The sequence below is a fragment of the Juglans microcarpa x Juglans regia genome, chromosome 8D (assembly GCF_004785595.1).
Source record: "Juglans microcarpa x Juglans regia isolate MS1-56 chromosome 8D, Jm3101_v1.0, whole genome shotgun sequence".
NCBI classification, from domain to species: Eukaryota; Viridiplantae; Streptophyta; class Magnoliopsida; order Fagales; family Juglandaceae; genus Juglans; species Juglans microcarpa x Juglans regia.
The window spans coordinates 30,665,106-30,737,194 of NC_054608.1; the positions used below are offsets into that span (position 1 = coordinate 30,665,106).

Below are 72,089 nucleotides of genomic sequence, written 5' to 3' on the forward strand. Positions count from 1 at the left end.
TAAAATATCATGTAGTGGGTCCCACAATGATAAAATTCTGATAATGAAAACTCTAATAGATTTCATAACAAGCATGTTAGGCTGTGTTTGGATAGTAGAGTGCATATTTAATATTTTATTATTATTATTTTTATTACTATTTATAGATTATCTTATTACACAAAGGTAGCCTTACTTGTTAAGTAGCAAAACTCGAATCTTAGGTGGAGAGCCACATCAGTGAGATGATCACAACCATATCTGACGGCAAGCAAGGCTCTTGGAACATCATACACATGATCTCTGATATAGTGGCATAACACAGCATCAAATCTAATATTTCAACACCGTCCAAAATCAGTCGTTTCAAAGTTTCAAACACATCCAAAGGTTTGATCTTTCTAACCAAGCTTCACTTTCCTGCCCTCCTACGCCTGTCTTCATGCTGAAATCTCTCTCGTCTCTCTCTCTCTCTAATCTATATATATACACGCGCACATACACGTAGTTCTTAGCAGTTCTTATTGGCTCTTGCAGTTGCAGATACAGAATTAGGGAGAGAGGTAAAGATAGAAATACAGAGAGAAAAAGCCCGAGGAGATGGAGAACATGAAGAACAGCAACAGCAGCTACAATAACATGACGAGCGAAGAGGGAGGTTGGATCCAGCACATGGGTCTTCCAGTTCATAGCCAAGTGAGAAAGATTAAGCAAGAATCCGAGAAAATCATAGACTGGTCTCCTGGGCAGCCAGAGATGAGACCGGCGCTCCGGGAAATCACGCGGCAGATCTCCCGGTCACCCTTGGGAATCTCTTGCTGACCGACCACTTTTGGCTGAAGACTCTTAGGGGGATTGAACGTTGGTGCTGGATTGAAGATGGTTGCCTTTTTTGCCAAATCTGAAAACAGAGGGTCCTCTGTTTTGCGTACTAGTCTTGGGTCTGTTTTCCTTTGTACATGATTTTTCTCGATATATGTTATGGTAGTATTCTAATACAGATTTACTGGTCTTGAGGATGAATCTGATGATTTTCCCAGTCCTAGTAATTTATTTCCGAAAATTTTCTCAGTTTTGATATTTTGAGTCAGTTTTTTTTTTTGGTGCCATATTTTATTGGTTTGTATGTGCGCAGATCATCCATGCCAAAATCTCTGATCTTTTCTCTAATTATTCCATTTTTTTTTTTTTTTTTTTTGGCAAGGAACATGGCTAAATCAGCAGAATCTCTATAGAATGCATAAATTAAACTGTTAAAGAAAAAAAATTAAAATGAAATTTTAATGACTAGAAAAATAATTGGAGCATTCTAAAAAGAGTTTTGTATTACATAGTTTTAAATTCCGTTCCGTTTTAGTAAGAATTTCTCGTACATAGTTTTAAATTCCGTTCCGTTTTAGTAAGAATTTCTCGTTTTAGTACAGTATTCGGTACACAATATCTCCTCGTTTTGTTTCGTTCTGAATTTCAGTCCATTCCTATCAAATTTCGGCCGGAATTGGCATTTAGGTCTCTATTCCGTTTTGGACTGTTTTGATAATTTTCTTATGCTTGAATAGTCTTTTTGTAAATTTTAAATACAGGTGGGTATTTAATTAATTCTAAAATATAAAATATATTTATATAATTTTAATTTTTTTTATAACTTTAAATTTGTCTCCTCATTCTTTTTTTTAAATATCATTATTTTAAATAATTTCTCTATTCTTTTATTTTTTTCTTTGTTTTTGTGTTTCAACTCAACTTTGTGATTTTTTCAACATATATTCATTTTATAAATATTCAATTCTTCCATATATATACACATATACATGATACACACTTACGTTTATGTATATATATATACATATGTATTTATTCTATTAGTTGTTAGTTTATGTATACATATAAATATTTATATATAATATATAATTAATTCTGAAACGGTACATCAAATACCGAAATATTTCATTCAAGTACTTAAACTGGAATAATCACCAGAACGAAATCTAAAACATTATTTTGTTACCTACAAGTGGGTCACTTATTGTAAAATTCATTATAATCATAAAAAAAAAGAAAAGAAAAGATTCCTATACTTTCACATAAGTGGTGTGTGAGTGTGTGAACAAGTGGACTTTAAAATATGAGAAATAATTTATACAATCTCAAATAGACAAGTTTTATATAAGTTATTGTAAAAAAATAGTTTTCACTTTAAAAAATATAAAAGATTATTTTTTATTACTGAGACCCACTTTTTTATAAGTGACTTATATTAAACTTATCTATTTGAAATTTGTATCTCGTTACTCCTCTTTTAGATATCCCATATTCTGGATGGTAGATGAGGATGATTACAAAAAGTTAAAATTTCCTCTCTCTCTCTCTCTAATTTTAATATACCATTTGATCATATATGGGTTTTCTTCCAATATTTCAAGCAGTAATTATAGCATGTATCTTAAAAGATTGGTTTTATGATTACCTATATTTTTATATTCTAGTTTGGTAGACAGAAGAGTAAAAGAGAAATAGTATTTCATCAAAAGAGAGGATCTACTTGTTCACCTGGCATTTGTCTGTATGTATGATGGAACGCATTTACTACAAGTTCTAACTTTGATGTTCTTTCTTTCTTAGATACTCAGCATGATCAAACTGCAGAACACAAATCTACCCTTTCCACCTTCATTTTGTATGGGAAAATATCTTCTTCAACCTTTAATTGATAGGCGCTTTACATTTGCATACAAAACTATCAATACTGATGGATTGCACCCTTTAAACTATCAAAAAGTTGCTATGTGTTCCATTTGTTTAAGATCCGAGGGTCAGGATTATGTCACGTAACCTATTTTCACTTATTTTTCATTCATCTTAAGGTCCAAAATTGGATAAAAGTGCAATTTATCAGTTTTTTTTAATAACAAAAACTAAAAAATTCAGTCATTTTGATGTATTGTTCCTAAAGAATTCAGTCATCTTGAAAGTCATATCTCAAGTGATAGTGCACATTGAAAGGGGGGCACGGGTAAATAAATGCTGAAACTATGTAAGATAGCAATGGAAGGAATGGATACAAGTATAATGATCGACAGTAGGGGAATGTTTGAATAATCTTCTCATGGATGCCAGACGATGGTGGTGATCTCAGCTATCATGGAGGTGACCACATTTGGATCCATGTTAGAAGCTGCCCTCCTGTCCTCAAAATAATCTTTGCCAGCTTTCTCTGTCTCTGTCTCTGTCTCTCTCTCTCTCTCTCTCTCTACCAACTCTAATGGTGGCTCCATTGCTTGCTACTCCCTGTGAATTAACCAGATGAAATGGATTGCGCATGGAATTAAATTATGGTAACTGTCCCGAAAGATGCCAGCTTTTTAAAATCTATTAGAAGCTGTTTCCATGGCACTGAAATCCTTTCCATACTGTCTCCTCTCCTGTCTTTCCTCACTCAGTATTCATAATCTTTTTGTTTCTCTCCTCTCCTCTGTCTTCTCTTACTCATCATTCATAACTTTCTTGTTACTTCAGAGGATTTTTCTGAATAGAGGTACATGAATCACAAATCATTACATAATATGCCCCTCCTCCTGCTCATCTTCTAGTTGTTCCATTAGATACATATGGATTAGAAATCCTTACCCAAATGAAGTTGTTCATGTCTGCTGTCTTGTTCTTTCCAGTGAGACGGTGCTCGTTTCCTTACCCATAAGCTGCAATGTGTTCCTTGTGCCTCTACACTAGCTTTTCAATGGCCTTTTTTTGGTGGCTTCGTACCCTCCATCACTTCTCATGGACTTGCTGCTGAATTCACCAGAAACCAAACAAGAGGAGATGCCATAACTACGTACAGAACTATGAAGGGAATTTTGCACAACTACAAGGAATTACGTTCAAGCCATACTATACCAAGGAAAATGTTAAGAAAAATCCCTACTTATAGATCACATTCACATGATACCTATAGTTAGGAAACACAATGCTCCAATAAAGTTAATACACAAACAAAATTATAAGAATGCAAAAATAATCCCCACAAAGAGAGACTCAGAAACAATCTAAACATAACATTCAATGGAAGCCAATAGATTGGATTAGACCAAAACAGCAGAATCTCGTTAAAAACGAAAACAAAAATAGAAAGTATTTTTACTTGGCCAGACATTACTTCTCCATTGGTGCCACTGATGTTGATGCCAGCATATAGATAGGCTTTGTAATGAGCATCCAAAATAGCATGGCCAAAGGCCTAGCCTTGCAGCACCAACACCACAGTAGTATGGTCCCTGTAATCAAACAAAAAGACTTCCACTTACACCATGTATAAAAAGCAAGGAGACTTGTATGAATAGAGAAAAGGAGCATGTGGTAGTGAATTAGAACCAGGACAACTCAAATTCAGATCAAATATGGTTTCAACAGCATGCTGTTCCTACATCATGAAAATTTCTGAAAAAACTTGGCGAATAATGTAGGGCGGCTGTGACTGGCTACTTTGCTGTGAATGCAGTTTCTTGGACAATCAAATTACATGCTAAAAGCACCACACTGAAGGCAGCAACAAGAAATGGTTTGTAGAGGAGCCTAGGCTCACCATATTTCACCACAGCCCAGTAATCATGTTGTTTAAAGTAAATGCAACCCCACCCTAAAGAACCTGGCTTAGTTCTGTTGCTTCTGCTAACAAGTGAGGTGATACATGAAATGTCCAGGATGACCAACAAGAGGCCACAATTTCTCATTTTGGGAACAGAGGAATCCAAAAAAACTTGAGATTAAATCAAAGTTACAGCATAGATATCATACAAGTAGAGACTGCAAATTCACAAACAAAAGATATGTCAAATGTGGCCATTTTACACATTTTTTCAACAAGGTGTACTCCTGCTCTATGCCATACCTGATTGTTTTCATTAAACATAAGAAACTATAAACAGTATCGTGGAAAAAAATATATATACACACTAAAATTAAAAGATCATAAACAAAACAAAAAAGAATAAAACTTAAAAACCCAAAAATTAGAGCATACCAAAGATCAACAACTTACTAAATTAAATAGCCTAACTAGTATGAAAGGAATTGCTAATCAATACTGGATTTAATGAAAGGAAGTGCTTGGGCTGCAACAATAAACAGCCTTAATAAATCTCTATACCAAAAGCGAAAGAGAAAAAGGCTTTGGGAAATATATATAATTGTTGTTTGATAGCTACTCTTTTGTTCCTTGACATTAAGGTTGCGTTTGGATGTTGAGCTGAACTGAATTCATTATAAATAGTAGTGATTTGAGTAGGTGGAGTGAGTTATGTGGGGCCTATCTAAAATGAGTTTAGATGTGTTTGGATGTTAAGATGAGTTTAATACTATTTATGGGAAATTGAAAAAAGTTGTGGGTCTCATATATAAAGATGTGTTGAGTTGAAAAATGTTGTGGGTCTTACGTGTAAAGAAGTTTTGAATTGAGATGAGTTTAGTAATTTGAGAGTTGAGTGCTTGAATGTTAGACTCAGCTTAAAATTAGATTAAACTGAGTTGATCTCAGTTGAGTTTTGCAACCAAACGAGGCCTAAATCATATGTCCTTTTGCAGTTATCATGCATGTGAGCTTTAGCCATGAATAATAACACTTAACAACCTTAAAATGGCATAGGTGGTTTGGATGCTTGCATAGAAATTAAAAGGTTGTCTAGCCTTGCCTGGCTAGTTCGGTTAAGCATTTTGGCAACACATGCATCACTCTCGATCTCCCACCGACTCGACTCTCTTGGTCTTGGAAGATGCTACGCAATTGCATCTTTCTTCATTTGGATTGTGATTAATTAGTTTCTTAATTTCTGCTATTAATGACTTTGTGTACTTCAAACACTAATGGGTTTTGTTAGTTTTGATTATTGACAGCTCCTCCTCTTCCTCCAAGAACCAAGACAAAGACATTAGACAAAGAGTTTAAATTTGTGATTTTGCCACTCAAAGGATAAATGTAAATTAAAAGGGAAAAAGAGAGAGAGAGAGAGAGAAAAAAAAAAAAAAAAAGAGAGGAATACAAATCGTGTTGTGCAGAAAGAAAGGTTGCTTACTCTACTCCTTTTATTTAAATTAAAAAGAATGCAAAAGGAAGTATGGGAGACCTGATATAGTTATCTCTTTGGAAGCAAATACAGTCCATAAGCATGCATTGAAAAGAGAAAGAAGTCAATAGAGTCAAATTTGGTCCTAGCTTATATTTCTTGGGGATTATGGGCTAGTGGTGATTGAAGGTGATTTTTTTTTATGCAATTCCACTTCGGGATTATGATACTATGCTAAATGTCGTATGTAGTTAGTAATGATGCATTGTACTTAATTACTTCGAAAAGTCCAATAAAACTTCGTAATCGACTATTCTTTAAAGAGTACTACAACTACAAAGAGATCCCATAAAAATAAACTCATACGTTGATAGTGGTTTCATATGATGTGTTAGATCTATTTTATAACTTAACTAACTATGTTAAATTATATCAGTTTATGAGCTTATTTTTATGAAATTTTTATACGACTAAAGTGTTTCTCTTCTTAAGACGAGGAAGGAAAACCATTGAAGAGTTTTTTTTTTGGAAAGGAATAGGAGATCAACTTAAAACTTCCTAGATGCTTGAGATAGAGGACCTTGTTGGATCTCAAGTAAAAAAAGTTCAAAGCCCATTAAAGCCCAAGCCCCCAATAACACATACTCCAAATGGGCCTGTGCTTAATGTAAGAGTGGACAGCACGCACCCACGCGCACCCATAGCAACTTTGTCTGAGACACTGACACGCAAACCGGTCCACCCCCGCACGTGACTTTCGTGCCATTTTTGACCAGAAATGCGACCCACTGTCCTTCAAAGTTCAACCCTTTGCTTTGGCCCCAAGCCTATGCGCGCGCGCATATATATATATAATCTATTTATATGTATATATCTATTTTTATGTATATATATTCTTCAAACTCTCCAACTCCACCACAAGCTTCCCATTCAGGACGGGTCGGGACCCATACATAACTCGGTTTTCTCTTCTTCCCCGTGGAAGTTCCTTGAAAACTGGGCCATACAAAAGAAATCATCTTCGATCGGGTAATGAATCTGCTGTTTCCATTTCACTTCCGCTTTCCATATTTTAGGGTATGCTTAGAATCGTTGATTTTGCGTTTCGAATACGTTTGTTGGCTCCAACTTACTTATTTTGTCTGAATGATTTGTATGTTCTGTTCGGTTGTCGAGAAAATACGGGGAGGGATCTTGTTTGGTTGCCCAAATAATCTGGGGCGGTTAAGGAAAAAAAAAAATTTGGGATTTGATTCTTTTATTTCTTTTGTTATTTTTTTAAACTGAATTTGTAGTCCTATCTGTTGTGCGGAAGCAAACGACTGAGTTGAATGTCTAAGATTGATTAATTTTTCGCTGGTACTCTTGGAAATGACGTCGGTCTAGTATTAATCTTGGCCATTGTATGCGTGATTCGATTGACTGCCTTCGATTAAATGCTCACTATTTTCCGCGTTAATTGTTGCAGTTGTAATCTTGGTGCTGGATTATTTTCGTTTGGAGTCGGTGGATACTAGCTTTGGGTGTTTGGCTTCGGATAATATGAGCTCTCAAGCTGGAAATGATCGAAGGGATAGAACTAGATTTCCTGCTCAAGGTGTTCGCCACCAGTGGGTCGTGAGGGGATCCGTTGAAACCACCATTGTGAACACAAACCTGATCCAAAACCCAAACCCAAACCCAAACCCAAACCCAAACATAGAGCCACTATTGAGTTTAAATCCCAATCCCAGAAATGGTGGGAACCTGAATTATGGTTCTGCACCACCAGAGAGTCGGCCTAGGGGGACTAATGGTCCAAGGGGATACATGGGTCGGCCAGCGTATCCAAGGAGGGACAGGATGAGGGAGAAGGAGAAGGAGAAGGAGGGGGAGAGGGAGAGCCAGGGTGGAAAGGCATTGAAAGACTCTAAGGTGCCTCAGCTTGTGCAAGAAATTCAGGAGAAGCTCATGAAGGGCACTGTTGAATGCATGATTTGTTATGACATGGTGCGGAGGTCAGCACCGGTTTGGTCTTGCTCAAGCTGTTACTCTATTTTTCATCTGAATTGTACCAAGAAATGGGCTCGGGCTCCTACTTCTGTTGACTTATCTGCTGAGAAAAGTCAGGGACTTAATTGGCGATGTCCTGGATGTCAGTCTGTGCAGCTTACATCGTCCAAGGAGGTTCGGTATGTTTGCTTTTGTGGGAAGAGGACAGACCCACCTTCTGATCTGTACTTGACTCCGCATTCATGTGGTGAACCATGTGGTAAGCCACTTGAAAAGGAGATCCCAAAAGCTGGTGAGAGTGGTGAGGATCTTTGCCCTCATGTCTGTGTTTTGCAATGCCACCCAGGTCCTTGCCCGCCTTGTAAGGCATTTGCCCCGTCACGTTTGTGCCCATGTGGGAAGAAACAAATTACGACACGGTGCTCTGATCGAAAGTCTGTTCTTACTTGTGGTCAGCGCTGTGACAAGCTTCTTGAGTGTAGGCGTCACAGGTGTGATCGGACTTGCCATGTGGGACCTTGTGATCCTTGTGAGGTTCTTATCCATGCATCTTGTTTCTGCAAGAAGAAGGTGGAGGCTGTTCTTTGTGGAGACATGGCTGTGAAGGGAGAAGTGAAAACTGAGGATGGTGTTTTTTCTTGTAATTCTACTTGTGGGAGGAAGCTTATATGTGGTAATCATGTCTGCTGTGAAATTTGCCATCCAGGGTCTTGTGGAGAGTGCGAGTTAATGCCAAGCAGGGTTAAGACTTGCTATTGTGGGAAAACAAGCTTGCAGGAGGATCGGCAGAGCTGTTTGGACCCAATTCCAACATGTTCTAAAAAATGTGGCAGGCCCCTTCCTTGTGGGATGCACCATTGTACGGAGGTGTGCCATGCTGGGGATTGTCCACCATGTTTGCTTAAGGTCTCTCAAAAATGTCGCTGTGGATCAACCTCTCGAACTGTGGAATGCTATAAAACAACATTGGAACAGAAATTTACTTGTGATAAACCTTGTGGACGGAAGAAGAATTGTGGAAGGCACAGGTGCAGTGAACGATGCTGTCCACTGTCTAATTCAAGCAACCTCCTCCCTGGGGAGTGGGATCCACACTTTTGCTCAATGGCGTGTGGGAAGAAGCTTAGGTGCGGGCAGCATGCTTGTGAATCACTGTGTCACAGCGGCCATTGCCCTCCTTGCCTTGAAACAATTTTCACTGAGTTGATGTGTGCATGTGGAAGGACTTCAATCCCTCCTCCATTGCCTTGCGGTACTCCTCCTCCTTCATGTCAGCTCCCTTGTTCAGTTCCTCAGCCTTGTGGCCACTCATCTTCTCACAGCTGCCACTTTGGAGACTGCCCACCTTGTTCTGTGCCTATAGCGAAGGAATGCATTGGCGGACATGTTGTCCTTAGGAATATACCTTGTGGTTCAAAGGAGATCAGATGTAACAAGCTTTGTGGGAAGACCAGGCAGTGTGGTATGCATGCTTGTGGCAGGACTTGCCACCCATCACCTTGTGATACTTCAACTGGATCTCCACCAGGTTTGAAAACTTCTTGTGGGCAGACATGTGGTGCTCCTCGGAGAGATTGTAGGCACACTTGTAAAGCACCTTGTCACCCTTCTGCTCCTTGTCCGGATGTAAGATGTGATGTCCCTGTAACAATTGCATGTTCTTGTGGCCGGATAACAGCAACTGTTCCTTGTGATGCTGGAGGCAGCAACGGCAACTTTAGTGCTGATACTGTGCATGAGGCTTGCATTATCCAAAGGCTGCCGGTGCCACTTCAACCAGTGGAAGCAACTGGTAAGAAAATTCCCCTTGGGCAGAGGAAGCTTATGTGTGATGATGAATGTGCTAAGTTAGAACGTAAACGGGTTCTGGCAGATGCTTTTGATATTAGTCCAAACTTAGAGGCTCTTCATTTTGGCGAGAATTCTGTTGTATCTGAAGTGCTTGCAGACCTCTACAGACGTGATCCAAAGTGGGTATTGGCTGTGGAGGAGAGATGTAAGTTCTTGGTACTTGGCAAGAGCAAAGGAACTACAGGTGGTCTTAAGGTTCATGTTTTCTGTCCAATGCTGAAGGATAAGAGAGATGCAGTAAGGCTGATTGCAGACAGATGGAAGCTTGCCATTCATTCTGCTGGTTGGGAGCCCAAGCGTTTTGTTGTGGTTCATGTTACACGCAAATCGAAAGCCCCTCCTCGTGTGATTGGTGTTAAGGGTTCCACTGCCTTGAATGCACCCCATCCTCCTGCTTTTGATCCTTTGGTAGACATGGATCCAAGGCTGGTTGTTTCTTTTCCCGATTTGCCAAGAGATGCAGATATAAGTGCATTGGTCTTGAGGTTTGGCGGGGAATGCGAACTAGTTTGGCTGAATGACAATAATGCATTGGCTGTATTTAGTGATCCTGCCCGAGCAGCGACTGCTATGAGGAGATTGGATCATGGGACTGCATATCATGGAGTTGTTGTGGTTCTACCTAATGGTGGTGCAGCAGCAGCATCTTCAGCTACAAATGCCTGGGTAGGAGCAGGGATGGCCAAGGAAGGGGGAGCAGTTGCAGCTCTGAAGGGTAACCCATGGAAGAAGGCCGTTATTCATGAGCCTGGTTGGAAGGAAGATTTTTGGGGTGAAGAAGAGTGGTCTAGTGGGTCTGCAGATATGCAGGCTTCTGCGTCGAAAAAAGAAGGTCCAATTGCCGCTTCAGTAAATCGGTGGAGTGTCCTAGATTCTGAAAAGTCTTCGAGTTCATCCACTGCACCTCACAGAATTGGGGATCCTGAGAAAGGGGCAAGTAGTCAATCTGGTTTGGTATTGGAATCTGATGCGAGTGGCCTGAGTTCATCACGGCAGCATCAAGATAATTTTAGTGCAACAGAAATGTCTGAGGTGGTTGATGACTGGGAGAAGGCTTATGATTGAAGAATTTTGAAATACAGAACTCGAGCTTTGATATTTTAGTTGCTTGCAGACGGAAAGATGGGTATCATAAGGCTTAGTTGCCCTTTTCATTATATTTTTGGCTTGTTAGGGGCAAAAGTTGCAGTGTTTTGATTTTTCTCGGTTGCATTGCCCATTATCGATGGGCTTTTGCTAAAGATTTTTTTTTCTTCTTTCGGATGAAATTGTGGGAGCAACATGTACCTCTGATTCTAAGCTCACTCTCTCCTATGATTCTCATCATGTTGAACATATACACTAGGGAGGCTAGCTTTCCCCTCCCAAAATTTTCTCACGATTTCCATAAAATGGAACATATGAAGTGGTGTTTTGCCTTGCATAGTTGCCATGCACTTCCAGTTCTTTCCTTCTCATGGGTTGAATTCCAGACCTTTTTATTTATTGGGGAGAGTGGCTTCAATTCAAAGTATAATTTGATCCATCTAATTATTTATTTTTTGGACTTATTTTGGTTCTCCAACCCAAAATATTTTTTTGTCAGCTAACCTCAACATCCGAAAGTCTCCTAATCAATTGAACTTTTTTCACTTGTGAGATTCCTTTCATTTTCTCGAAGTGACTATTAGTAAAATTATATATTTTTTAATAGTTAAGAATATTAAAAAAATGTTTTAGATGAGATAAGATGAAAGTTGAATAAAATATTGTTAAAATATTTTTTTTAATATTATTATTATTTTGAAATTTAAAAAAATTGAATTGTTTATTATATTTTATAGAGAAATTTGTGAAAATTATAATCTTGATATTAGATGAGATAAGATGGATTGAGATGAGGTGAGATAGTTTTATTATCCAAATCTATCACAATTCAAGTAGGTCATTTTTGGTTCCCTTTATGTTTTACATCTTTTGTAATTTGTGATGTTTTTCTTTTGGATTAAGAGTTAATCTCATATCATTTCATTTCATGTCATCTCATTTTATTATTATAACTTTCATAAATTTTTATATAAAATATAATAAATAATTCAACTTTTTCAAATTTCGAAATAATAATAATATTAAAAAAATAATATTTTAATAATATTTTATTTAATTTTTATTTTATCTCATTTTGACTCGCTATCTAAACCTAAACTGATTTATCCGCTGATTAAACGTTTTATGCACAAGCTTGGTTCGGATCTGTGAATGGGATGAGCAGAACAAAGCGAAGGAAACAAAAACACAAAAGATCCAAAAAAGAAGAAAAACATGGTGGACAATGATGGGAAGTTAAAATTACCGAACATGTGCACCGCTCCTCCTCAACCTGAAACGTAAGACATGTGATTTGATTTGTTGTCATTTATTTTTTATCTCAACATGCCAGCCATGAGGAAGATACTAGACTGTTGAAAGTGGTTTGGTTACGTAGACTTCTTATACAAATTTTAAAGCCCGTTTAGATATAAAAATGATTTTCTGTCGTGTGATCATTATAATTTTTTAAAATTTTTATATAAAATATAATAAATAATTTAATTTTTTTAAATTTTGAAGCTAGATAGAATAATGATTATTCTGTAGGCATGTTTCAACAGATAATTCACAAAAAAGAAAATAAGAGAATCGTTCAAAACACAAAAAAATACCTCTTATGTTCAATTTAAAATTATCAAAATTAAAAAATGGTCCAGTCAACCCACAAGCCGAGCTGTAATAACTGAAAATCGACCGTATCAAAATTTTACCAAAAAAGAAAAATCTCAATAATCATGTCAAAATTAAATACGTAATAAAAGAAGTAATTTGTAAAAAATCTGACCTAAATCGAGTTCAGAATCACTTCCTAAACAGTAAATAAAATATTACCATAAAAGACAATAATTAAAATTAAGAATTTAGATGGAAAAACAGTAGAATTTGGCCAAAAAATTGATGCACACCGAGTATAGTTCGGTGCCCACGACGTGCGTGTCAAAAAGAGTTTTTCGAATTTGGATCATATGTATGATTCTGATACTTGTAGCTAAAGTTATGACTAAAATATCGACACCTGCCTAAAACTATCTCAATTAAGAGAAGATTATGATTTACTATCATCTTTATGCTGATATGCTAATATTTCAATGCAGTCAACATATAATCTGACTCGAATTCTTTATATCAAATTTTAAAATATTAATAATATTAAAAAATTATATTTTAATAATATTTTATTTAATTTTTATTTTTCATTTAAAATCATCTAATTTCAATACCTAAACGGAATCTCAAAAACTTGAGGTGGGAGAGAGATAGATGGAAAAAGTGGGTCTACGACATTTATAGAATATCTGGACTGTTATAAATGTTGAATTCTAATGAAGGAGAGAGAGAACTCTAGGAGATAACGCTCTGGGTCAAAATCATGCAAAACCAGTGCTCAGATCACATGTTTACTGCTGCTCCTACTTCACTCGCCCAAAGGAGGGTAAGGCATGTGATTTAAGTATGGTGTCAGTCATTTGTTGTCTCAGTCCTGCCCATTCTCCTTTTATGGTTCTTCTTTCAGACTCCTAGGTGTCTGTGTCAGTAAGGCATGTGGTTTAGTGTGTTATCAATCTTTTTGTCTGTCTATTCTTTTTGTTAGTTCCTTCAGACTACCAGCTGTCGGTGTCATTTGGGCATTCCCTCTATGTTACCTATTAGGTGTCAGTGCCGTTCCGGCATTCCTTCATATTAAAAAGTCTTTGTTGTGGAAGTCGCCAAGCCATTTAATACAATGGAGCTTCACTTGAGAAGAATATGACAATTTGAGATCTCTATGCTTCCCACACACACATATAGACAAACAGCCTCTGGACCCTTCACTTTGTAGTTCCGGCACCTCTATTAGGCATTGGCTTCATCGCCGGGCAGTCCCATATCTATCTATATAGTTCAGTTTATCATTATATTGTCAATCTTATCACCAATATGGATAGTTCACCGAGCCCTGGCACCTTCTCCAATGACAAGGTAAATGGTTTTGTTTCTTTTGTACCGATTTTGTGTATACAACATATATATGAATTTGTAGTTCATTCTTGGTTCAATCATGTTAATAATGTGTGATGGTGCCAACTTGTACAGCCATTAGACAACTTTTAGTTAGCATTATTGAGATATAGACTGTTAAAAATACCAATTCTTGGAGAACTTCTGTTTTCTGAGTAGAACTCTTATAAAGGAACGTTCTTTAATATAGTTATACACAATCAAAGTATTTTGATTGAATTTAATAATCACCATATTCCATTTGGGAATCATCTAAAAAATAACTGGAGTGGCTATGATGCCTAAGCTAGGCTTACTAACCGAGGATTATATACACAAATGGCGTTCTGATAGAAATATGATTAGCACGCTCCTGCAAAAGTACTATTTTGCGAGAAGATATTGTGACATTACATCACATCTGACTCTATTAAGACTCCCATACTTTAATTGGAACCATGAGACAAAATCATATGCAGAATAAAATTAACAATCAAGCATACTGTTCAGATTGAATTATTCAGGTTGGAAGATCCCATATACATTCATCTAACACAATTGGTTCCTCGATTGACAGACATTGGCTCTGCTGTGTTTATTTATTGTTAAATATAAAGATCTTTATTTGCATTATAGACTGTTAGATATGTAGAATTCCAATGCTTCTCATAAATTTTTTGTTTTCACTGAGATCTGTGTTTCTAATTGAATGAACAGAGGATGGCATGGAAGCGTATACTTCTTTTCTCATTTCAAAGCCTTGGAGTAATTTATGGTCAAATAAGTACTGCTCCCCTGTATGTCTTTGGGACAATTTCTGCACAAGATATCAACTCAGAGGACGCTGTATATGAGCTCTTCTCGTTTATTTTCTGGACAATGACCATCATTTCTTTACTGAAGTATTCCTATATAGTACTAATGGCTGATGATGATGGAGAGGGTAATTTCTCTTTACCGCCAGAAAATATTTTTATAGAATTTTCATCAAGGATGATTCACACAGCAAATCACTGCAGGTGGTACTTTTGCTCTGTACTCACTATTATGCAGGCATGCGAAAGTAGGTCTGCTTCCAATTGACAGAAGTGCAAATGAGACTATGAATTATGAGGCAGGAAGCCATTTTGAGGTCAAGGTGGAATCAAGGGCAAGAAGGGCCATTGCGAAACATAAAAGTAGTCAATATTTGGTGTTGTTCTTGGCTCTTTTTGGTTCTTGCATGACAATTGGTGTTGGGGTGCTTACCCCGGCTCTTTCTGGTTGGCTGTTCACATAACCTTCTTAGTCTTATTGGCATAATGACTTAATTCACTTTCTGCTACCAATTTCTTTCTTATATAATAAATTTCATATGGGTTGAATTCATTTGTTTTTTTTTCTTTCTCCTTTATCAGTGTTCTCAGCTTCATCAGGTGTCCAAAGATCATTGTCGGATATGACACATAAATGTAAGAATTAGTAGTAGGATTGAATACGAAAAATAGGGAATACTGTTCTTTAGCATTTGATAGTAATGTCAGCAAAAATTAGTTTCAATTTACATTTACCTTGTGGTTTTCCAGTTTTTTTCTTCACAAAGAACACAGAATTCTGTCTCAAGAGCTTTAGAAAGATGTAAGTACCCTACCATGTAAGTAAATTATTTAAAATAAAAACACCGTCTGTATATTTCAGACTTCTTCTTAACTGAATATTTTATTGTATATGTGTTTCCTGTAAGATATGCACTGACTTTGATAAGATTTTGATATTTTGTTCTATGACAGCTCAATTGTAATTTTGCAAGACTTTCTTATGTGCATACGCATGTATATGCACATAAATACCAATACATCAAATGTTTCACCATCTATTATACAAAAACGCTAGTCCTTCAAAGCGAATTAGAAAAACCTATTTTAAAATCTGATATGACTTGATGTAGTACGCCATATTACAATTTTTTTTTTTTCTAAAGTAGATTTGATGTGTTATATCAAACCTCGCTAATTGTAAGCTTCATTTTTCCAATTCTCTTGATAAGTCTATAATTTCTCTATATTATATACACCTGTAAACACCATTGTTTTAACCTGATTTTGCGAAGACTACATAGGGATTGCAAAATCCTGGTAATGAGTATTTTTATGCTTCTATACATGGGATTGACTAGATTGCTACCCGTTTATAAACTTTAGGAGGAGAGGGTGAAAGCAAGTTGAGGTTGCCTTAAAAAGAGCATTGAGAAATTACCAAAAGAGAATGGTGGATGTCTTGGAAAGAAGTCCACATGCCCCTCTATTTTCTCTCTCTATTATTTTCAGTTGGGATTGGAAGCAAAGGATATCTTATCCAGGGTGTTCCACATGGTCAGATCTGGTTTTATTGCCATGAAGTGATATCCATAATAAAATGGCCTTAGAACTGTTGATTGATGTCTTGGGGCTACAGACATTTGTCTCACTGATTTATATGGCATATGCTTTTTGAGCATTCTCTGAAGCATCTGCAATTTACTCTCGTTTTTTGGACCTCACTTAGGTTATTGACACATGGAAAGTGCCAAATTTCTACTTTAAATATACCCGCTGCATGCCATACTTTATGGTATATTAATGCTCTTCTTCCTTCCATATGAAAAATGTGTGGTGTTGAAGCCTTATTGTTATCCATTTTCTCAAATTTTATTTGATTCAATCCAGTCTTGCAACTTCTGTAGCAATCTCATTAAGTTGTATCAACATTGATGATACCCTTTCTTCCTCAGCCTTCGACAAATCTGTTCTGAGTCATTTTTTTTCCTGGCCTACCTGGTTCCCTTCTGCGTTACATGAAAGTGTGTGAAGTGTAAATTTTCCTTTTCCCATGCAAGCATCTGCTTATAAGTAGACAAAGTTCTTAAAGGAGCAACATTGATCTAGCCGTTCTCAGAAACAAATCAAGATAGTTATTTAGATACATGGAGTAGTTGAAGAGCGCTCCCATCCTTATCAATATTTCTCTTTTTGCTCTATTTATAGGAAAGTGCTTGAGTATATCTTTTAATTTATCTAGGAGAAGTAATTGATTAACAAAATAAAGCATTTTCGCTGGTTCGTTGTGTTTAAAAATAATTTGACCCTATCCACTCTATTCTATGATGGTATGATAGTTTTTTAATAATAATTTGTAGACTAAAACCATGGAGTCATGATGTGACGACCTAGGGAAAGTGCTTAGTCACATTTGTGTTATAACCCCAAAACGACTAGCCAATTTGAAACTTCCCTGAAGTCAACTAGTAAGTAGTCAACGTGGGACTTAGCCCCCATGACTACCTTTATAACCTACAAAACCTATGTGGGTTATTCATATTCCTAATATGGGACTGGGGTGTTATAAACTCCATATCTTAAATTCCGGACCTCCTCATTAGGACCTTGTCTTGGAGTGGTTTAGTATCACATGGTTGGCCTTGCAACTTGACTTTGCTACCATATGTAATGACTCAGGGAAGCCGCTAGCCACATCTACTCTATAACCCCAAGAGAACTAGTCAATTTGAAATTTTCATAGCATTATTTATAAATAGCATCAATTGGCTACTTAATTGGTGAAACTGAGGAGAGTCTATGAAAGTTTCAAATTAACTAGTCTTTTTGGGGTTATAGCTTGATGTGGCCAATGCTTTCCCTGGGTCATTACACATTATCAGTCTTTTCTTTAAAATTAATGGGTTGTAATGTCCATCTACTCCAGAGGCATTTGTTGGAGAATAATTATGTTGAAAATACTTGATCAATCTACATGTGATTCAACCATTCAATGGTTGGAATAATTTTGTGAACGTGACTAGTTTTTGTGGAAGACATCCCTGGATGACACTGCTGCTCTTGGATTACTTACATAGATATCCCCATTACTGATCCACCTATTCCCTTGACATGTTACATGTTTCAGATGTACCAGTTCCCTCTGCATGTGCTATATTGGTATGCCTTTTCATGCTGCAGCACTATGGGACACATAATATCGCGTTTATGTTTGCTCCAATTATCAGTATTTGGCTGTTATTTATAAGTGCAGTGGGCATATATAATATGTTTTATTGGAACAAAAAAATCATCCTTGCGATCTCCCCAGTATACATGTACAGATTTGCGCAAAATATTGGTGTTAAAAGTTGGAGATCTTTAGGCAGCATCATCCTATGTGTAGCAGGTTGGTTCTAGAGTTATGTTCTCATAATTTTGAGATTCCTATAACACTATGTGCAGGTTTCTTTCTATCATCAATTTTTTGGGTTCAATCATCTTCTGTACTTTTGCAGGATCAGAGGCCATGTTTGCAGATCTAGGTCATTTCTCCAAGAAATCAATCAAGGTAATCAAAATCACTCGTATTTCTCAATTCTAAAAGTATATATGACAGTTATAAAGAAATTGTGGATGATGACTGCTGCAGATTGCTTTTGTCTGCCTGATTTATCCAGTCCTCATCGCATGCTATGCGGGTCAAGCTTCATATATGTCCAAAAACTTGCATGTTATACATTTTAATCATCTAAGTGAATCTGTCCCTGGTAAGTAGTTTACTTTGCTTTCATTTATTTGTTTATTATTTTTATTAATAATATTTTATTTGACCAAGGAAAAGTACAATGATATATAGACAATAACTTTTCATCCATACTCCTGGAAAATGCAAACTCAAAGCAAAACAAAAAAATAAAGAGCTCAAATGAATTCAGGCAAAGAAATGATCCATTTTATATGTAGTTTTATGGCTTGAGAAGGTCTTTTCAATGGCTTTCTAGAGCAAATCTCGTCTCTTCCATCTTCCTTTGATACTTGAGAGAGTAGTTCCTCAGTGCTTTTATTTTGAATTGGTGGTTGCTTTATCTGCAAATTATATTTCTAATTCACGGAATACTTGGCAAGTCCAGCAGGAGCTATTCGCCATTTATTCGTTGCGTTATCCCTACTTGCCTCAGTTGTAGGAAGCCAAGCAACCATAACAGCCAGTTTCTCTGTTATAAACCAGTGCCTGTCACTTAATTGTTTTCCCAGGGTGAAAGTCATTCATACATCAGATAAGATACGTGGACAGGTCTATATTCCTGACGTCAACTGGTTACTGATGATCCTCAGCCTTACAGTCACAATTGTTTTCCACAACATTGTGAAAATTGGTAATGCAACAGGTACTGATTCCTAACCATACCACATGATATTTTGTAGAACTTGATAAATTTGACTATAATTTTAGCATAGCAAGATACTGATTAGATCTCTTATAGGATTGGCGGTAGTTTCTGGAATGCTTGTAACGACATGTCTTATGTCTCTTGTAATTGCTCTGTACTGGGAGAAGAGTCTGCTTCTATCCGCATGCTTTTTGATATTCTTTGGCTTCATCGAGATCACATATCTGTCAGCCTGTATGTTGAATTTTCACCAAGGAGCTTGGTATCTTGTTTTCCTTTTGGCATTGTCCTTGACCATCATGCTTGCATGGCATTATGGAACCAAGAAGAAGTACGAATTTGATTTAGAGAACAAGGTGTCAACAGAATGGCTTACAGAACTTAGCTTAGGCCTTGGAGTTTGCAGGGTGCCTGGAATTGGGTTCATTTACACAGATATAGTAACTGGAATCCCATCCTTTTTCTCACACTTCATTGCCAATCTTCCTGCATTTCATCAGGTGCTGATTTTTGTTTCCTTCAAGTCTCTACCAGTGCCTTATGTCCCCCCGAGTCGAAGGTATCTTATAGGAAGAGTAGGACCTAAAGATTACAAAATATATCGTTGCATTGTGAGACATGGGTACCGTGATCACATTAAGGACACTGATGACTTCGAGGAAGAGATTATTCGTTCCATTGGAGAATTCATTGCCATTGAAGAAAATGATCTTGAATCCCTGAATTCCCAGGAAGGCAGAATGATTGTTATTGGAAAGCCACTGCCAGATGGGAATGCCTTGGTTCCACTAAATGATACCAACTCATATGAAGGTTCTGCAAACTTTGAAAACAATGACTCTCAGACAAGTACATTGGGTCCTTCATTAGAGAGCAGCTGTGCTCCTGTAAACAGGAAAAAGGTCAGGTTCATGTTGCCTCCGAATAGTCCAAAAATGCAGGTATCTGTGAGGAAGGAGCTACAAGAGCTAATTGATGCAAGGGAAAGTGGTACTGCATATGTCCTGGGACAGTCACATTTAGCATTGCGTCAAGGCTCAAACTTTCTAAAGCGGTTCTTGATCAAGACATACATTTTTTGTGACAAAAACTGCCGAGAACCTCCAGTGGCCCTGAACATTCCTCATGCTGCTCTTGTTGAGGTTGGTATGGTCTACACAATATAAACTTGTACATCATTGTAATGAAGTTTATTACAGCAAAGGAAATGAGGGAAAAATTTGCTAAAGAAAGAAACAAAGTGATAGAAGAAAAGAAAAATAACATAGTGGTTTGAGTTGTAAGTCCAATATAGTCTAGATGAAGGAGTTCAAAAGGAAACAGAAAACAGTACACTAAAAGCAAATATTTTTGCTAAAATTTGATTATATTGATGGTAACCAACCACAAAATAACTAAATCAATTGCTTCTGGTGTAATCTTTTCTCTGTTTTTTCCTTTTTCTTTTTGGTAATTGTTGATATAACAAGTGTGGAAGGATGGAGAAAATTGAAACTGCAGGGCTACTTGGGCTTCTGCTCACTTGGAATTTTATGTACAGTAGGAAATGGAATTGAACAAGAAAAGATCTTGCAAGTGGATGGGATATCTAGGCATGCAGGATTTGTGAACACTTTTCAATATTATCTTTGTCCAAATGTTCTACATACTAATACAGATGATAAAAAAAAAAATCTACAAATACGTGAAATGTTAAAATATCTACTGGCACTTGGTGCATGGATTTGTAGTACATGAGAGTGATCATAATACGAAACAACTAGTTTTTAGTTTATTTTTTAAAAATACTTATTTTAGAAGTGATATTTCCCACGAAAATGCCTTTTTTACAACAAAAAATAATTTGGTTCAAAATTAACATTTTTCTTATATCATAATAACACAAATGAGAAATGTATGATGTGGCTTAATTTGTAGCTGTAATTTTTTGTTTAATTGTATTATATATATATATATATATTATATAGAGTGGGGCTACTATGCGGCCCCACTCTTACTGCTGGTCGTACTGCCCAATGCTTTTTTTTTCTTTTTTCTTTTCACATTTTTTTGATACATTTAAATATTTTAAAAAAATATAAAAAATACACCAATACATTTAAAATTACTTCCTTAATCACTAAGCATTGGCATTGGATTAGTCAAATGCCTTTTCATCTTCAAATTTAACAAATATCATCCATATTTGCTCCACATTGAATTAGCTAAATTGTTTTCATCCAAATTATAAGCTATAGTAAATCCATTCTTCTTTTCAAATATAAAAAGAACTATAGCAAGTCTAAAAGTATTTTTTGAGATTATTATATTATAGATATGAGATTTTTATTCATATGAGATTTTATCATCTATATACATATGAGATTATTATATTATAGATTGTTAAATTGTGAAAATAAAAATGAATGTGATTTGTTGGAGTTTATTGAAGATTATGAAAATAAAATAAAAAAATATAAATAATAAAAAATAATAATATTTTATTATTATAGAGAGTGTGATGACTAATTCAATGTAGACTTCAAGTTTTGAATGATTAGCTAAAGGTGAAAAAGCTACATATAAGTCAAAATTTGTAGAATATGATGACCAATCCAATGCTAATGCTCTACATTGAAGCCAAAAATAGTATCATGGAATGTGAGGGGGCTGCATGATCCTAATAAGCGGCTCCAAGTTAGAAATTTACTTCGTCAATGGAAGGGGGATATCATATGCTTGCAAGAGACTAAGTTGGAAGATATTACAAAACAAATAGTTCGTAGCCTATGGAGAGGACAACATGTCGGGTGGTCCTTCCTACCATCCAATGGAGCTTCAGGGATAGTTCTAATTATGTTTGACACAAGGGTGGTTGGAGGAGTGTGTGGGTGATTTTACGGTTGCATGTTCTTTTGTTAATATAGAAGACGGATTCAAATGGGCTTTTGTTGGTGTGTATGACCCAAATATTGACTCGGAGAGAAGACTTTTGTGGGAAAAACTTGAGGAAGTCCTAAGTTGGTGGGAGATTCCAAGTTGCATCAGGGGGGATTTCAACATATCTCGCTTCCCAAGCGAAAGGTCGGGTGTTTCTCACATTACATCAGCCATGAGAGATTTTTCTGACTTCATATCAGAACAGGAGCTCATGGACCTTCCACTATCAGGAGGCACGTTACCTGGTCCAACAACCGTGATTGCCCATCTTGGTCGAGGATTGATAGATTCTTGCTAACTCCTGATTGGGAGTCGCACTTCCCCGATTTAGTCCAAAGAAGATTACCCCGTTTATGCTCTGATCACTTTCCCATCATGTTAGACTATGGAGGCATCCAATGGGGTAGAAGGTATTTTAAGGTATTTTAAATTTGAGCATATGTGACTTAAAACTGATGGTTTTGTGGACAGGGTCAGAGAATGGTGGATTTCTTACACTTTCCAAGGTTCTCCAAGCTTCATTTTGGCAAAAAAGTTGAAAGCGCTGAAACAGGACCTGAAGCAATGAAATGAACAAGTTTTTGGTAATGTGTCTCAGCAAAGGCGTTCTCTTGTGGAGGAGTTACAGGGTTTGGAAGGTGAGGAGGAGGCCAGAACCCTTTCTGAACTTGAAAAAACTTGAAAGAATCAGGTAGTGGCTGATCTTGAAAGATTAACTTTGATGGAAGAGATTTCATGGAGATAGAAATCAAGGGTGCTCTGGCTTAAGGAGGGGGATAAATGCACGAAATTCTTCCATAGGATGGCCAACTCTCATAGGAGGAACAATGCTATTGATATATTGATGGTGGATGGGGCAGCTTCTTTGGATAAGTTGGTAATAAATAATCACATTGAACAATACTATCAACAACTCTTATTTGAAGAGCACAACTGGAGACCGAAAGTGGATGGTTTGTCTTTTTCCATACTAGACTAGCAAAGTGCAGGGTGGTTAGAGAGGCCTTTTACAGATGAGGAAGTGTGCAAGGTTATCAGAGGTATGGCAAGCAATAAGGCTCCTGGTTCGGACGGTTTTACTATGGGATTTTTTCAAGTTTGTTGGGAGGTGGTCAAGGAAGATATAATGAAAGTTTTTCATGAATTCCATACTAATGCTACCTTTGAAAAGAGTCTCAATGCCACCTTCTTAGCCCTTATCCCTAAAAAGGTGGGGTCAAGGGAAGTGAGAGATTATCGCCCCATAAGTCTTGTGAATGAGGTGTACAAGATTCTTTCTAAAGTGTTAACAAATAGATTGAGCTCGGTGGTGGAAAAACTAATCTCAAAGCCACAAAATGCGTTTGTCAAAGGTAGACAAATCCTTGATTCGGTACTTATCGCAAATGAAGTTTTGGATGGTCGATTAAAGTCTAGAGTACCCGGGCTACTTTGCAAGTTAGATATGGAGAAAGCGTATGATCATGTCAACTGGAAGTTCGTACTTTACTTACTTGGTAGATGTGGTTTTGGGGAGAAATGGCAAAAATGGATAGAATTTTGCATCTCTTCAGTTCGTTTCTCTATCTTGGTAAATGGCACACTTGTGGGTTTCTTCAACTCATCTCGTGGCCTGAGACAGGGAGATCCGCTTTCTCCTCTACTTTTCTTATTTGTCATGGAAGCACTCAGTAAGATGATTGAGGGTCTGGTGGACGGGGGGGTTACTCCATGGCTTTGCGGTGGGGAATGGTGATCTCAACATTTCCCATTTGCTATTTGCTGACGACATGCTCATCTTTTGTGGTGCACACCTTGGCCAGGTTCAAGCTTTGAGAGCATTACTCCTTTGTTTTGCTGCTGTATCCGGTTTGAGCATGAACCTTGCAAAGTCAGAATTAGTGCTAGTGGGGGTTGTCCCCGATGTGGAAATTTTAGCTACTACTTTGGGATGCAAGATATCTTCGCTTCCTATGAAGTATCTTGGCTTAGCTTTGGGTGCCTCCTTTTAATTGGTGAGGATTTGGAATGATGTGATCGAAAGGGTGGAGAGCAGATTGGCCGCTTGGAAGAGGCTATATTTGTCGAAAGGTGGTAGGTTAACTTTGATCAAAAGCACTCTTTCAAACTTACCCACCTACTTTTTGTCTCTATTTCCACTTCCTACAAAGGTGGCTAACCGCATTGAGAAGCTACAAAGGGACTTCTTATAGAGGGGATTGGGGGAAGAGTTCAAATTCCACCTGGTTAATTGGCCAACAGTTTGTACCCCAATGTTTGGGGGAGGTTTGAGGATTCGCCACTTGTTGAAATTCAATCAAGCTCTGTTGGGTAAGTGGTTGTGGAGGTACCAAACCGAATGAGAGGCCTTATGGAAATCTGTTATAGATTCACAGTTCGGGGAAGCTTGGGGAGGATGGTGCTCGAATGAGGCTCGAGGCACTCATGGAGTGGGGTTGTGGAAAAACATTCGGAGTCTTTGGGGAACCTTTCGAGGACATGAACATGTTGTGGGTGATAGTTCACGGGTCTGCTTTTGGTCTGATAAATGGTGTGGTAACTATTGCCTACGAGATACCTTCCCTACTATCTTTGCGCTCGCTAGAGAAAAGGAGGCATCAATCGCCGATCTTTTGGTCTTTTCAAATGGCACTCTGCAATAGAATATTGACTTCACTAGGGCAGCCCAAGATTGGGAGTTGGAGCCTTTTACAGAGTTCTTTGCGGTATTATATTTTGCAAGCATATCATGGGGCACCGGTGACAAGATGCTTTGGAATCATTCTAAGAAAGGTATTTTCTCTGTCAGATCCTTTTACCAAAAGCTTAAGAACCTCGGAAAGCCTATGTATCCATGGAAGAGTATTTGGCAGATGAAAGCCCTGTCAAAAGCAGCCTTTTTTGTTTGGACAACATTGTTGGACAAGATCCTTACTATAGATAATTTGAGGAAACGACAGGTTATTGTCCTAGATTGGTGTTGTATGTGTGAGAAACATGGGGAGTCAGTTGATCATCTACTTTTACACTGTGAGGTGGCCAAGGGCATGTGGGATGATTTTTTCTCAAGAGTTGGATTGTCTTGGGTTATGCCGTGTAGATTGGTGGATTTTCTCGCAAGCTGGAGAGGACTATACGGCAATTCTCAGATAGCGGCAATTTGGAGGTTGGTCCCAATATGTTTGTGTTGGTGTATTTGGAGGGAGAGAAACGCAAGAAGTTTCGAAGACCAGGAGAGAACACTAGAAGAGCTAAAAGTTGTCTTTTTTAAATTATTGTTCTCATGGGCGGGGGCCATAGATTGTAACGGACTTAGTATCCATGATCTTTTTCTTTCTTTTGTAACTTCTAACTAGGTATTTCTTCATGTATACTTCTTGTGTACTTGGGCTTTGCTTATTTCTATGAATATAATATATTTGATTACTTATAAAAAAAAAGCCAATGCTCTAAGTAAAAAAAAAAAAAAAAACTTGAGCGGTCAAATGAGAGAGGCAAAGTAGCTTTTCTCTAATACACACACACACACACACACACACACACTATGAAAGAATGCTCTCAATCGGATGGTAACAAGGAATTTATCAGAACATCCAGTCTAGACAGTAGTGCTTATATTGCACAATGGCCCACTAATGTATATGGTAGACATCTGACCATAGTAGAGTACAGAGGCGGTGGAAGGAGAACTCTCATCATCATCCCTGAAGAAATGGAATGTAAAGGTTGGAAGAAGATGGCAATGGAGCTTCGCGTGATGTATGGCAGTATGGGTAAAATCGAAGGGAAGGAACGGAGGGGGATTGATACTCTTAACAACAACTATGCACAAAAGTTACATGTGGTGAAGTTACCCCTATATCGTAAGCAGATGTAGTTTCATGCTCTGCAACAGCAATTAAAGGCGATGCCGGGAGAACAATGGAGATAGAAGTGGGATGGTGGCTCTTTATTCAAGGAACGCATTGTAGAGAAAATTTCGATACAAAGCATCAAAGATGAGCTGATATAACTATGGGAGAGGGTTCGGTTTAACCCATAGGATAAAGTGGGATATGAGCTTGGGCTAGGGTCATGAAAGACAAATGGCTTGTTTTGAGTCTCCTAAGACTATGAGATCAGTTGTGGGCTTAGGGGAAATACGGAAAATGTGGGTCGAGAAAGGGAAGATGAAGTTTCATGACCAAACATTCAAGTCACTGTCTTTGGAACTGGGTCATCCTCTTGAGCTACAACCAAATCATTGGAGCCAAAGTTACTCCAGATAAAGACTGCATAGAAATGATCGATCGAGGAAAGCGAGTGGTGGCTGCTATCGAGGCTGACGATGTGGTGGTGCTAGTGCCGGCGACTAGACCAACAAACGCTCGGATGGTTTTCAAAGTAGAAATGGTAATCCAGCATATCAAAATCAATGAGAACACTTTTGCTGCACCCTAGAAAGTGTTGTTCCTGGAAATAGAAGGTATAAGGAGCCCAGTCTTTGTTCAACTAGTGGATGGGATCTACTAAGTGTATTACAAGGGAGGAAGAAATTCAAGATAATGCGATATGGTAGTATTTGACTAGGTTGGGGCTGGGGGAGAGTATTTGCAAGTATTAGGGTGTAATCGGTCTAATATGGTCCCGGGGGAGGAGAAGGGAGAGGTCACGGATCGAAAATTTTGGTCCACCCTTTTTCCCAACCGAACTGAACCAGACAGATTATCCCTATAGACCGGATCAGACTGTTAGCTATCGGTCCGGTCAGTCCAATTGGTCTGATTTGGTTCATATGAGCTAGAAACATTTTTTTCCCTCTTTTCTTTTTTGTCAGATAAATTAATACAAAAATGAATAAAATTAAAATTAAGTAAGTTCTTTAATGTGGATTATGTAACTAAATCATTAAAAAAATATTAATTATAACTATATTTATCATGTCAATAGTTACTTAGTACTTAAGATTATGTAAATTGTTTTTTTTTTCTTTTTTTTAAAGATTATGTAAATTGTATTATGATGTTTAATGCATAATGACCTATATTAAAATTTAACATTTTATATATGGTTAATGTCAAATTATAATCGACCATAGATACTTCACACCTGCTTGCAACTTAGGTATTTTGCAAAACATTTACTTAATTACTTTAATTAAGTGTAGATACTAGAGTATGTATCTTTGCACATAATATTATGAATTTATGATTGATTGTGATTCATATAATATATTACCCCGGGACCGAAATGATTCCCAAAATTTCCCATCTATTAGGACTAAAAATGACCAAACCCCATTTTGGTCTAGTTTGGACCATTTGGTTCGGTCGCGTTTTCTAGTCTGGGCTAAAAACTAAGGCAAATCCCTGCGCAACCTAATAGCAAAATTGATGTTTGCAACAACAGTTTATGGAATCTGGCGTGAAAGAAACTCTAGAATGTTTTAGGGAACACCCCGGACAGGTATTGTATCATGACTTAGACAAGTTGGGTGAGGCACAAGCAAGTCCTTTGGTCAGTAAAGATGTTTATTGGGAAGAATTTGTTTTGTTGTTTTCTCTACACCCAAGCAACAACTGCAACACTCAAGTCTCATATTGGCTATTATACAAGGTAAATGAGCTTCAACATTGTGTGGAGATCTTGTGTGAAGGTTTTGAGGACCAATTAATATCCCTCCTTGTAGTTATAAAAGCTAGATAGACCCATTTTAGCTCATCTAGTGACCTTAATTCAGCTAAGAAAAGAGCTAGCAAATTAAAAAAGGCTTGACTAATAGTCAATGCTGGGGCAAGAGAGATGAGCTCTAACCATAGAAGACCAAAGGGAAGGGTAATGGAGGTTGTTTTGTTAAACCAAAATTTTTTTTATGGAATGTAACGGGTTGAATGAGAAGGAAAAGATCATCAAATTTAGAAATCAACTACGTAAATGGAGAGTGGACATTGTAGTTTGTAAGAAATAAAGCTGGAATTTATTCCCCTTCGCATAATTAGGAGTTTGTGGGGTTGTAATAAAATGAGGTGGCATTACTTTCCATCCAAGGGAGTATTGAGTGACATTTTAGTGATGTGGGATAAAAGAGTAGTAGAAATAATGGAGGATTGCTTGAGAGCTTTATAGTGGCTTGCTCACTTAAGAATATTGTGGATGTATATTAGTGGGTTTTTCGTTAGGGTCTATTGTCCAAACTAGATCGCACTAGAAGTGTATTATGGGATGGGTTGGTAGGACTAAGCAGTAAATGGGACTTACCTTGGTGTATAGGTGGCAACTTCAACATCACATGGTTCTCAAGTGAAATATCGGGTGGCTCTAGTTTTAACTCAGTGATGGTAGATTTCTCTAACTTCATCTCTGAACAAGATCATTTACTAGATATTCCTCTTCCAGGTAGAGTTTTCATTTGGTCAAGAAATCGAGAACACCCCTCTTGGTCAAGGATCGATAGATTTCTAGTGTCATTAGAATGGGAGACACATTATCCATATCTTATTTAAAAGAGACTTCCCAGGTTGGGTTCATACCACTTTCCTATCCTCCTTGACTGTGGAGGTCTCCATAGAAGCTCCAGGTGCTTGAATTTTAAGAATATGTGGTTGAAGTTAGAAAGATTTCTCGATAGAGTTCGATAGTAGTGGATTATATCGAAACCCAAGTTATATCTTAGCTTGCAAATTGAAGTCCCCGAAGAAAGATTTGAAGGTGTGAAATGAACACGTGTTTGGTGATGTGAGAGGTAAAAAGAATACTCTCTTTAAGGAACTCAAGGGTTTGGAGGGAGTGAGAGAAGATAGAACTATCTAAAGTGGAGAAGGTTTGTAAAACCCAAGTGACAACGGACATTGAAAGGGTCTCTCTATTGTAAGAAATATTTGGAGACAAAAATCACTATGGTTGAATGAAGGAGATAGATGCATCGTTTTTTCACTGGGTGGCTAACTCACATAGGAGAAACAATGTCACAGAGACATTGATGATTGATGGGGTGGTTACCTCCAACCAAACCGAGATCACAAATTGCATTGTCAAGTATTATGAGAATGTGCTCTCGAAAAAGTTTTCTTGGAAATCGAGATCAGATTGGTTTACCTTTGACGTTATTGGTTTATAGGAAGTAGGCTAGCTCAAAAGGCCATATGAAGAGACAAAGATTAGGGAAGTATTAAAAAGCATGGTGGGTGACAAAGCTCTAGGCCCATATGGCTTCTCTATGGCTTTTTTCCAAATATGTTGTGAAGTGCTTAAAGAAGACATAATGAGGGTATTTCATGAGTTTCATAAAAATGGAAGGTATAAAAAAAATTCTTGATGCAACTTTTATTGTGCTCATTAAAAAAAAAAAAAACTTGATGTTGAAGAGGTAAAAGATTATTGTCTCAATATCTCGGTAAGTGGGATGTACAAGATCTTCTCCAAGCTTTTAGCGAATAAATTGAGTAGGTGATGAAAGTTAATATCAAAGCCTCAAAATGCCTTTGTGAAACGTAGGCAAATTCTTGACTCAGTGCTTGTTGCCAACTAATACTTGGATTGTAGATTCAAGCTGGATAGATGTGGTTTTGGTAAGAAATAGTGTACGTGGATCTATCATTGTAATTCTATGACTTGCTTCTATATATTGGTGAATGACACGCTAAAATGCTTCCTTAAAACTTCATAAGGCTTGATAAAAGATGACCCTTTGTCTCTGTTACTTTTCGTTTTGTGATGGAATCATCTAGCAAGATGATCTTAGATGTCGTGGAGGATGGATCATATCTAGGTTCTCAATGGGGGAGGCCAATACTAGCACTCTCAACATATCCCATCTATTATTCGCTGATGATACCTTAATCTTTTGTAGGGCTAGACATGATCAAATTTGAGCTTGGAGAGCTCTTCTTTTATGCTTTGAAGTCGTATCAAGGTTGATGGTGAATCGGCCAAATCATAAGTAGTTTTGGTGAAGGATGTTCCTAATGTGGAGAGTATGGTTTCATTTGGATGCAAGATATTTTAGCTACCTATAAAATATCTTGGCATCCCATTGGATGCTCCACCCAAATAAATATCTATTTGGGATAATGTTCTAGAAAAAATAGAGTGGAAATTAGCTAGTTGGAAAAGGATGTACTATCCAAAGGTGGTAGAGTCTCCCTATTCAAAATTACTATTTCCGACTTGCCAATCTACTTCCTATGATTATTTCTACTCCCTACCAAGGTGGCTCATTGCATGAAAAACTCTAACCTTCTTTTTTTTTTTTTGGGGGGGGGGGGGGAGGGGGACAAATTCCACTTGGTGAAATGAGCTAAAATATGCTCGGAACATAGCAAAGCCTTGCTTGACAATGGATCTCAATATGCTCTCTTTTTCACGACTTGTATCACTAAACTAGGACGATTAGTTGTTGCTCTTGTATATATCATGTATACTTGGACTCTTACCATCTAAAAAATTAAAGCACTAAAATGAAATATAATATTTAATTTAAACTTAACAAACATTTAATTAATAACACAAATATTATGAAATGGAATAATTAAAAGACAAGGCAATAAATTAAGAACTAAAAGATTTAGGTACCAATTCACATGACTATACATAGGGACATATATAGCTTAATTTAGCATACAAGAAACATTATGAGATCGATCCCAAGAACTGAAGAATAATCTTCAGCTAGCTCTTTCATCCATGGGCATCAACTTTAGTCTGATAACTCTTTTCATCAACACACACACACACACACAAACATACACACTATTCATGGATGGCTACCGAGGAGAACACCAGGTGGTGGGGGAGCAGGATTTGGCTGATCCCTCTCGCGGCCAAGTGATAGAACAAGAACAAGAGGCCTGTGAAATACATGAGAAACATTAATATTGAAGTTTCATGTATATATGTAAATTAATGTACTGTATTAATCAAGTAATTAGGTGAGCTAAGTCTAATAAAGGCAACATGATCACACACACACACACACACACACACACACACACACACACAATATAATGAATTTAATTGTTTAAGTTTTTTGCATTGTACTAGCAGTGGCATTTAAATAAACGCCGTTACTTTGTTCCAAAACGCCTGTAATGGATTTTTCCAATCCCGATGTTTGGACAAATGCCGGAATGAGTAAATAGCAACCTCCTCTTCGCTTGTCCAGAGTGTGGTTTGGAAAAAAATTTAGAAAATGCATGTGCCTAATAAGATTAAAATATTTGCATGGCGTGCGTGTAAAGATGTGTTGTCTACAAAGGAGAACTTATTATTAAAACACGTCCCAAATGATGGGAGATGTAATTTGTGTAATGCTGAAAATGAGGGATTATATCATGCTTTGGTGAAATGTGCGCATTTAAAGAGGATCTGGACATATTATATCCCTGCCCTTGAGATTGATAAATTCTTGAATGCCTCTAAGTTGGCTTTTAATTTCTGTAAAGCTAAACAATATGAAAATTTGTCTACTTTCTTTGTTTTGGCGTGGGGGATTTGGTATAGGAGGAACAAATACATTCACGAACAGGTTCTCATTTCTCCTCATCAAGTTGCTGAACATGCTGTTTCACTATTGAAAAGCGATAAAAGGGGCTTAGATACAATCAAGGCAACAAGTGAGAGATGCATATAAATTGAAGCCACCGGATCCTGAAGTGCATAAATTGAATGTTGATGGAGCTGTCTTTGAAGAGATGGGGAAAGCTGGTACTGGTGCAATTTTGAAGGATAGTTCGGGTAGAGTTATTATGGCTGCAAGCTCTATGGAGGATGCAGTTGCTAAACCTGAGCAGGTAGAGTTGCTAGCTCTCTTCCATGGTCTTCAGTTCTGCAAGCATGGTAATCGAGAAAATCCAAGTGGAGAGTAATTGCTTACTAGCTATAGAAGCATTGCATCAGGATAACATAGAAAGCTCCAAGTTTGGTGGCCTTTATTATGAGATTAAAAAGTTGTCATCTTGTTTTGGGGAATGTTTATTTAGACATGTTTATAGAGAAGCAAACAAGGCTGCTCATTATCTTGCTAAATATGCGAGAAATATTGATAGAATCAACATGTGGTGGGATTGTATTTCAAATTTGTTTATCTCAAACCTTGTGGTTTGATTTATGTTTGTAATTCCTCTTTTGATTAATGAAGTTCATGGTTTGTTATCAAACAAAAAAAGAAAAAGAAAAAGTAATTACTTGCCAAATGATGCATAGAAGAGAAGAAAAACACAGCACAACTACAAATTAAAAGAAACCTCAAGATCAGTCTCCTCATCTCCCTCCTGGATTATCTATCTAAATTGCAACAACTTTACAAATGGGAGAGACCAGCTGCTAGCTAGTCGTTGAGATCTAGAGGATCAGTGCGCACATATCTCTTTATATATATAAAGAACCTATCAAACGAAAATTTCTTATTTTAACAGAACTACAGTAATGTTAACTTTCCGTTAAATCCGTCTGGCCATCGAACTTCACTTGTCTCTTTGGTTGCTGTAAAAGAATATTTATGAGAAAGGAAAATAAAGCTTCCTTCGTGTTCATTGCTCTGGCTTCGTCTTTCGTTCCCATTATTAAAGAGTTCACTTGCGACTCATTAATGGGGGAGGCAAGCTCGATCTTCCGGATGATCTCATCTCATCTAAACCTTCTGATCACTCCTGGACGTTCAAAGGTATTTACCCGCTCTTCCACTCTACTTCGTTTTTATTTTTCATTTGAATTTGTTCCAGATTTTCATTGGTTTTGATTGGTTTTGCTGATTCCGAAAATGCAAAACCTCGTAGCCAATGGTTCGCAAGATTTGGATTCAATGCGAGGTTGGGGGTTGTTGATCTGGAGCATCATAGTTTGTGGTGTACTACTTCATTTTCTTTTTTGGGCAATCAATCCCGTCAATTAGGGTTTTCAATACAAGCTGCAAATACGTTTTTGATTTTCATTCCCTTTTATTGGTCATATTTCAGATCATTTTGTGGGTATGTAACGTATAGATATTAATTCTAATTGCAAAACTGGTCATAATTTATCAGATCCTACTCAAGATGCAGATCCTATTGGTAGTGATGCAGATTCCTTTTATAATTGTGGAGATGAGGAACGAAAATGTCCCCTTTCTATGAAAGAGGATGTACCTGCAAGAATCCATAGATTAGAGTTGCATGCTTATCGCAGCACTCTAGAGGCAATATACGCTTCTGGGCCCTTAAGTTGGGAACACAAAGCTCTATTGACAAATCTCCGCATTTCACTCAACACCCGAGATTTGTTGGCCCATGAGGATGGCTATTGGGAAGTTAGTTATTTATTTGGCTGAAATATTTCATATTTTAGAGCTCTGAGCGTTTTGGTTCAGTGCTTGGAGCATTCTATCTGTTTTCGATTGAGCTCTGAGCTCTTATACACGTTTCAAGACAACAATTATAAGCTATTTCTTTCTCTATTGTTTGTTTCCAATTGCACTTTGCAAATGGAAGCTTAATATAATAAGTTTTTCATCTTATTCTTACTTTTCTAGGAGAAGCTTCTGAAGGGAATGAAGAGGACAAGGCACTTATGGGGTTGCTTGATGAGTCGAAAGGTATTATTGTTCAGTTGGATTTATTTCTTGCCAAAAGGATGAACTATTGAGTCATATGCGTGTTACATACTGTCATTTTGCCTCCCGTTTCTGCTCTGATGTAAAGAGTTGTTAGTTTTCATTATTGCAGATCAGGTGGCATCAGAAAGTAGCTTACCTCTGTCACCCCATTGGCTTTATGCCAAACTGAGTCTAAGATGGTATAATTCTGTTTCTTTTTGCTTTTCTTTCGGCAACAAAGTGACATAGATGTGCAGACGTTATCTTATTTTGTGTCCATATTGGAGGTTCTGATATATAGGTTGGTGTCAAGAAATTAAAAAGAGAGTTTTACTTTTGGCAAGAACACAAAGTTACGAGAACTAAAGGTATGGCCTATAGTAAATTTGAATGGAAATAGTTTACAAACCTTCGTATGCGTGTATGGATTATTCTATGGTGTGTGTTGTTTGCATCTTAAGTAACATTGCCTTTTGTAGGCGCTTCGTAAATTAAATCATCCCAGTATCATAAAGTTGAAGGAGGTTGTCCGGGAAAACAATGAACTCTTCTTCATTTTTGAGTACATGGTAAGTGTCTAGAGTGTTTATTTGATCTTTGATACTTATGCTTAAATCCCAGGGATTCATCACACTTGCGCTCTCTCTCTCTCTCTCTCTCTCTCTCTCTCTCTCTCTCTCTCTCTCTCTCTCTCTCTCTCTCTCTCTCTCTCTCTCTCTCTCTCTCTCTCTCTCTCTCTCTCTCTGTGAGTATGCATGCGCGTGCTATGATTTCATGAAAATTGATTCACGCTCTGAATTTAAATGTTGAACCCTGTTCAATAGAGTGCCATTGTTTTATTTACCTCAAGTGTGATTCTGGACTTTGTCTCTCCAGGATTGTAATCTGTATGAAATAATGAGAGACCGACAAAGTCCATTTTCAGAAGAAGAGATCCAGAACTTTATGTCCAAGTGTTGCGCAAGGACTTAGTCACATGCAAAGAAATGGATATTTTCTTCGAGATCTAAAACATGGTAAAATATTTTCATACTGTTAGTTGTGTGTTCATCCATCTTGTTTTAAGATTTATTTATTGGTGTTTTCAGGAGTGTTTTGAGATTTTTATTGGCGCTTTCATCCTTGAAGAAAATTTGCTTGTGACAAACAACTTTCTTAAAATTGCCGACTTTGGATTGGCTAGAGAAGTGTCGTCAGTGGGTCCTTATACTGAATATGTTTCAACACGGTGGTGAGTCATATCAAATTACCTAATCTTGTTTACTCTCTCTATCATCATGTGCATACATGCGAGTGCTGATTGCTCTGTTAAGTGAACACGTCATATGGTAATGTTTTAATTTTTGGGGGGATATGTTTGCATGCCTGAATGTGTGCCCTCACTGATACTGTTAAATCTAACCCTTAGGTTGTATTTATTTCACATTTATGGTTTGTGTTTATACATATGCTAGGTAACAGGCACCGGAAGTTTTGTTGGAGTTTCCATCCTACACTCAAGCTGTTGGTAAGCATTTTTGAAACCCCACTCACTCCAGAAACTTCTCCACTCTTGTTTTTCCCCCTCACACTACACTCTAACTGTTACACTATAAGAAAAATGGACTTTTGTGACTAGTTAATTCTAACGAAATAATTATTTGCAATTAAAATTGATTGCGAATAGTCTTTTGGTTGTAATAAATTGGTCACAAAAGTTCATTTTTCATATACTAATTAGTATATCATTTTTTGAAATACCGGCCATTGCAGAAACTTCTCCACTCTTATTTCTTTCTTAATTTTTAAGTATTAGCTGCTTTCTCTCTCATAGAAAGGCTGGAATGTTTTAGGTTGATTACTTAAGCCTATGTTTTCAACTTGAGCACTACAACTTGACTTATTCTGATTAGCCTCGATTTGGAATAGTGTTATTGAGTCAAAAAGGTTTTAATGGTGTTAGGTATGACTGGTCATATTTTAGTTCCCCATGCCCTTGAAGTCAAACCATTTTGCGTTTAAAATCCATGAGGTAAACATAAAGGATCATATTTTAATAACCCATATTTTAAAAGGTCCAATTCTTAAAAGGAGAAGTATATTAATTCTTAAAAGGAGAAGTTATATTTCTTTTTTATGACCCATATTTTAAAAATTGAAAAGCTTGTCATCAACATGACCCATATTCTATGTCTGGTGGTATCTTGACTACAAACTTGTCACTATCTGAATGCAACTTCTATTTTGCCATAAAAAAAGGTTCTTTGAAGTTGCTTGTTAGTCGGTGTCATAACTAAGTTGTTGATAATCTCTTTCAGTGTCTTATAGGTAGTATACAAGAGAGAACACCTAATTACAATTTAGGAGCTAGAAAAGTATACAAGAAAATCATGAAAATTAACCCCACCCAAAAAAAAAAAAAAAAAAAAAAAAACAATTGTGAAGACCCAAAGGAATAACAATGGAAAGAGAAACATCTAAGCTTTTCCAACTAGCATTCTCAGTCTTCATAACTCCGGCCATTCCTTTCAAGCCAAATACAATACATGAGACAGATGAATCATTTTCCATATGGCCTCAATTTTGGGATTACCTGAAAACCTCTCAAACAATCCAGTAGATCCACCACCCTTCTAAGCTTCTCATCAGAATTTATTTACTTTCTTTTGGGAATATTGTCATAGACAATTTGTTTTTTAATTTTTTTCCCCTCCCTATGGTGTGTACGCATACCCTTTATATCTAAATTTTCCAAGGCTAAAGTGATAGGTTGACATCCCACAGTACTCTGAGGTGCATATGTGTCTTTCCTTGATGTTCCTGTTAGACGTTAGATATTCTCCTGAGAATTAGATTATATTTGATTTTGGCCATTTTTAATAGTTGCAACCTATATGAATATAAAAAATAATAATAATAATTGAAACATAGACATTAAGGTAGCTGTCAACTTAGAGCTAATTTTGATGATTGAGTTGGTCTGTATATGATCATGGAGCACATTCTTGACGGTAGCTCCCTTTTTGTACATCAGTCTTTAATTGTTTTTAAAGGGGATAGAGAATAATGGAAAACTAGCAAAAATAGAGGTGCCTGTTTTGTCTAATCCACTAATAAAAGAAGTATGTAAATGGTGACACCAACTAGATTTATTACTTTCATTTAAATTCTTGAGAAAGTTAGGGTGGCACCATTTGAGATTAGAGGGAGAAAGTCGTGCATCAGAGGCTTTCAAATGCACCAATGTGAAAGAGTGATTTATCAATGTGAAAAAATAAAAAGTGGGAGAAAGGGACGCAAAAAATTATTTAGGTTGAAATTGTAAGGAGCACGTGGTTGTTCAATAGAGAATTGAGGATATAATCCTAGATGGAGTTGAGTGGCAGAACTAGACCCTCTGGTATGTGCACGCGGTGGAGGTCCACTCGATCATGTTATAACTTCTATTAATGTTCTTCTTTTATAATATATCATATCATGTAATTATTTATAAATTACATAAACATTACATCGTTATTTAAATTAACCAAAACATTACGTCCTTATTAATAAAAAATTAATTCTTAACAAAAGAAAAAAATTAAATATAAACTAAGCAAACGTGCATTGTACATTGCTTTCACCTAGTGTGTATATATATATATATATATATATATATATATATATATATATATATAAAAGAGAAAGGAAATACATGGGACATGATGAATATTACGTATTAAAATAATAAAATCTATCTCTTCTTACTAATTAAAATTTTTGAAATAAGTGCTAATTTCATATAGTATCAAACTAATAGAGGTCTTAAATTTAAACTTTAACTCTATCATTTATACTATTTAATTTAATATTCTACGTATTAGATTCACTGGTTGAGGGAAAAGTCTCAAAGAACTTAAAAAAAAAGAATGTATGTTGAACGTACAAGCTGGCTGAATTTGAATTGGGATTAATTAATTTGAAACAACTTATAAACGATTTAAATATTATTTGTGAGATCATCAACCATTCAGATTTGGTTCTAATTAGTTTAGAAAATTAAAGAAAATCAAGTCATTTGATCTTAGATCTTTATCATGTTAGGTGAATTGATTAAGGAACACACACACACATATATATATATATATATATATCGCATGGTCATATACATATATATATATATATATATATATATATATTATATTAATATATATAATATCCTATTTTCTTAAATAATCAAGGAATCTATTGTCTGTTTTGATACATTTAGGGGATGAGGTTTTGAACTCTAAATTTTCATTTTGGAGTCTGGAGATTATGCCAGTCAGGTCACAAACCTTTAGTATAAGAAATCTACTGTCTTCTTAATTAATAAAAAAGGTTATTTAGATTTGACTAAGATCGACCAAATTAATTTGAATATGATTATATGAACAAGCAAGCACGAACAACATCATGTTCTCTCACTACAACAGAATGTGTGTTTTGTGACAGAGAAAACTGTCACAAAAAAATGGCAAACCGTCACTAAACATATTTGGTGACGGTTTGAAACCATCACCATGACCGTCACCTAAAGTGCGTCACATAAAACATTTAGTGACGGTTTACTGTTCAACCGTCACAAAAAATATTTTTAGTGACGGTTGGAAGTGTTCCGTTCGGTACAACGTTCGAACATTCCTTTTTTTGTGACGGTTATGAACTGTCACAGAAAATCACGTGGTTGTTCAATCGAGAATTGAGGATATAATCCTAGATGGAGTTGAGTGGCAGAACTGGACCCTCTGGTATGTGCACGTGGTGGAGGTCCACTCGATCATGTTATTTTAAGACTAGCTAGCTAGCTATATCTAACATTATTCAATTAAATAAACACAGTTAAAGATTGACTATGATTGTAAATCATTCTTTATTCAAAGTAAATTATTGAACCTTTTTAATGCAATAAAAAGTGCAGAAAATCTGAAATATATATATATATATAGAAAATAATAAACATATAATACTTTACACAACATTTTATTTTAAATTTTTTTTTATAAAATACTTTATAAAATTAATATTATTTTATAAAAATATTCTTATTTTATAAAATATGTTGTAAAATATTTTGTAAAATATGTTGTAAAATGTTTTAGATAGATATCGCTACTCATATATATCCAGGAAACTCCGTAGAAGAATACAAAGGGGATTCCAACACGTGTCATGTATTAGTTCTCCTGCAAGAACAAGCGATCCAGCTAGATGAGGACGAATGCTACAGATTAATCATTAAAGAGTATCTCAGTACTGATATTGATAAAACTGACAATAAAGTCCAGCAATGCAACCAGTACACAGTACTACTGCTGTGGGGGAACTGCATGCATGCATGCCCAAAAGAAAAACAAAGAAGAAAGAAACGTCAGACTTCCACGGCCAATATTAAAGAAAGGCATCCAAGTAGGACTTGTTAATCTTTCGGATAAAAAAAAAAAAAAAAAAAAAAAAAAAAGTAGAACTTGTCAATGGTACTGGAGAATATCGAATACTGTGAAGAATATTAGAGCGGATCATATATGGCTGCATGCATATTACTGTGCCACTGAATGTGCCAATTATTCGGCTTTAAATTTTAATGCCAATTTATTTTCTGATTTTTCTCATTGGTGGTGAAAGTCTCGAGGATGAACGATATTATGTATGTATCACTACAACAAAAATTCGTTCCTTTTTAGGATAAAACAAAAATTATCTCAAAAATTGAGTTCTAGAGACAAGATTCAAATTTCATTCCAAGATATTTACCGTTCAAACACGTTTGAATAGTACATGTAAAGATGAAAAATTTCATCCCTAATAAAATAAACTTTCGAATAAAATAAAATAAACATTTGAATATAAATTATATATGGTCAAACGATAATATGACGCGCTAAGTAACAAAATTTGGCAGGACATTGAGTTATCGTTCGAACAACATAAAACAATATTCAAACGTCAAGATTAATTAATGTTCGAATATATATTATATATAATTAATATATATTCGAACGAGAAATTGGTGGGTTAAGTCAATAAATTTAACTGGATATTGACTTACCATTCGAACAAAATACAAAACGTTCGAACGTTAATGATAATAAATGTTTGAACACATATTATATATGATCGAATGTGAAATTGACGGTTTAAGTCAATAAATTTAGCGGAACATTGACATACCGTTTGAACATATAACTATACTGTTTGAATTAATAAGTTTTCAATGTTCGAAAATAGAATAAAGTGTTCGAACGGAGACTAGAAACGTTCAAACATAACATATTCCATTGGAATGGTTGCATAATTTTTACAATTATTGATGACAACAAAATACCTTATTTAATTATGGATAAATATTTAATTTGCATAAAAGTTAGCAATTAAATAATAGAAATAATAGAAATCAATAATTAATTTAGAAAAGACAAAAAATATTTAATTCATAATTAAACTAAATTTACAAAACACCAACTAGTGTTCATACAAAAAAAAAAAAAAATATATATATATATATAAATAAAAAATAGAAACTACTAAGATCTCAACTCCCTGCACACATCCTAGATTGCAGTTAGATGTGTCTCTAGTTGTGTCAGTCGAGTACTGATTGTGACCTGAGTCGAAGACATTACATCAATCTTTATACGTAACTTAGAAACGCTAGTATTAATCTCTATACGTAAGTAAGACATGGCAGTACAGATTTCCGTACGCACTGCATCGATCACCGCTAATGTTTGTTTGTTGATTTATACACGCATTATATTAATCATATCCTCATGAGTAGCTATGCATGATGTCTTGGCTTGTGTGGATGTCTCACTAATAGATACTCCATAATCTCCCGAGTCTTTATCTCTTTGAGTATCAACCGGGTCTGGAATAGGATTACGAAGATGAAGTCTTGAGTGTCCCATACTTTGTGACAGAGTAGAGTTGTTGATCAGTCCCATCGGCTCCCAGACATGCTTAACAATATCTCTGGCAAAATCGTGCTATGTAGTAGAAATCGAGTGATCAGAATCCTAAATGGTAATATATTTGTCGTAATGTACCGGGTCTCTAATCGAAACTTCGCCTGATCCATGTCAACCTCTGTCTCCTGCTGCCGAGGATCAATATTTTGGGTGATGATCAAGTTCATGATCTTGAAGAAAGCAGATAGATGTCCCTGCTTGATGCTCTTCATCTATCATACAGAGGAGCATCTGGACCAACAACAACTCCCTCACCTCATGATCAGCAAGGGTATTGAGTTCATTTGTATAAAGTGATCCTTCGCCCTCAGCTGTCTCCCCATCACCCGAAGCTGGAGACTCAAAGGCACCACATTCGGATATGCAGTGCGCAGTCTTGGAATACCAATAAAATCAGTGAGTCTATCATTTGAAAATAGTACTGAAGCTTCTCGAATAGAGATCATGTATGCCCCTCTGTCATTTGGGCTAGTACCACCAAGCTCTTTTTAGAACACCGAAACAATGTCAATATAAAACACGAGATCCTATGCTTCACCATTCTTGTAACACTCCGTATTTTAGTGTATTTTTATTGAAGGATTACTTTTATTAATTCAAAAATTTATTCTCTTGTTTTAAAATTGTCAAATTTTTTAAATGGTTTATTTTATAATTTTTAAATTGTGAAAATTAAATTTGATATGTTTCCTTAATATATTATTGTTATGCATTTAAATTGTTCTTTATTTTTTTTAAATTAATTTATTGTTGGATTTAATTATTTTATTTTCATTTTATCATTACGTTTAAATTATTTTAATTGACTTGTTGTTTGAAATCTTTTTCGTTAGATCATTTTTGTGACCCAAGATGTGAGGATTGGACCTCATTTCTTTCCCTCCATTTTTCCTTTTCCTTTTTCTTTTCTCTTTTTTTTTGTAACACCCCGTATTTTAATGTATTTTCACTGAAGGATTATTTTTAATAATTCAAAAATTTATTCTCTTAATTTATAATTATCAGATATTTTAAATAGGTTATTTTATGATCTTTAAATTGTTATATTTTCTTAATATTTATTTACTGTTGTACATTTAAATTGTTCTTCTTTTAAATTAATTGAGTGTTGGATTTAATTATTTTATTTGCATTGTATCATTACGTTTAAATTATTTTAATTGACTTGCGGTTTTAAAATCTTTTCCGTTGGATCATTTATGTGACCCAAGATGTGAGGATTGGACCTCATTTCTTTCCCTCCATTTTTCTCTTTCCTCTTTCTTCTTTTCTTTTCCTTTCTTTCTTTTTTTTCTTCCTCTTCCTTTTCTCTCCCCGCGCGCGCAGCCCCTCCCTCTCTCCCGTCCAATTTCTCCTCCACCCAGCCCACCGCCGTCGCGCCGCCATGCGCAACACCGCCCCTCCCATCAGCTTCCCCACTGGCCGGCGACCACCCCCCTATTTCCAGCTCCTCCATCGCCGTCGTTAGCCTCCATGCACCACTCCAAGCCGCGGCGCATTTTGAGCTCCAGCGCCACCGTCGCGCCACCTCCGGCCACCAACTCTTCACCACTTCATCTCTGACCTCTTGGCAATCCAATGGACCCAACTCCGGCTCTGATCCATCACCGGTGAAGCACAACCAAGCCCATCTCCGATTTCGACTTTTTGGCCTTAAAACCACCATTTGCGCCTCCACTCACGGCAAACCACTACCACCATTGGCTTCACCGACCTCTCTAGGCCCTACCCTATCAATTTTGGGTCTTGGTTTGTCTCCGTTGAAAAGTGAGTTTTTGAGACCCACGGCCACAGTGTATTTTACACTGTTACGTTGCTGTGTCGCCACCTTTTGCAGCTCCATGATCCTTCGAAAATTATTATATAGCACTGTAAGTATTTTTCCAAATAACTATCGTGATTTAAATGTATTTTTTCACTAACCCATATTATTGTGATCTGATTGGACATGCCGGACTGAGTCCGAGGAGTTCGGGGGTCGGATGGATTATGGACGGAGTTGTGTGTTTGGTTGGTATTGTGAATTGTTGGTTGTTGTGGTGTTGTTCATGTACATGGCATATTGCATGCATGATCATGTTTATAAAGGAAACTGGGTTTTCGTGTACATGCATTCATGTTCATGTGTTTCATGAAAACTGGGTTTTCATGTGTTAAAGGATTTTGGGTGCGTGTGTATCACGACCCCAAGCCGAGATGGGGTATTATCTCAGTGGAGCTTCTCTGGTCACTCGGGAGCGAAATATACTGAGTGACGTCCACTGAGTTGTCGCTGGGCGACAAAGGGATAGGACGAGATGGTCTCGTGCCGACTCCGTGGCCCCTCTGCTAGTGGGGGCTAGAGGATGCTTGGCCACGTACGCGCTGGGCGCGGAACTGAGCATCGCTCGTTGCGCAGTGGGTGCTTGGCCACGAACGCGCTGGGCGCGGAACTGAGCATCGCTGCGAAGCCAGGACGTGCGGATGATCCCTAGGGGAGATCATGGTGCATTGGTTAATGGAATAATGGGCTGTTTTCTGGAAAAATAGCGTGTGTTGATTAAAATGTTTTTATGTGATTCATTTTCTGGGAAAATGAGATTTTATTGATTTGGGTCATTTTCTGAGAAAATGACGGAATATTGTTTTTGGGCCAAAAATGAGATTTTGGCGTGTGTTGGAAAATATCTATTTTCGGAGAAAATAGTATTTTTGAGAATAATGCATATCTCATCATATGCATGCATGTTGGTAGCATTAATGTATTTTTATCTCGTGGTTATTTGGGTTATACTTACCTGCGGTAGCATTTTGTGGTAACGCAGATTTTGATGCAGAGGAGGATGAGGGTGAGCCTGAGGAGTCGGCTCCGCCCGAGGAGTGATTGGATCACTCGCATTTTCGTTGGGACTTGTAAACATTTATTATAGATGACTGTATAATTTTTAAACCTTTTAACTGATTGTTTAAATTGTATTAACAATTCTGGTGCTTAGTTGTATTATTTATCCGCTGCATTATTTTTGTATACTGTTGCATGTACACACACTTGGCACTAACGTTGGGATGTGTGACCCTGTTGTCATTATCTCGGTGTCTCGATTCCTGTGTCTCCTTACATGGGGTCGTGGGCGCCACAGGTAGTATCAGAGCAGTTCGGCTCTGGGTAAAACTACATGTCCCATAGGTGGAGTACCAGAAAGTTTTAAAGTTGTGATTTGAAATTATTTGGTTTGAAGTATGTTATTTTAATGGTTTTAATTTATTTATGTTTTTATATTTTGTTGGTTTTATTTATTTTATTGTATACTACTTGTTTGTTTATTTTATATTATTTGTTTTATTTTATGGCAGGTTATTTTATTTTATTTATTTACTTTTTTTAATTATTTTATTGTGCACTACTTCATTTGTTTTATTCATTTTATCTTATGATATTTTATTGTTGGTTTTATTCATTTTGTTGTATATTATTTATTTATAGAATTTTATTTTATTTTGTTTTGTTCGGAGTTGAAAAGCGGGTTAAGAGTTGTGCTATGGCAGGAAGATGGTACGACTGTGAATGTCATTGTTAGGTTTGAACATTTAGTGTAGTAGGCCTGAACTTTTGGCAACTGGTTTGTTTTAATATCGAGGCTTGAAGGGAACGGCATGATCTGGGTGAATCTTTGGAGTAGGAACTCAAGTTGCTGCCAAGGAGGGGAATAGTTTTAAATCGCTCAGGTTAATTGAGGTCGTAGCCTCCGTAGAAATTATGTAGTGAGTTTATGGAGTAGGAGGTTGTAAGTTCAACGAATTCCAAGGTTAGATTTTTGAGAAGGTCACCTGAGGTTTGAGGCCTTATAGTTTTTAGGAAATAAGTTTATTGGATTTAAGGTAATATGTTCAACAAGCATTCGAATGATTAGTTAGATTAGAAGTTTTCGATTTTACCGACTTTGATAAGCAGTTTGATAACATTTGGGGTTTTAGAATTTACAAGTTTTATAAGGTGAATGTTTTAGATTTAAGGTCATGGATCTTTAAGATTTTGGGAAATGATTTTTATCTGGTTTAAGGTTTTAGAATTGCAGAGTTGAAGGGTTGAATTATAATAAGATTTGAGTTCTTAGTTTTGTAGACTTGGTACACTAGCTTGCTATATTCTATCAATTGATTAGTTGGTAACCATTAAATTATGATTGATCTGAGTTGAGTTACTGATATGAGAATTTAATTTAGGAGAGAACTTCTTTGGAGATGGGAGGTAATGATCTACTTTGTGTATTTTTTCGAGGATTGAAGATGTTGAACTCAATGTTGATCTAGTTCAGATAATGATTGTTTTTAGCTCGAGGTTAGTGACAGGTTGAGGATGTAATCCATATCAATTTTAAGGAATAATAGATGGTGTGGACGTAGGAAATGATTCTTGTTGATTTCGAGGATATAGGCTCAGATGATGGAAATGGTAGTGACAGATCACTTGCACGTTTGGAGGATTTTTGGTTCTGGCTAAGTGTGCATGAGATCGATGAGTAGTAGTGGTGAGTGTGTATGCATTTCGGAGAGTACAAGGGTCCTTGTCTCATTTTTGGCTTGGAAGAAGTGTCTTGGGTAGGTGTTGAAGATGAATAAATACAATAGTATTAAATTCAAAAGATTTTGGTTTGGAGTTTTTGGTGAGTCAATTGGAGTGTGTAGTCGAAACAGATTACTCAATGGAATGACGGTTGACAATAATTATTTTGATTATCTATATGAATTAATTGTGACTTGAGGTTACCTAGAAATTTAAATTTTGAGGTTATACTTTCTTTGGAGATTGAGCATCCAGTTGGTTGAATTAAGAACATTGTTATTTAACTTGAAGAGAGATTGATGGGTCGTCATGTTTGGTGTATGATAAGATCTTGGAAGTTGAAGTTTAGGCATTAGCGATGAATAATATGATCAAGTATGTGAGCTAATCAAGCATTAGGATCCTTGGGTGATTTGCATTGGCTTTTGGTGGATTGATGATTTGAGGAGCTATATGTCTGACCTTGAGGTTTAATAGTGATGTGTTATTAGATGAGCTAGTCGTGCTAATACTAGCTTATAAGAGTAGAAGTAGCTGGGCGAGTTACCAAGGAGGTTTTGTTAATGTTTTGGTGAAGTCATTGATGATTCGTAATGAGTTTAGTCACCGCTAGATTAGATGTTATTCTGAATGTCGGTGTTGAGCTTTTGGGTTTAGATTTTTGGGTAGAAGTTTATAGGTGCTCTTTTTGGTTGGTCGGATTGGAATCAAATCTTTTTAAGGTATTTTCCTTATCGTAGATGAGACGGATATATTTTGGGTTGAGGTTGCTTATTTTCAATTTGGGATGCTGAGGTTAGTTTTCTATTTGTGATCATGGATGTATTTTACGGAATATTGATTTTGATTAAGGCAGCGGGAGTTAATTGAGGAATCTGAGTGATAACTCCTGGTTTTGAGGAAAAGAGTATTTTCTACCAAAAGGTGGTAAGAGTTTTCTGGTTAGTAGGTATGGAGCCACATTGTATTCGATGGTGCTAGTTTTTATGAGGACATAAATTTTATGCATGTGGTGAATTATCAGAGTGTGCCGCCGAAGCGTGATATTTGTGGTTGTAGTTAGGAGTTCGGATTTTGTGCTGATCTTGAGGAATTAGTGGTGACTTGAATTTTTAGATGATGCTTGTAGTTGAAGATTAATCTTTTGGTTGTGCAATTTGTTATTGATGGTTAACCTTGGAAGTGGCCATTAGGTTACCAAATGTAAAATTCAATTGAGGTTTAGAAGTTGAAGCATAGGAGCTGATTGAGGTTAGCATGGATTATTGTATGGAGCTATTGATCATTGGAATTTTCTGGATATTGTATTAAGGTTCTTGTGGAAAATAAGATTTTGGTTAGTATAGTCATCTAGGAATACTGGTTGTGATGTGCCACTGGAGGACTAATACGAGTATGTTGGATATCGCCATATTTTTTGAGAAATGTGCCACGTGCCGTCAAGTTAAGGCTGAGCATCAAAGACCTGTTGGTAAACTTCAACATCTCCCTATTCCTGAGTGGAAGTGGGATGATATTTTATGGATTTTGTTGTGGGTTGCCGAGGACCCTAGTGGAAAGAACTTAGTTTGGGTGATAGTTGATCGGTTGACCAAAAGTGCCCATTTCCTGCCTATTAATAACACTGACTCTTTGGGTAAGTTGACTCGATTGTATGTTAAGGAGATAGTGCGTTTGCACGAAGTGTCCAAGAGTATCGTGTCAGATCGGGACCCACGGTTCACGTCCCATTTTTGGAAGAGTTTGCAGGCAGCTTTAGGCACTAAGTTGAAGTTTAGTACTGCATATCACCCACAGACAAACAGTCAAGCAGAGCGTACTATTCAAACTCTTGAGGATATGTTGCGGTCTTGTGTCATGGAATTTCAAGGGAGTTGGGAGAATCACCTGCCGCTAATTGAGTTTGCTTATAATAACAGTTTTCATTCCTCCATTCAGATGGCCCCGTATGAAGCTTCATATGGGAGGAAGTGTAGATCACCGTTGTGTTGGGATGAAGTTGGCGAAAGTAAATTGATTGGGCCTGAGATAATTCAAGAAATGAAGGACCAAGTTCAGTTTATAAGGACTAAAATGGCGGAAGCCCAAAGTCGCCAAAAGAGTTATGCAGATACAAGGAGAAGAGACTTATCATTTGAGATAGGCGATTGGGTTTACCTTAAAGTCTCTCCGATGAAGGGGGTTAAGCGCTTTGGCAAGAAGGGAAAGCTTAGTCCGAGGTATGTTGGTCCTTTCCAGATTATAGAGAAAGTTGGGCTAGTTGCTTATAGAGTTGCCCTGCCGGATTATTTTGGGGATATCCATGATGTGTTCCATGTGTCATCTTTGAAGAAGAGTTTTGGACAGCTAGAGCCGCATTTTGTCGACTCTGAACACATTGAACTTCGGCCTAATCTTTCTTATGAAGTTGCCCCGACTCAGATTGTGGATTGGAAAGAGCAAAGGTTAAGGTCTAAGACAATACCTTTGGTGAAGGTGTCGTGGGGCGATCCGATGGCTCAGGATTTCTCTTGGGAGAGAGAAGCTGACATGAGAGAGCAGTACCCGTATTTGTTCGATTGATTCTGGCGATATGTTCTTAAGTTTGCTCCTAGTTGAATCTTATTCCTGTCTTAGCCTTATGTTTGACCTTGCCAATTTCGAGGACGAAATTTTTTTTAAGGGGGGAGAATGTAACACCCCGTATTTTAGTGTATTTTCACTGAAGAATTATTTTTAATAATTCAAAAATTTATTCTCTTAATTTATAATTATCGGATATTTTAAATGGGTTATTTTATGATCTTTAAATTGTGAAAATTAAATTGTTATATTTTCTTAATATTTATTTACTGTTGTACATTTAAATTGTTATTCTTTTAAATTAATTGAGTGTTGGATTTAATTATTTTATTTGCATTGTATCATTACATTTAAATTATTTTAATTGACTTGCGGTTTTAAAATCTTTTCCGTTGGATCATTTATGTGACCCAAGATGTGAGGATTGGATCTCATTTCTTTCCCTCCATTTTTCTGTTTCCTCTTTTCTTTTCCTTTCTTTCTCTTTTTTCTTCCTTTTCCTTTTCTCTCCCCGCGCGCGCAGCCCTTCCCTCTCTCCCGTCCGATTTCTCCTCCACCCAGCCCGCCGTCGTCGCGCCGCTGTGCACAACACCGCCCCTCCCATCAGCTTCCCCACCGGCCGGCGACCACCCCCTCCATTTCCAGCTCCTCCATCGCCGCCGTTAGCCTCCACGCACCACTCCAAGCCGTGGCGCATTTTGAGCTCCAGCTCCGCCGTCGCGTCACCTCTGGCCACCAATTCTTCACCACTTCATCCCCGACCTCTTGGCAACCCAATGGACCCAACCCCGGCTCCGATTCGTCACCGGTGAAGCACAACCAAACCCATCTCCGATTTCGACTTTTTGGCCTTAAAACCACCCTTTGCGCCGCCACCCACGGCAAACCACCACCACCATTGGCTTCACCGACCTCTCTAGGCCCTACCCTATCAATTTTGGGTCTTGGTTTGTCTCCGTTGAAAAGTGAGTTTTTGAGACCCACGGCCACAATGTATTTTACACTGTTACGTTGCTTTGTCGCCACCTTTTGCAGCTCCATGATCCTTCAGAAATTATTATATAGCACTGTAAGTATTTTTTCAAATAACTATCGTGATTTAAATATATTTTTGCACTAACCCATATTATTGTGATCTGGTTGGACATGCCGGACTGAGTCCGAGTAGTTTGGGGGTCAGATGGATTATGGACGGAGTTGTGTGTTTGGTTGGTATTGTGAATTGTTGGTTGTTGTGGTATTGTTCATGTACATGGCATATTGCACGCATGATCATGTTTGTAAAGGAAACTGAGTTTTCGTATACATGCATTCATGTTCATGTGTTTCTTGAAAACTGGGTTTTCATGTGTTAAAGGATTTTGGGTGCGTGTGTATCACGACCCCAAACCGAGATGGGGTATTATCTCGGTGGAGCTCCTCTGGTCACTCGGGAGCGGAATATACTGAGTGACGTCCCCTGGGTTGTCGCTGGGCGACAACGGGATCGGACGAGATGGTCTCGTGCCGACTTCGTGGCCCCTCTGCTGGTGGGGGCTAGAGGATGCTTGGCCACGTACGCGCTGGGCGCAGAACTTGGCATCGCTGGTTGCGCAGTGGGTGCTTGGCCACGAACGCGCTGGGCGCGGAACTGAGTATCGCTGCGAAGCCAGGACGTACGGATGATCCCTAGGGGAGATCATGGTGCATTGGTTAATGGAATAATGTGCTGTTTTCTGGGAAAATAGCGTGTGTTGATTAAAATGTTTTTATGTGATTCATTTTCTGCGAAAATGAGATTTTATTGATTTGGGTAATTTTCTGGAAAAATGACGGAGTATTGTTTTTGGGCCAAAAATGGAATTTTGGCGTGTGTTGGAAAATATCTATTTTCGGAGAAAATAATATTTTTGTGAATAATGCATATCTCATCATATGCATGCATGTTGGTAGCATTAATGTATTTTTATCTCGTGATTATTTAGGTTATACTTACCTGCGGTACCATTTTGTGGTAACGAAGATTTTGATGCAGAGGAGGATGAGGGTGAGCCTGAGGAGTCGACTCCCCGAGGAGTAATTGGATCACTCACATTTTGGTTAGGACTTGTAAACATTTATTATAGATGATTGTATAATTTTTAAACCTTTTAACTGATTGTTTAAATTGTATTAACAATTCTGGTACTTAGTTGTGTTATTTATCCACTGCGTTGTTTTTTTACACTGTTGCATATACACACACTTGGCACTAACGTTGGGATGTGTGACCCTGTTGTCATCATCCCGGTGTCTCGATTCCCGTGTCTCCTTACATGGGGATCGTGGGCGCCACCTTTTTTCTTTTTTTTTTTTCCCTCTCTCTCTCCTCTCCCGCGCGAAGGCCACTCCTCTCTCCCTCCCCGTTTGTGCGTCGTCCACCAGCCCGCCGCCGTGTGCCACCTTCCGGCGACACCGCCCCTCCCATTGCCTTCCCCACCCTCCGGCGACCTCCCCCTCCGGTTTTCAGCTCCTCCCTCGCCGCCTTGAGCCCCACGCACGGCATCAAGCCGCAGTGCCCATTGAGGTCGCGCGCCACCTCCGGCCACCATTTCTTCACCACTTCATCCTTGACCTCCTAGCAACCTAAGCCACCCATCCCAGCTCCGATCCGCCATTGGTGAAACTCCACCATCCACATTTCCATTTTGGGCATTTTGGCCTTAAACCGCCCTCTACGTCGCCACCCACGGCCAACCACCACCACCATTAGCTTCATCGACATCCCTAAGTCCTACCCTATCAATTTTGGGTCTTGGTTTGTCCCAATTCAAAAGTGGGTTTTTGAGATCCACGACCATAGTGTATTTTACATTGTTTCGTTGATGAGCTGCCACTTCTTGCACTTTCGTGATCATTCGAAAATTATTATATAGCATTGTAAGTATTTTTCCAAAGAACTATCGTGATTTAAATATATTTTTGCACTAACCCATATTATTGTGATCTGGTTGGTTATGCCGGACTGAGTCCGAGGAGTTCGGGGGTCGGATGGATTGTGGACGAAGCTGTGTGTTTGGTTTGCATTGTGAGTTGTTGGTTATTGGTTATGGCGTTGTTCATGTACATGGTATATTTGCGCGCATGATCATGTTTGTAAATGAAACTGGATTTTCGTGTAATTGCATTCATGTTCATGTATTTATTGAAAACTAAGTTTTCATGTGTTAAACGTTTTTTGGGTGCGTGTGTATCACGACCCCAAGCCGAGATGGAGCATTATCTCGGTGGTGCTCCTCTGGTCACTCGGGAGCGGAATATACTGAGTGACATCCCCTGGGTTATTGCTGGGCGACAACGGGATCGGACGGGATGGTCTCGTGCCGACTCTGTGGCTCTTCTACTGGCGGGGGCTAGAGGATGCTTGGCCATGAACGCACTGGGCGCAAAACTGGGCATTGCTCGTTGCGTAGAGGATGCTTGGCTATGAACGCGCTGGGCACAGAACTGGGCATTGCTAAGAAGCCAGGACGTGCGGATAGTCCCTAGGGGAGATCATGGTGCATATGGTAAAATAGATTAATGGGCTATTTTCTGAGAAAATAGCGTGTGTTGAATAAAATGATTTTTATGTGATTCATTTTCTAGGAAAATGATATTTTATTGATTTGGGTCATTTTCTGGAAAAATGACGGATTATTATTTTTGGGCCAAAATGAGATTTTGGCGTGTGTTGGAAAATATTCATTTTCGGGAAAAATGATATTTTGGGTCTGTTGCATATTTCTTCATATGTATGCATGTTGGTTATATTAATATGTTTTTATCTCGTGGTTATTTGGCTTATACTTACCTGCAGTACTGTTTTATAGTAACGCAAATTTCGATGCAGATGAAGCTGAGGCTGAGCTTGAAGATTTGGCTCCGCCCGCGGAGTGATTTGGGATCACTCGTATCGGTATTTGGTTTTGTATTATATTTTTATTTAGAATAATTGTATAACTCTATTTAATCATTTTACTTATGTTAAATTGTATTAAAAATTTCTGATACTTAATTGACTTACTTAAATTATCCGCTGCATTGTTTATTGTACATTGTTGCATGTTACACACACCTGATCCCTTATCGTTGGGATGCGTGACCGTGTTGTCATCATCTCGACGTCACGATTCCCGTGTTTCTATACGTGGGAGTCGGGGCGTCACAATTCTAATCAAGGATTGGTGTCCCTGGTCCTCTCTCGAACTGTTTCAATGGAAGGTTGACCTGGTTTGCCACCTTACGTCCTTATAAGATATTATCAACCTGAAATTTAAAAAATAACCAATATATATATATGCAACATTAGTTATAAAATATAATACATAAATATTCACAAAATTATATACTAGTTAAAACAATTAGAAACTTTTTTCTGTTATACCATTCGATTGAATCCATAACTATTCGAACGTATAAATTTTTACATCCTCATTCGAACGTGTCTTATATACGTTCGAACGAGGATATTAAATTCTGTTCGAACGTATGGTGAACCAATCAAACGTTCGACAATTGAGCGAATACAACATTCGTTTGAATGGTTTTTGGATCGAACTCAGCAGCCTACGGTGGATCATTTCTTCCACAAATATCAATTGCACAATGATGGGTAAACAACCTACGATGGATTTCCAGCCACCTATGGTGGCTATCGACCAAAAATGGTATTTTTCATATTTTTTACAAATAATCTAATAAAACTTACTTAGAATAACCCAAATGAGGTATATAAGGAGCGTATCATTGAAATGAATCATGGCGCTTCGATGGTGGCAGTGACGATAATGGCGTTTGACTATCTACGGGGTCCATTCGAGCGAATTTGAATGGTTGTTTGTGGGCGGTAGTGGCGTTGAAAAGCCTCCCCCGATACCTTATAAGTACAAAAACGTTCGAACGGTTTTGAATTACTGTTCGAACAATATTATAGACCATTCGAACTGTGTTCATTTCAAATTTAGTAAATTAATGGATTTTGATATTTAATATATTATATACTATATGATATTATATGTACATATAGTGATTTCATATATAAATACTGTAATATATGATATTAGTACATGCTAATTATAATATAGTATTATCAATTATCATATAGTAGATTAGTATATACTATATGATAATAGATTATATGATATAGTATTGTAATATCATATAATATATACCATAGTATATCGTGTATATATATATTATATACATATTATATATTATATGTATATCATAGTATATTACTATATGACATATATCAGTAAATCAGTATAGTATATATATATATATATATATATCACGATAATATATATCAATATAGTATATATCATATATCAATATAGTACATATATTAGTATTATATAGTACATATTATATATAGTATATGATAATGTTATAAGTATATAACATGTTATATAACTATCATATATGATAGTATAAATTATAGTATAATTGCATAGTATATCACTATATGATATGTAGAATATATCACTATATGGCATAGTAAACTATAGTATATACGATACTGTAGTTTACTATGCCATATATTAGCATACGCTAATCACAATATATTTATATATATTGTCTCTTGTGCACAAGAATATGGCAATAATGTCGAAATTGATGGTTTTGATGTGGACTATGGGGTGAGAACGACTTACTGGTTTTTAGAAAGGGGTTATTCTTGTGTATTTGGACTATGTCTATTCTTGGTAATAAAATCTCTTATTAATTATCAAAAAAGAAAAAGAAATGGGTTATTCTTTTGAAAGACATCATAATTTTGAAATGGGTTATTCTTTTAAAACTCGGGGATTTGGGTACCTATGTGCTGAATAAACAGACTCTAAACAGATAAATTTTACTATCTTCCCTAGTGAGGTATGATCTATATTTTCTAGATTCTGTTGTCTGTGTTTTGGAATGTCGAGGCATGGTGTGTTTGTCAATAAATCTGTATGAGTACTATTCTAACCTGGTATGCCTATGTTCTTGAATTTTTTATATTGAATAACAAGATGTTAGCATGTCCAAGGATTCTAGCATAGCAACAGTAAATGTACATTGAAACTGGACAAATGAACATTTGGGAAGGAATAACTCAGGGAAGGTGTTAACCTCAGGTTGAAGGAGTGGAGTTTACACCCTCCTACATCTATATTCACACATACATATGAACATCTAATTAAATTTATGTATATATTTATTTCTATGAGAGCCCTTTTAGCAAAGTTGTAATTTTAAAATTGAAATTTAGGAAGCTGTTTACGAGATGAAACACCTAAATACAAGCTAAGAACTAGTAGCTAAGAGCTAAGAAAATCTTAAAGAAAAACATTAATCATATCGTTCCCATTCCATATTGTGCAAGATTATTCTAAACTATTATTATGCATATCCCAACACAATGGACTGGATTCTTCTGCAGACTCCATCATGAGTCAGAATTGAAAATTAAATTTCAACTTATCCTAAAGTTTCGTAATTTTCTCCTTTTCTAACATTGATCACATCTTGGTTATTTTGTGAATGGAAGATATTCCCAAGTTGTTAGCAGAGTACAAACAACGCTCTTATTCGACTAAACTAGCATATGGGGGAATATTCCTTTCAAAGAATGGAATCTTGCATGATGGTTTTCTAGGTTTTACATATGTTAAGAAGGAAGACGGAGAAAAATATTGGTCAAGAAGTACAGAGGTTAGTTTAAATAACCAGTTCCGGGAGGCTTGTTTAAGGCCATAGAGGGATTTTCTGAGGCGAAAGACGCGGGTCTCCCCCTTAGGAAAATATCCGGGCGGTGGGGTCATGTAGACTTCTTCATCAAGATCGCTGTGCAAGAAGGCATTGTTGACGTTGAGCTAATGAATAATCCAATTTTTGGTAGCGACAACGACCAATAAGTAGCAGAATGTGGTCATTTTGGCTACTGGAACAAAAGTCTCATGGTAGTCAAGGCCTTCAACTTGAGTGTATCCTTTGGCAATAAGTCGAGCTTTGTACCGCTCGATGGATTAGTCGGCCTTGAGTTTGGTTTTGAAAACCCATTTGCAACCAATAAGTTTCTTACCAGGAGGAAGAGGCTAAAGAGTCCAGTTAGAATTAGCTTCTAAAGCATGAAGCTCAACAGTCATGGCCTCGCGCCAGTGAGAGTGGCGAATGGCATCAGTATAGCAAGAGGGTTTAGTACAAGATGTAAGAGCATTAAAAAAAGTAATATGTGAGGGAGAAAAATGAGAATATGAAAGAAACGTAGACAAAGGGTGAGCAGTACCTGAAGCCAGTATAGATGCCGTGGGCTCTGCATGTAAGGTGGGACAAATATAGTCGTGAAGGTAGGCAGATCTAGTAATAGTGCGGCAAGGATGGGGAGTTGGTGGAGAAAGGGTGGGCAAGGTCATGGGGGTCAGGGAATCAGGGGAGTCAGGGATCAGGAGGATCAGAAAAGGCCGGAGGATCGGGAGATATAATAGGTGCAGGGACAAGAAGAGGAACAATAGGAGCGGGGAGAGATGGAGTGTCATGGAGATCTTAAAAAGGGAAGATTTGTTCGTGGAATGTGACATCTCGGGAGTAGAAGACGGACTGATTCTGGAGATTGTAGAGCTTGTAGGCTTTATGTGTGCTTGGGTAGCCAAGGAAGACACATTTAGTGGCACGGGGAGAAAATTTGTCGCAATGAACGTTGAGAGTTTGGGCATAACAAAGACAACCGAATACACGAAGATGGTCATAGTTGGGAGTTTTATCAAACAAAATTTCAAAAGGTGATTTATTTGGAGAGTGCGGCTAGGAGTACGATTGATGAGGTAGGCGGTAGTGAGAACACATTCACTCCAAAAAAGTAGAGGTAAGTGTGCTTGAAAACGAAGACTGCGGGCAACATTTAGAAGGCGGCGATGTTTACGCTCCGCAACTCCGTTTTGTTGGGGAGTTTTGACACATGTACGTTCATGAATGATGCCGTGTCTGTGCAGGTATGTTTGAAATTGATGGGAAAGAAATTCTTGTCCATTATCAGTTCTAATAATTTTGACGGTGGTGTTAGATTGATTGTGGACAAGAGCAAGAAAGTGTGTTAAATGGGTGTAGGCCTCAGATTTAAAATGCATAAGATTAACCCAAGTGGTGCGAGAAAAATCATCAACAATTGTGAGAAAATAATGAGCGCCACATAAAGATCCCGTGCGATAACCAACCTAAATATCACAAAAAATGCGATTAAAACGAGAATCACTTTTATTGGCATGAGAGGAAAAAGGTAATCTGGTGTGTTTGGAACGAGCACAAACATCACATTTAGGAAGAGTACAATTAGAATTAAAAATACTGGAAATATTAAAACTGGAGGGATGACCTAGACATTGATGCCATAGAGTCTTATTTGCAGTAGTGTGAGCAGCAAAAATGATGGGATGTTCGGGGTGGTACACGTAGAGCCTATTGCATAGATTACTCGCTCCAATCGGCTTCATCGATGGAGAGTCCTGAAATAAACAAGAATGAGAGGAAAAAGTTATGAGACAAGAATTATAAAGGACAATTTAGGAAACTGATAACAAGTTGAAGGATATAAGTGGGACATAAAAAACATTGTGTAATGTGAGAGAGGGAGAGAGACGACAAGAACCCATCCCTTCTGCTGGAATATCCTGTCTTGTTGGGAGCCGAATATGGTGAGGAGAGGCAAGGGGCTTTAGATCGGCAAAGGCATCGCATTGGTGGCAGATGTGGGGGCTCGCACCACTGTCCACCACCCAATGGAGGCGCCGATTGAAGGAGAAATTAGATGGGGAGAAGAGATTACCAGCAAAAGATGGAGGAGAAGGGTCATTTGAAACTGGCGACGGTGCGAGAAGGTGGAGCAGCTTCTGATACAACTCTGGAGGGAGGGAAACCAGATTTGCCGTCGATGAAGGAGGAAGAGAAGACTGAGTTGCAGTCGACGGGGTTGGCCCTAAGATGGACAACTGTGATTTGTTGGTGCGAGGATCTCGGCTTGGAGGATACCAAATGAGGGTCTAGCAACGGTCACGTGTGTGCCTGTCTTTGCCGCAGGCGGTGCACTTCAGAGGAGGCCGTGGTTGAGCAGTGGTGCGAATAGCCATGGCCATGTTTTTGATGCGGGGGTTTGAATATTGAGAAGCCTCTGTTGTTCTTCTTGAAACAAGATGGAGAAAACTTTGCTTATGGAGGGAAGTGGATCCATGGCCAGAATTTGGGTGCGAAGAGGAGCAAAGGAATCATTGAGTCCAAGGAGAAATTGAAAAACACGTTCATCATCAGCTTGTCGTTGCATGTCTTTGAGGTTAGTTGCGGTTTGGAGATGGCTAAGTTCATCCCACAACTGTTTGATTTGGTTGAAATAATAATGGACAGAATTTGTGGTTTGGTGCAGGGATGAGAGGGCTCGTTTTAAGTGATAGATGCGGGCATTGTTTCCATGATAGAAGTGGGAGGAGAGATCGAGCCAGACGGCACGCGGATTGGTATGGTATTCAAGAGAATTGGTGAGGGAAGGGCTAATGGAGTTGAGGATCCAGGTAAGGACCATATCCTTCGTTTGGTTCCACTGAGTATATTCGGGTTTGGTAGGTTCAGGAGGTGTGAGGGTGCCATCGACAAAGCCATGTTTATGCTTGCCATTAAGGGCTCTGGTCATGGCTTTTTGCCATTTTGGATAGTTGTCACCTGTGAGAAGGCCCTTGATGAGAATTAAATTAGGAGAATCTGAGGGGTGAAGGAGATATGAGGAAGGAATGGGTGGGGTGTTGGCGTCGGCCAATTTTATGTATCTTGTTTAGTGTATTTGTTTTTATAACGAGGACCTTTTGCAGCGACCAAAACTCGCCTGAAATAATGTTTTGCAATACAACATTTTTTCCAGTGATCAATTATCAAATTCCCCTCGGCAGAACTCGCCATACTTATTTTTGGCACTTAGTGGCATGTCAAATAAATATTTTCAGAATAAAAAAGCATTGAAAAACTACTATCAGTGATGATTAACCATTGTTAATATTTTTTTTGGCGAAAATTTTGGACTTTTTCCAATAAAAGAAATCGCTGCAAAAATATATTATTTATGGCTCATTTTTGTTTTCAGCGGCAAATTCTCAATTAAGACATCATGATTGCCGCGACTTGGTGGCGGAGGAAAATCACGGGAGAAAGTTAATTGTGCCGATTTTTAGTGCATTTTGCGGTGAATCCTGTCGCTGCAAAAGGTAATATTTCTTATAGCAACTTTACAATTTGAGGCAGCACTACTTCAATGGATGTCAGTTTGTCAATTTACTTTTAAGAAATCTTTTTGTAGTTAAACATTTCTAAAAAGAGATTACCGGTACTTTGAATAAAACTTAAATAATTTAGAGGACTCTTAGGCCTCATTTGGATGTGGAGATGATATATTATAAAGAAAAAATAATTAAATAAAATATTATAAAGTTAAAATATGTTAGAATATAATTTTTTAATATAATTTTTATTTTGAAATTTAAAAATGTTAAATTATGTTTTGTGTTTTGTTTGCAAATTTGAAAAAGTTGTAATGATTAGATGAACAATTTGAAGATTTAAAATTGAAAAGTGTTTGTATTTTAGTGATGTTTGTAAATGAAATAAGATTACATAAGATGGAATGAGATGGATTGAGCATCTATCCAAACAAGGCCTAACTAGTGTTTTAGATTTACATTTGGTTTCAAGTACGTATTCCCCTGATCTCATCTAGTCTCAACCTTAATTGATTTGTACTAGCTGTTCTTGCCTATAATACCAGAGAGAGAGAGAGAGAGAGCAGACACTACAAGAAATTAGATTTTTTCCAGCTATTTTAAGATTGTCGCAAAAAAAATCGTTGCAAATAAGGATTTTTGCAATTGCAACGATTTTTAAGTTGCCGCTGAATTCCAGCGCAAAGTTGACAACTGTTGGAGGATAATTTATTGCTTATTTTTTGCGGCGACTTTTTGTACCTTTTGCGGCAATTTTTGTTGTCTCAATAGAATATTGTAACTGTAGCGGCTTTTTATTTCTGGCGAATTTAAAATCCCCGCAATAGATACTTTTCCCAGCGAAGATTGTCGCTGCAAAAGTCATGTTCTTATTAGCAGCGAATTAGTAGCGCCAGAAAAACTAATAAAATTAAAACCCCCGCGTCTTCCCCTCATTCCTCTAATTCCCTCCAGCCGTCTCCTCCCTCCCTTCCGACTCTTCCCAATCTCTATTCTCCCTCGATCCCCACTCTTCATGCCTCCACGCAGCAGCCACTGCACGCCGCAGTCGACCCACCCTCACTCTCCACCTCCACCGTCGCCGGCTAACCTAGCCAAGCCGCTCCCTCGCAGTTTCTCTCTCCCGCAGTTCTCCCTCGCTCTTCATGATTGAAGTCCTTTCTCCCTCGGGTTCCCAGTGCCGTTGCATCCTCAGCTGCCACACCACCTCCGTATACTGGCATAGCTACCCCCCCCAACGGTCCCCAACCCCTCTACCGAAGCTTTCCCTCTCTCTCACTGTCGATTTGCTCTCCTCCTTACAAATCTCGCTCAAGCTCCTCGTACAAGTCCTGCGCCACCTTCCACCACGGTCGCATGGCCACCCCCATGCTCCACTGCCTCCCTTTCAACGCCGTAAACCAACCCAAAACAGAGTTGTGTTGTGGTTTATTGTATGTACGCTTGTGCTATGTTTTTTTGCACTTCCATGCATCCTTTTGTGGGAGCAGGTACGTATATTACACACACACACACACACATATATATATGTATGTATGTATGTCTATGTGTGTGTGTATGTATGTATGTATGTATGTACTTATTAATTCATATATGATGTAATGTTTTGGGTAAATGAGCTCAAACTACATGCTCGATTCTTGCATTTCTATCCTCAACACAAATTTAAGGTCGATCGAAGATGAAATTTAAGTGAGTTATTTCTAATTATAATACAATAAAATATAAATTATTATATGAAATATTTTCAAAATTTTCAATAAAATAAGATTTTATTAAAATTCTTTAAATAAATTTTGTTTGAATTTGTATTTAATACAACAACTTAAAATGACGCCTCAATTTAGCATGATCGTAAAATAGTTATTTAAAAATATAAATAATTTATTATATTAAATATTAAATTTAGCATTATAGAGCCTTGCACAACAAAATATAAAAATGATTGAAAATTTTATTTAATGAAATGGTCTTTATTTTTATGTTTAAAAACAAATTAAAAAAAAAAAAACACCTCACTTTTACTTTTGGAGGCCTTGGATAGGGTGGGGCTTTAAGCAATGACCTAAATGACCTTACTAATCAGCCGGCCTGATTTCTATATAGATACATCATGTATGGGGTTAGAGTTTTGCAACTTAGAAGCCACTTCATTTGTTATGGAATTCATTATATATATATACATATATGTATAGTTGTAACAAAAATTATAAAACTAATAGTATTTTTAACTATTGTGAGCAGTGTTTCAAATCCCGTACTGTACTGACATATATAGCCGAAATATGCTGTACCGGCCACTAGTCTGGTATAGGTATTGTATGTATTTCGTAGCAGCCCAAATACTGACCGGTACCGACCTATATTTCGGCTCGTACTGGCCGATATTTTGGCTTTTAATTTTTTTTTTATTTTTCAAAGTACAAGCTCATTTTTTTACTCCCAACTCAGATTAAACTATTTATAATTTATATAAATATTTATATATAGACTAATATTTTGGAATATAATTTATATATATATTTATATATATATAATTTATTCATATATCGACTATTTCGAAACGGTACACGAAACGATATCGGTATCAAAATATTTCATTCTAATATCTTGACCGATACGACGTTCGATATGGTATTCAAAATATTGATTGTGAGACCTACTTCTAAGTTGTTAAGTGTGTACAAGAAAACACATGACGTGAGAACCCGCAATTGAAAAATAAAGGGAGGGATCAGTTGGCATCATTTCAACAACAATATTACCGTCATTTGGTCTAGATCTAAATTTGACTGCAATATTAAAAATTAAAAATTAAAAAAGATCGTAGAATCAGAAGCAGAAATTTTCCAATAGAAAAGGAAAATATATGGAATATCAGAATGTGTAAATTCATCATTGTATATATACATATGACCCGCCTAGACTCTCACAAATTAAGAATTTTTTTATTTTACTCATAAGTCAAAGTCGTACGTGCCAATTAGTCTTAAGACCCAAAAAAAAAAAAAAAAAAAAAAAAAAAGGAATGAAAATTAAAGATCATGCAGCTAGCTTTTTAAGTCTAACCTTGAATAGGGCCGATCGAGATCACGTACGTAAGAGGACTTTACTCGATTTAATTAAAAACGATTTCAACTGCATGCATGATGCCAATCACTGTTCGCTAGCTAGCTCATGCAGCTAGTGATCTTGATGCATGCTTTTGATCTGCCCATTTTTTGTGTTGTGCTCTGATCTGTACGTAGAGATCATCACTAACCAACTTTGCAAATACTTTTGAATTAATTTATAAGGGGTTAGGGTTAGCAATATAGTGGCCAAATTAAAGCAGATCGATTGCCTCCATATATAAGAATACATTTTAGAAGTACTCGTTTACTTTAATTTTTATTTTGTTCTGGAAATTGAGCAGATGATGATGAGCAGCACTACTTGTTGCAAGATGTTGTTCCTGATCATAGTTGACTCCATCCTTGCTTGATCTCTTAGCTAGGCATGCATGCATTCATGTATTAATAATATTGCTTGCTATTTCCATTGTTTTTCTTGTTGGCATGCATGGCCAGCTAGCTTGGGTTAATTTCCATTGACAAGTTGTAAGTAATTACTGAGTACTATGCTGAGAGATTTCCTGAATTATTCGCTTTCCATTGAGGTTTGACTGATTATTCTCTTTTCAATAAATAACGACTCCATGGTTTTCAAACTATGCATGGGAATAATTAATTAATATAGATTAATGTAAAAATGATACGAATTCTAAGAGATCGATCGCTTAATAGAAGTAGCAGACGGAAATAATTAACTCACTAGAGAAAGGTCAAGCAAATTAAGCTTCATATATACAAGAAATTATCTCAGCGTGTATATATATGCTATATATATATGATCTGCTGTTTCATCATCTCTTTATTAAACATGTATATATATATATATATATATATTATACTATATATACATTTATATTTAGTATGCAGCTTGATTTATTGAACTAGTTAGGTAGGTGTGATTGATGATCATGGCCTGCCGGAGCCGGGGGGCTTTCCGACGGGTGATGTAGAACGACCTATCCCCTGGCCATCGTCGCGGCCTAATGTCGGAGTGCTAGGAACAGAACGAAGATCATTAGTCCTACAGATCAATGAAAACGTACACACGTTAAGTTTGACATATAGGCAATATTCGAAGTTTATATGAAAGGGTTAATTTGTTGCACATATTTTAATATATATATTTATATATAGACACACACACACACGCACCTGCTCCCAGTACCAAAGGATGCATGGAAGATCAGAAAAACACAGCACAAGCGTACAAGAAACCACAACACCCTCATCATGATCTCTCTCTCTCTCTCTCTCTCTCTCTCTCTCTCGTATTACAGTACGCAAGAACAGCACAGAATATTAATTATGGTTGAGATCACAAGATGAGAGGGAAAGACATACATATATCTATAATATTATATATATATATATATATATATATATATATATATTATATATGATCGAGAAAGAAGAAGGTAGGAAGAAGTCGGTCATGATCATGAGATGCATATTGATGGAGAAATTAGGAGTGAATTACATTACCCTAGACTTTGACGAAGAATCTGTTTTTATAAGCTGTCAAATTCGAGGCAATTTATAATTAAGACGCTTTTGGACAAATATTAAAAAGAAAAGAAGGAAAACCAAGTTAATAATATTCAAATCCGTATATTTTACGTACTGTTTGAACGTGTGGCATGTTTGAATAATAAGATGGAATAAAAATTTTGTGAATAGCAATCTAATGGTTGATGAATATTTATAGTAGTGAAATAGTTTGAGTTAAGATATTTTATTGGGTTTTGAGAAATAAGAGAGAAAGAATTGAATAAAAATATTATAAAATTAAATAGTTATTTTAATATTATTTTTGTTTTGAAACTTAAAAAAGTTGTATTATATTTTTATATTTTTTTTGAAAGTTTGGAAAAATTGTAATGATTACATGAAAAAACTGAAAATTTGAAATTGAAAAGTATTTTGTGTTTGAGTGATGTTTGTGAAGGAAATTACGAGGAACTTTGAGATGAGATTAGATGTTCTTAATTATGCTCTCAATTCATCTCACTTTTCAAACATGGCCTTAATTAATTAAAAGGAAAATGAGATATACGCTCTTAGTTAGTAGGGCTATAAATGAACTAGTTTGTTCGATAGCTCGCTCGGTATTCGCCCTATTAAACTCAAATCGAACTCGACTCGTGAATAAAAAAAGTTTGTCTGTGAAAACAGATACCCGCTCAATTAGTAAATGACACATACCTGACAAAACTCGACTTGACTTGACTCGGCTAAGGCTTGTTAAGGCCCGCTTCTTTATGCCCGAGTCGATTCGTTAGCTCGACTCAATTAAAGCTTATTCATAAATATATACATACATCTATATGATTTTTGTATTTTGGAAAAATCTTCATAATTTCTAATTTTGAAGCTATTCAAGTCTGGCTTGTGTGCTTCATAAAATAATTTTGAATTTTACTATTAATCAATATTATTTAGAGTTTTCTCTGTGTTTTGGGCGAATCTCTTGTCTTCTCTCTTTCGATTATCTGTTGGAACTAGCTGTCAAAAGTATCACAATTCTATCCGACATCAATTGGCATCAGAGCTTAAGCATCTTTCTTGGGGTTATATCTCTTCAGTTTCTATGGCTGGTGGATGTAGTCGTGGTCGTCGTGGGTAGGTTCCAAACGGGGAAGTCCCACACCGTGATTGTAGCCTTCAGGATGTGATAATTAAAGACTTGCAGAGTTAACCCGGCGTCTAACGGCGTAGGATATCAGTGATCGTGAGAGGAAAGATCACCATTCTGATTCCAATTTTGAGAACCCGTATCACAATAGTGCTTTATTCTAATAGCACCATGGTCGGAAAGAGTGTTATGTGGACCTCGATTTTAAAGCTGATTTATCAGAATTTCTTGGTACTCTTCAAGCTAATGGTTTCGTTGATTTATTGCATAGGTTGAATGGATTTACTACTTTGAGGAAGAAGAGTTTGAGGATGGACATTCTTCCATAGGGTGGAACTCTATACCAATCTACGTACATATCTTGATGTTAATAACCTAGTGGATGGGGTAACTATATTTATTGAAAACAAAGAAAATTTGGAAAAAGAAAATGGTGGTAAAGTTTTGAAGTTTGAAGATCATGAAACAACATTTTAGACAATTAACTATGTTGATTTTCTAGGAGTTGAGGATTTTTCTTCAAATTCTCCTATGCAAAATATTTTTTTTTGGATTTGAGATGTGGGAAAGAAACTTAATTTTGGAGTATAAGATGTTCAATATTATTTTATTTCGAGCCGATCAAATCAATTTTTATTTTTCCATGATTATCGAGACAATACAACAAAATGAAAGAAATATTGGTCTAATTGGACATCCAAAAGATCGAGGTAAGAAAGTTTAAAATTCAAAGGCAAATTCTCTCCAACCTGGAGAGAATGGTGCAAACCCAAATTGATATGGGGTGTTAACGTTGTGTTTCACACACCTTTGAGCCAAGCTCTAACAACTCAGATCTTTGAAAATGAGCCCTGCACAAAGTAGAAAATACTGTGGCTTTGAGAGGGCGACCTTGGAGCCGGAAAGCCTCTGATGCCAAAGTCAGTGAATATTTTTAGAGTGTAGTAAATAAGTAAGAGAGTATAGGGATCAGAGAGAGTATCCTCATACTTGGGATCAGCTATTTATACTACATGTCTAAAGAGCAGATCATGCCTGCTTTCAAGAAGTCCGGGTTCCCGGTATTGTTCCTTTTGTCAGAATCTTTAAATACGGCGTGGCTCTGCGACGACCTCATTAATGTGGCGTGGCTCTACGACGGCCTCATTAATGTGGCGTGTTATCCGGGTAGTAGAGCCATTAATGCGGTGTGGTTATCCAACCTTATCTTCTTAGTCTGCATTTCTCTCGGTCCGTTCATGCCTTCTCTGTCAATAGATCAATGGCTCCTTGTATGTCACGCCTTATTGGTTGTCAGGCACTCGATGACTGGACACTACCTTAGGGGGCCTCAGATCGATGAGTCCCATCCCCTCAGCACCATCCCTCCTACATGTCATGTATAGAGGATTCTCTTAGTGGGCCAGATTCGTGGCGCTTTCCTTCTTGGGCCGAGCTTGTTAGGGCCTCTTAGGTCTTGATAGGAAAATCTCCTTACAGCTACCCCGCTAATTCTCATCGAACGGGTACAATGGGAATTTATCATGATTCTATATAGCCTTCCTATCAAGGTCGAGCATTTTATTTAGGTTTTCTGGGGTTTGCAAAGCTTCTGCTAGTTGGCATTTCTAATGGCATTCTTATCTTCTAAGATGGGCTCACATTTTCATTACATATATTCGAACTCATTAATTTTTTTTTTAGGGGGGGGGGGATGGTGTCAGGAGGCTTTTCGTGCTAACGTCGCTTCGTAAACCGCATCCCATGAAACCCAAGTGACGAGTATCCTTGTTGGCATGGTATATGAGAGTTTAACCGTCACCTTCTTTTATAAAACATGGGAGTGAGACCTGACCTCTGCCCATTACATTGTGATTATCCCGCCATTTTTGTTCTCTTGATTCTTCTTCTCCTCGACTAGTCTTCTTCGTTACTTCATGTTCTAATGATGATGTCTTTCGAAAAACCTTTTCAACCCAATGCTCCTGGTGGGGTTTCTACAGATGTTGGGCCAGTGGTTTTGGGTAGCGGATGGCGCTTGACTACTAACAAACCAATGCTGGCTTTTTTAGCCTTCAACTATCGAGTACCAGAGTCCATTTCCTTTGAAGTTCCTAGCCCCGATGAGGGAGCCATTAATGTAGAGGGCCACTCTAGTAAGGTAGCCCTATATCCTTCCATGTTTTTGTGTGGCTTGAGTTGCCGTTTCCTCACCCTATTCGTGACCTTCTGGACCGTCTCGGCCTTGCCCTTCCCAACAGCTCTTGAATGCCTGATGGTTATTGATTTACTACAGCATTATCTAGCGGTGGGTTTTGTTTGAATCCTATCCGAATGACATAGACCTTACTAGCTGCGAATTTCTTCTTGCCCACAAGGTGCTATGCCTAAAGGGGAATGTATGCAACTTCAAGGCGTCCCATGCCCTAGTCACCTTGGAGCAGCGATGCCACAAGGTAAAAGGCTGGTCCCCCAAGTTCTTCTTTGTTTCTGGCTACGGTTGGGAGTTTCCGATGGGTCAGGTGAATCGTCGAGAGTTTCCCATATCAACAGACTGGGGAAAAATTCCAAAAGATAAGGCTGTGCGTCCGACGACCACTTCTTATAAAGTGAAGCGTCTTGCAATCGTGCGGGAATAAGTGCAAAAACATCCTGACAATGTTCATTTTGAGGTCCTCCTCTCTAAGGAGAGTCTGAGGAGTTCTCTACCTTCCCTGGGACACCTTCCGTCTGATGATAGGCTGGTTGCTACGTGGCCAAAAGTTGCTCTGCTTCAAAAGCATTCCTAGGACCTTCCTCTGCCCAATAAAGGGAAGAAAGCCTGTCGGGAGAGTGTTTAGGTTGAGGATAGACCTCTTAACGAGGTTCAAGACCCTTTAATGCGGGAACCGGCTACTTTGGAGGCTAGCCCTCTGATTATTGTTGCGGTCCCAGCGTCAATTGCAGTGGGTGAACCGATGAGTAGTTTTCTCGTGGTGCCTCTTCCGACGGCGATTGGTGAGGCGTTCTGGGGTGAGGTCGAGATGGGCACCCTCCTCGAAAGTATTTTTACGTCTTCCCCTCCTGGTGAGGGGCAATATTCTTCTTCATGGATCTCTCATCCTTCCTCGTCCCATTCGGCCATGTGGATTCATTCTCTCGAGGCAGCCAATGAGGGGGCAGAAACTTATTCCAGCAACCACGCGGAGGCATAAGATTACACAGGAGGTCAATCTCCTTCAAACGTTGAAGTCCTCGGGGGCTCAATGAGTCCTGTTGCAGATTCTCTTGTTCAGGCCGACGATGGTTCGAGGGGTCTGGTCATCAATTCACTCGCCCAGGTAGAGACTCTCGTAAGTGGCGATTCTGTAGGTGATTCAACCGGTGAGGGTCCGTATGAGGAACCGCTCAACCGGGCTAAATATTCATTGGCGGATGACTTTCCTCCAGATCCTACAATCGGTCCCCTCTTGGGGTGTTTAAGTGAGGACCCGCTTGCTCCTCTTGAGGTTTCTGGAAACTTCCTGAATTCGCGGGTCTTGAGGAGGCATTTCCTTCTTTGTGCCGGCTAGCTATGGAGGGAAGCTTGGAGGAAGCTATTGGCAGGGTTGTTAAATGCCTGTCGGCTTTCTTTCATGAGGTTTGATTGTTCATTTCCCGCATTTTACTTTTTTTTTTCCTACCTCCTCCCTTTTTCTCAGTCTTGCCTTTATGTCGCCAGGGCACATCTCAGCTTGAGGATTTTATCGTGGATGATTAGGAGGCAGCTGCTCAGGAGAGTGTGGATTGCCCTCGTGGCGACAGGGAGGAAAAGGAACAGCTGAAGCTCGAACTCGAGAAGACAAGGCTTGACCTGTAGGGTGAGCACAAGAGATCAAAGAAGTTGGAAGATCGTTAGCGGAAGCATAAGTAGAAGTGGGAAGAGGAGAAGACCCAACTGGAGCAGCTCAGCCAATGTCTTTAGGAAGAGAAGAAACGGTTGGAGCTGTTGAACTAAAGTCTTCAAGGCGACTCATCCCAGATGCAGGAGGAGAAGGATCGGTTGGAGCAGTTGAATCAAAATCTTCAAGACACCACCCTCTCTTTACAAAGGCAGCCAAGGTGGTTCCCAACGCTTCATGACGAGGTGTGAGGACATGGGATCGCTGAAGGTCGCAAATCAATGTGGTCATTTCTATTGGGGAGTTCTAAGCTGTGTTCGAGATCTTTCACCAAGTACCTTCAATAGCTTGTGCTTGTGATATCCCTTCCAGCAAGGCATCCTTTGTATCCAACCGTGACTTGGGAAGGAAAGAGATGCCGAATGCTTTTCCTGATCCAGTCGGCCAGCCTTGTCCTTGCTACCGTTGAACCGACTAACCTCGATCCTGCTGCCGCTTAGCTGACCACCCTTGCTCCTAATGTTGTTGAGGCCGATGCTCCCAGAGCTGAGACTTAAATTCTTTATTTGTTTTGTTGTGCTATATTGTTTTTTACACATGTATCCGTGTTTTGTTGCTCTGTAGCTTGCATAGATACACATACTGATTAATGCAAATATTTTTGCTCACCATGCGTTCGATTTTGCCTCTTTTTTTCTTTCTTCTTTTGTTGTAGTGTGGCTGACTCAGGGAACTGGGGTAAAGGGGTCCGCAGAGCCCCTACCAACCCACTAGCCGGTCACGCTGCACTTGTTTATCTTCTGTGGATAGTTGTTCTTGGAATGCGGCTGTCGTTTAATCGTTATTTGGGTGGCTGTCTCTGGCCGTACCTTTGAAGTTTCCCGGCCTACCCCACCGGCATCCTTCACTTCATTGGTGGAGATTCCACTGATGAAGGTTTTGTTGATGGAGATTTTATCTTCGGGTGGCTAAGGACCAACCCGCATTCTTCTGCGAGAGGGATGAGGCAACCTTTTACGTCTACCTTTCCCTTTTTGCTTTGTGGGGAGGTAAGTTGTTGATAGGGTTCCCGCTTAGTGGAGTTGACTTTGCCAATTGAAACAAGTCGATTTTTGCACCACAAAAAATAATTGCGTTAGTGAAATAGGATTTACACAAGTTTTTAAGGGGACAAACTAGAGCGTTTAGCTGTTGTGACTGATTTTTTGCCTGTCTTTGTTTGATTTTTCCCTTCTTCCTCTTCTTCTATTCAAATTTTTGGGTTCCCGCTAATTCTTTCTAGATGAGTTCGGCATCAATTCTTCTTATCTCTTCCTTTATTTACGTCCTGCCAACTTCCCAGCTTGCCTGTTCGCATGCTGAGTGACCGTTTGTGTTTTACGTACGTGGCAACATAGTGCCAGTTACGTCTCTTTATTAAATGGTGTCCATTCAATTTCTGCATCATGGCTCCGTTCTTTATTGGCATTAACTTCGCACATTGTATCAGCAAATACGTTCTGTAGCGGTTGCGATAATCAAGAGATTATGGTTCTCCGGGTGGGAAACACATGGCATCTCGTGGTGATTCGTGGAGTTATGGTGCCTTAGTAGGCCAAGCGTCCACCCTACCCATATAAGGACCTTCCTTCCAGTTAGAATTTCCATTATACTCACTTTTGTCTTTCTTTTTTATTCTGTCATTCTTGCTTTACTACTTGAGTTTCTAGTTCTTTTGCTTTGTTTTTCTATCTTTCATGGTTCTAATGGATCCTTCACACCCTAGTGGACGATAGGTCCTCTGGTGGCGGTGGCGATGGCAATCTGAGTGCCGGAGGCTGGAACCGTTCATCCTTCATTGTTGGGGTCTCGGACCCTCTTTTCTCCTTCTTGCCCTTTTTCTTATGGGATTCAATTTCAAAACTCTTCTCTATGAATGCAGTTGAAAAGTGCTTTTGTTGTTGCGGTGAATGGCTTGGTTGCCGTGGTGACCATCCTTCATCCAGTAAGCAGTTCTCGACATAGAAATTAGCTCTGAGATGTTCTGATTCTTGGCACTATATTCGTCGTTCTCTAAAACACGGACAACTACAGACCCTGAACTCATCTCTTTCACCTAGAAACGTGGCCTGTAGCTAACCGTCTGGTTTCCTTGGGTCCGAGAACAGTGAGGTCTTCGGGTGGTTTCATATTGTCCCTGGCCATTTTTTCAGTTTAGATCGGCACTAGAACATTTCTCCGCCTTGTAGCCTGTGCGGTCTTATGCGGCCTTATGACGCATCTTGTTCTTTGTAGCTAAGCTACTTCATGATGTAGCTTTTTTTCTTGTAGCTTTGTGACTTCCTAATGTAATTTTTTTCTTGTAGCTTTGCTACTTCTTGATGTAATTTTTTCCTTTGTAACTTTGTGACTTCATGATGTAATTTTTTCTTCTAATCCTGCACAATTATAAGATCATTTTGTGTATCCATCTATACCGTCTCCGCATTTTCCTTGCTGTATTATTTTTGAATTTTCCTTACTGTGTTGTTTCCGTGCTTTTCTTGATGTATTTCTTCTTGCCTTTTTTTTCTTTGTAATCCTGCATAAGTAATAAAATGATTTTGTGTATCCGGCTGTACCGTCTCTGCATTTTCCTCGCTCGTTGATGCTTTGTGTGATCTTTTTGTAGTACTTTGTTTCTTTTCTACAGATTTTTCTTTCTTCGGGCAGTCGTAAGACTTAAGCCCGCACTCCATTGGGGAGGAGTCAAGCTACCTCAAGTTAGCCTACCCCTTTTTGGTTCCCAAGGAGGTAACTTCTTTGGGCTGCCATTGGGGCGGTCTGCTCTTTCACCGTGATAGGAGTTGGGTAAGTTCTTCGAGTCTCCTTGAAAGTGGAACCCGCTCTCCTCTTTCCCTGTTGAGTCCCACAAGGAGGTAAGTCGTTCAGGCAGTCTGTTACTGGATCCATTCTCACTCGTTGACATCACAGGAAAAGGTAATACTTTGAGCCAGGCTAGTGCTAAACCCAGTCTTCACTCGTAGTGGAGGTCGAAGTAAGTTTTTGAGTTGCCGCAAGGGCCAAACTTGCTCTCCTCTGCAGGGAGGACAAGGCAACCTTTCAGACCTACCTTTCCACTTGTATCCTGTATGGAGGTAGTTTTTTCAGTCAATTTATTACTACACCAGCTCTCGCCTGTTGACACTTATAAGGAAGGTACATTTTTCTGATCTCGGGTAACTAAGGACTAATCCGCACTCCATCGCGTGAGGGATAAGGCAACCTTAAGGCCTACCTTTCCCTGTGGTATTCCGCAAGGAGGTAAGTTCGGACAACAATTTGGCTGGCCGTTCTTCTTCTTGATAGGAGTTGGGGTAAGTTCTTCAGGCGGCCTTGAATGCAGAGGACCCGCTCTCTATAGCGGGACGAATAAAGTTGCCTTAAGGCCAACCTTTCCCTGTTGGGTCCTGTAGGGAGGTAGGTTGTTTAGGTATTCTATTACTAGACTCACTCCCGCTCGTTGATATCACATGAAAGATATGTGTTGGGTCATGCTAGTGTTGATCCCACTCTTCGTTGTGACGGAACTCGGGATAATTTATTAGAGAGGGCCATAGGGCCAGTCTCGCTCTCCTCTAGGGGAGGGATAAGGCCACCCTTGGACTGACCTTTCCCTAGTGTCATACGGGAAGGTAAGTTACTGGACACTATAGGGAAAAGTCAGCCCAAGTGTCAAGCAGTTTGTTACTGGACCCACACCCGCATGTTGACGTCCACAAGGAAGATACATTTTATCTTCGGACCGCCATTGGCTGACCTGCACTCCTCTACGGGAGAGATAAGGCAACTCTTAGGCCTACATTTCTCTATGGTGCCTTGCGGGGAGGTAAGTTAGTTGATGACCTTGTTGCTGCTCTTTATTGTTGGTGCCTTACTGATAATATGAGAGCGTGTAGTAGATGTTTCGCATTGTTCTGAAAAGTTACGCTTTATTAAATAAAAAGGAATGCACAAGCTCAGTGGAGAGACGTTACAAAATTTAAGGGACTTGGAATCTCGGTCTGGGGAGGTCGTCGCCCATCTTCTTCTCCAAAGCCCCACACCATCCCTTCTCCCTAAGAAACTTGGCAGGACAAATTGTAGATGGAATCCTGCTGTAGTTTCTTCTGTAGTGCCCGGCCTATTTTGTCCTTTCGGTGTCGTCCAAGGCGGACTCTTTGTCTTTCTGCTTCAGCTCTTGTAAGTAGCATTTCCTTGCCGACACCTACTCCTCTTAGACTTCCCCCACTCCCTGGGGAGTCAAAAACTTCATTTTGAGGTGGTAGGTCAACTTGACGGCTTTCAAGCTATTCAGGCTGGGCCTCCTGATGATGGCGTTGTATACCGACGGAGTTTTCACCACCAGGAAGTCGACCATAACAAGGGTTGTACAATGGCTACTTCCCACCAAGATGGATAACATGATGGTTCTCACTGGCTGGACAATGCCTCCAGAGAAACCTTTTAAAAGGCATGGGGGTGAGCAGCAGCCGGAAGGTCTCAATACCCATCTTAATGAAGGCTTCCCAGAGCAATATATTTACGGAGCTCCCGTTGTCGATGAGGATTATGCGGGTGGTGAAGTTGGTGATGAGCATGGTGACCACTAAGTTGTTGTCGTGGGGTTACAGAATCTTTTCCTCATCGGCCTCTGTGAACGAGATTACT

The 72,089-nt window shown here is 38.0% G+C and overlaps 1 protein-coding gene and 2 long non-coding RNA genes across 4 annotated transcripts; 2 read left to right on the forward strand and 1 right to left on the reverse strand.

The window, feature by feature from the left end:
- Window positions 1–2,691: 2,691 nt before the first annotated feature.
- On the reverse strand, window positions 2,692–4,902 carry LOC121242111. 2 transcript variants are annotated; one of them, XR_005935889.1, is made up of 4 exons: window positions 4,865–4,902; window positions 4,559–4,779; window positions 3,607–4,250; window positions 2,692–3,267 (listed from the first exon to the last, which is right to left on the reverse strand). It is a non-coding gene; the product is annotated as an uncharacterized LOC121242111 (long non-coding RNA). The 2 variants fall into 2 exon arrangements; XR_005935888.1 differs by having other exon boundaries at window positions 2,694–3,267; window positions 4,559–4,896.
- A 2,004-nt stretch (window positions 4,903–6,906) lies between these two features.
- LOC121242413 (NF-X1-type zinc finger protein NFXL1) lies at window positions 6,907–20,495 on the forward strand. The gene is made up of 13 exons (XM_041140278.1): window positions 6,907–7,064; window positions 7,504–10,942; window positions 13,540–13,615; window positions 13,737–13,907; window positions 14,643–14,868; window positions 14,945–15,187; window positions 15,323–15,375; window positions 15,491–15,542; window positions 17,847–18,107; window positions 18,217–18,269; window positions 18,351–18,468; window positions 18,835–19,089; window positions 19,186–20,495. The coding sequence occupies exons 2-13, from the start codon at window positions 7,578–7,580 to the stop codon at window positions 20,256–20,258; spliced, it is 5,946 nt and encodes a 1,981-aa protein (XP_040996212.1). The 5' UTR covers window positions 6,907–7,064; window positions 7,504–7,577; the 3' UTR covers window positions 20,259–20,495.
- A 12,085-nt stretch (window positions 20,496–32,580) lies between these two features.
- On the forward strand, window positions 32,581–33,726 carry LOC121243489. The gene is made up of 3 exons (XR_005936153.1): window positions 32,581–32,629; window positions 33,473–33,535; window positions 33,666–33,726. It is a non-coding gene; the product is annotated as an uncharacterized LOC121243489 (long non-coding RNA).
- The last annotated feature ends 38,363 nt before the right edge of the window (window positions 33,727–72,089 follow it).

What these genes read in the sequence shown, in the direction of transcription:
- LOC121242413 (XM_041140278.1), top strand. Translation starts at nt 7,578, where the DNA reads ATGAGCTCTCAAGCTGGAAATGATCGAAGGGATAGAACTAGATTTCCT. An exon ending in TAGGTGTCAGTGCCGTTCCG is followed by an intron (nt 13,616 to 13,736) that starts GCATTCCTTCAT and finishes ACACACATATAG; the next exon opens with ACAAACAGCCTCTGGACCCT. An exon ending in TCTCCAAGAAATCAATCAAG is followed by an intron (nt 18,270 to 18,350) that starts GTAATCAAAATC and finishes TGACTGCTGCAG; the next exon opens with ATTGCTTTTGTCTGCCTGAT.